The sequence below is a fragment of the Schistocerca serialis genome, chromosome 5 (assembly GCF_023864345.2).
Source record: "Schistocerca serialis cubense isolate TAMUIC-IGC-003099 chromosome 5, iqSchSeri2.2, whole genome shotgun sequence".
Taxonomy (NCBI): Eukaryota; Metazoa; Arthropoda; class Insecta; order Orthoptera; family Acrididae; genus Schistocerca; species Schistocerca serialis.
In genome coordinates, this window is record NC_064642.1 from 153,460,310 (window position 1) to 153,532,398 (window position 72,089).

The window sequence follows — 72,089 nt, forward strand, 5'->3', positions numbered from 1 at the left end:
ATGGAGACGAAACGTCAGGTGGAAATTTTATACATCGATCACGGCCTCTCAGCCCGGAAGTCTTAACTAAAGACAACACCGGCCGTGAAAGCCTACATTGTATGCTTCTGTGCGAAGTTGTTTGCGCGTTACGAGGTAGACCGTGACAATTTTTTGTGGAACATCGTCATAGGCGATGAAACATGACTTCATCACTTCACACTGAAAACGGAAATCTAGGGAGTGGCGCCACACCACCTCCTTTAGAAGAGAAATTTCAAAGCCGCCCAGTCAGCGGGAAGTCGTGACGATGGTCTTCTTGGACTCTGAAGCGGGCGTTCTGTTTGATATCCTCCCTCAGCTTTGAAATGTATTGTGGTACGCTCAGGCAACTGAATAAGTCAACTTCAGTTTGTTCGTCGCCAGAAAAATGCAAACTAACCTCTCCTTCTCCATGACAACGCACGTCCTCACGTGAGTTGTCACCCGAGAGGAGGTCACTAAACTTCTTTTGACTTTTTATCCTCATCCACCCCACATTCCGGATCTCGCACCTTCTAATTTCCATCTGTTTAGTCCAATGAAGAATGCACTCCGTGGGAAGCAGTACGTGGGTGATGGATGGGGAGGTTATAGAGGGAGCAAGACGTCGTCCAGCGGAGTGGTACCATGCGAGAATACAGGCCTTCCCAGTAGGTCGGCGTAAGGCTGTCACATTGAATAGAGATGAAGCTGAAAAATAGCGTTTTGTAGTCAAAAGAGTGGGGAATAATACGATGTACTGGAACCAACCTGCTTTCAGAAGGAAAATATGTTGCTTTACTTATTGAACGCTTCTCGTACGAGATCCTGACCCCACATGGTAGGTTTTTGATCGCCTTGAAGAAAGAGATGAGTGCGTTTCCGTTGTTGTTGTTGTAGTCTTCAGTCCTGAGACTGGTTTCATGCAGCTCTCCATGCTACTCTATCCTGTGCAAGCTTCTATATCTCCCAGTACCTACTGCAGTCTACATCCTTACGTTTCTAGCATTTGTAGACTTAGAGAAAGCTTTTGACAATGTTGACTGGAATACTCTCTTTCAAAATCTGAAGGTGGCAGGGATAAAATACAGGGAGCGAAACGCTATTTACAATTTGTACAGAAAGCAGATGGCAGTTATAAGAGTCGAGGGACATGAAAGGGAAGCAGTGGTTGGGAAGGGAGTGAGACAGGGTTGTAGCCTCTCCCCGATGCTATGCAATCTGTATATTGAGCAAGCAGTAAAGGAAACAAAAGAAAAATTCGGAGTAGGTATTCAAATCCATGGAGAAGAAATAAAAACTTTGAGGTTTGGCGATGACATTGTAATTCTGTCAGAGACGGCAAAGGACTTGGAAGAGCAGTTGAACGGAATGGACAGTGTCTTGAAAGGAGGATATAAGATGAACATCAACAAAAGCAAAACGAGGATAATGGAATGTAGTCGAATTAAGCTGGGTGATGCTGAGGAAATTAGATTAGGAAATGAGACAAAGTAGTAAATGAGTTTTGCTATTTGGGGAGCAAAATAACTGATGATGGTCGAAGTAGAGAGGATATAAAATGTAGACTGGCAATGGCAAGGAAAGTATTTCTAAAGAAGAGTAATTTGTTAACATCGAGTATTGATTTAAGTGTCAGGAAGTCGTTTCTGAAAGTATTTGTATGGAGTGTAGCCATGTATGGAAGTGAAACATGGACGATAAATAGTTTAGACTTGAAGAGAATAGAAGGTGTCGAAATGTGGAGCTACAGAAGAATGCTGAAGACTAGATGGGTAGATCACATAACTAATGATGAGGTATTGAATATAATTGGGGAGGAATTTGTGGCACAACTTGACTAGAAGAGGAGATCGGTTGGTAGGACGTTCTGAGGCATCTAGGGATCACCAGATTAGTACTGGAGGGCAACGTGGAGGGTAAAAATCGTAGAGATGAATACACTAAGCAGATTCAGAAGGATCCATTTATGGCCATCCAGTCCTTCGGCTGTGACGGGTGTCAATTGCCGCCCCTGAGGGAAGAAACCATCCAGCGAGGTACGAGGCGGGACTGGACGTTACGCGATGGCCCGGGCACAGCCGCAGAAGGCTTCTCCCGCCCGCCACACGCTGCTCGTTTTTCTGCTGGCGTAGCGTTAATTTCCAGATGATAGATACCGACGTTGATTAATTGGGAGGTATCGGTTTTGCATAAAAGAATGAGCCGGACGGCGATTGGAAACCAGTGGCACGGAGGCGAGCGGAGCACGACCGAATAATTTCTTTCCTTCAAGTTTTTTTTCTTCCCCCCAGGTTAATTCTGTATTCTGCTGCGAGATGCGGCTGTCGGCAGATCGCTACGATGAAAGCGCGGGTCCGTTCGGCAGAACTAATTTACATTATTTTGTGATTAAAGGTTTGCTGTTGATGGGAATCGTGAGATCAAAATTGCCATTCTTCAGCGACTACACCATTCAACGAACAACCTGTCGTGTTTCCACACGCTTTGTCGCTACATATCCACAGTTTCGGTAGGTTATATTCTTCCATTCCTCGATGAACGAGTAAAGAGCTTCGATCGTGCAACTTCACCTGGCACAGACAAATGCGAGAAACCCACCGTGAAAATTAGACATAGAAACGCATACCTTTTCTGGCTTCCTAAATGCTTAAAAGTAGGAAAAAGTCGTTATATTAAGGACTGACGATAATGGTTGTGAGAATAATCGTTACAGTTATTCTGATGAGCCAAAACATTATGACCAGCTGCTTAATACACTACTGGCTATTAAAATTGCTACACCAAGAAGAAATGCAGATGATAAACGGGTATTCATTGGACAAATATATTATACTAGAACTGACATGTGATTACATTTTCACGCAGTTTGGGTGCATAGATCCTGACAATTCAGTACCCAGAACAACCACCTCTGGCCGTAATAACGGCCTTGATACGCCTGGGCATTGAGTCAAACAGAGCTTGGATAGCGTGTACAGGTACAGCTGCCATGCACCTTCAACACGATACAACAGTTTATCAATAGTAGTTACTGGTGTATTGTGACGAGCCAGGTGCTCGGCCACCATTGACCAGACGATTTCAATTGCTAAGAGATCTGGAGAATGTGTTGGCCAGGGCAGCAATAGAACATTGCCTGTATCCAGAAAGGTCAGTACAGGACCTGCAACATGCGGTCGTGCATCATCTTGCTGAAATGTGTGGTTTCGTAGGGATCGAATGGAAGGTAGAGCCACGGGTCGTAACACATCTGATATGTAACTTCCACCGTTCAAAGTGCCGTCAATGAGAACAGGAAGTGACCGAGACATGCAACCAATGACACCCCATGCCATCACGCCGCGTGATACGACAGTATGGCGATGACGAATACGCGCTTCCAATGTGCGTTCACCGCGATGTCGCCAAACACGGATGCGACCATCATGGTGCTGTAAACAGAACCTGGGTTCATCCGAAAAAATGACGTTTTGCCATTCGTGCACCCAGGTTCGTCGTTGAGTACACCATCGCAGGCGCTCCTGTCTGTGGTGCAACGTCAAGATAACCGCAGCCATGGTCTCCGAGCTGATAGTCCATGCTGCTGCAAACGTCGTCAAACTGTTCGTGCAGATAGTTGTTGTCTTACAAACGTCCCCATCTGTTGACTCAGGGATCGAGACGTGGCTGCACGATCCGTTACAGCCATGCGGATAAGATGCCTGTCACCTCGACTGCTAGTGATACGAGGCCGTTGGGATCCAGCACGGCGTTCCGTATTACCATCCTGAACCCACCGATTCCATATTCTGCTAATAGCCATTTGATCTCGACCAACGCGAGCAGTAATATCGCGATACGATAAACCGCAATCGCGATAGGCTACAATCCGACCTTTATCAAAGTAGGAAACGTGATGGTACGCATTTCTCCTCCTTACACGAGGCATCACAACGACGTTTCACCAGGCAACGCCGGTCAACTGCTGTTCGTGTATGAGAAATCGGTTGGAAACTTTCCTCATGTCAGCACGTTGTAGGAGTCGCCACCGGCGCCAGCCTTGTGTGAATGCTCTGAAAAGCTATTCATTTGTATATCACAGCGTCTTCTTTCTGTCGGTTAAGTTTCACGTCTGTAGCACGTCATCTTCGTGGTGTAACAATTGCCCATGTCTTTGCGCTGACATAATGTTTTCACAGTTCATTTGCTGTTTCATCTGGAATACAAACACGGCTACCTTCCCCTAAAACTGCGTTATTTTTTGTGGATGGTCTTCCCTTCCATTTAATCCTTTAAAGCTTACACAATGCCAATTACACTTCTTGATTGTTTGTATAGTCCACTATATACTGGTGTCCGTTGTAAGTCAGTGAAGGCTTCTCTTTGGTGGTCTCGGTGAACTCCATTATCTCAGCAGTAAAACGCGGAACACCACTTGCCAGTCAGAGGTCAACTGCAGTACTGAACTCTGGGAGGATGCCAGGCACACAACGAACTGGTGCGGGGACAGGGAACTTTGTGCAGAAAACGGGTCTGGCTTTTCCCAGAATGTGTCGCAGGTGGACAGGCTGGTGTATCCTACTTATGGTACACCCTGTCCCCTAATCACAGTGTCCTCGGCTCTTTGCAGATGTCAACACATTCCAACTCCACACTCCGTGCAAGTGTCATAAACTCATCCGGACAGCCACGTGACACTACCGAGAGCGAAGACCATCGTGTCCGGCTTACGGCTCTGGCGCATCTTACTACATCTGCAGCACTAATTTAAGCAGCAGGTGGCACCACAGTGACACAGCTAACTATTGCAAAATGGTTACTTCAAGGACAGCTACCAGCCAGGAGCCATCTAGCATGCATTCCGCTGATCCCAAACCACCGCCATTTGCCACCTTAGTGGCGTCCAACGAGAGCTCATTGGAGGGCAGGGGAGAGGTCTGTTGTGTTTTCTGATGAAAGCTGGTTCTGCCTGGTTGTAGTGATGGCAATGTGTCGGTTAACAGGAGGTCAGTTGAGGACCTGTAACGGACCTGTCTGCGTGCTGGACACACTGGACCTACACCTGGAGTTATGGTCTGAACTGTCATTTCGTACGACAGCAGGAGGATGCAACCTGACTGCAAATATGTGCGTCAGTCTGGTGAATCGACCTGTTGCGCTGCCATTCATGAACAGTACTCCAGGGGGTATTTTCTAACAGGATTAAGCTCGCCCACATAACGGAATTGTAACTCAACATGCTCTACAGGGTGTCGCCATGTTGCTTTGGTCTGCTCGATCACGAGTTATGTCTCCAGTTGAGCACATATGAGACATCAGTGGACGATAAACCAAGCGTCATCCACAAACAGCATTAACTGTCCCTGTATTGATCACCCAAGTGCAACAGGCGTGGAACTCCATCCCACGAAGTGACGCCCGGCACCTGTACAATACAATGCAAACGCCAGAATGAAATTTTCACTCTACAGCGGAGTGTGCGCTGATATGAAACTTCCTGGCTGATTAAAACTGTGTGCCGGACCGAGACTCGAACTCGGGACCTTTGAATTTTGCGGGTAAGTGCTCTACCAAATGAGCTACCCAAGCACGACTCACGCCCCGCCCTCACAGCTTCAATTCCGCCAGTATCTCGTCTCCTACCTTCCAAACTTCACAGAACCAGGTTCGCAGAAGAGCTTCTGCGAAGTTTGGAAGGTAGGAGACGAGATACTGGCAGAATTGAAGCTGTGAGGGGGGGGGGGGGGGGGGGGGCGTGTGTTGTGCTTTGGTAGCTCATTTGGTAGAGCACTTACCCGGAAAAGGCAAGGGTCCTGAGTTCGAGTCTCGGTCCGGCACACAGTTTTAATCAGTCCCCTAGAACTTAGAACTACTTAAACCTAACTAGCCTAAGGACATCACACACGTCCATGCCCGAGGCAGGATTCGAACCTACGACCGTAGCAGCAGCGCGGTTGTAAATAAATTTAATGCAGAACGAAAAGAGACTACCTTCTTATGATGTTGTTGTTGTTGTTGTGTGTTTGATGCAGCTCTCCATGCTACTTTATCCTGTGCAAGCTTCTTCATCTCCCAGCACCTACTGCAACCTACATCCTTCTGAATCTGCTTGGTGTATTCATCTCTTGGTCTCCCTCTACGATTTTTACTCTCTACGCTGCCCTCCTATTGGTGATCCCTCGATGCCTCAGAACATGTCCTACCAACCGATCCCTTCTTATAGTCAAGTTGTGCCACGAACTTCTCTTCTCCCCAATCCTATTCAACACCTCCTCATTAGTTATGTGATCTACCCATTTAATCTTCAGCATTCTTCTGTAGCACCACATTTCGAAAGCTTCTATTCTCTTCTTGTCTAAACTATTTATCGTCCATGTTTCACTTCCATACATGGCTACACTCCATACAAATACTTTCAGAAACGACTTCCTGACACTTAAATCAATACTCGATGTTAACAAATTTCTCTTCTTCAGAAACGCTTTCCTTCCCATTGCCAGTCTACATTTTATATCTCCTCTACTTCGATCATGATCAGTTATTTTGCTTCTTATGATACTCTGTGGAAATGACACAAAGTCGGCTAAATGTCTCTTGACATCTGTAAAATATTCCCTAATGAAGCGTGACAAGACCATCTCAAAGGCCACGCCTTTTCTGGGAAATAATCGTAACATTCGCCTTGGAAGGTTCTTAGAATCAAAAGCTGTATGGACGGACACCGAATACAAAAGTTTTGCAGCTGAAACGCAGGCAAATGACATTCAATTAAATCCATAATTTCTCCCTCTATTAGATGATGAGCAAACCAACATGAAACTGATGAAAACAAAAGAATTATCATAAAAATTAATTGGGTGCAGTTTTGCTACCTTTCAACCTATCTTAAAACTAATTTCTAGAAACACATCTCGTAGACTACGGTAGGCCAGTTGGGGATGCGGCTAGGCAAGCAGAAAAACGCTCATGTTGATGGCCGTCTGGGTTGTGGGCGCTCGCGGTAATGTGGGACGGACGGTCACACGTCGTTAGCCAAGCACGGACGACTGCTAGCGCAGGAGAAGTGTAAGCAATGTGTTTCTTTCAGAAGAATGATCATAATTAGGTTCGACGTAGAGTTAGATACGAACACAACGTTAAAGGGAAGACTACACCCAGAAACTTAACTTTTCTCCTACTTTGCCGAAAGCAACTGAATTTTTAAAAAGTGACTATTATGTAACGCTGTAGTAATACCCAAGTTTTGAAGTCCATAACTTCACTGGTTTTCGAGTTTTGAGTTTTTAATATGATTTCAATGGTATTTTTGAAAGCCAACTTTTGGTACTCGCAGCAGAATTTACACATGCCAGATTTTGTAGGTACATCCACGAAACATAATTCAACGGTTCAGTGCATTCATATTATAAGAAATATTAACAACTTGCTTTTAGCGTTTGTTTCATATTTCAGTCCTAAATTTTCTTTAATTATTGGTACATAAATGCGGTGTTAAAATAAATTACATTTTCTATAATATTAATGCAAAGAAGTATTCAAATACATCAGTACTACTTCCTGCAAAAATTTCATTCAGAATGAGCAGTATTTATGGTAAAAAAGTTGGCAATGAACTCAGAAAAACAAACTGTTGGTACAATGGATTTTAACATTTTATCAAAGAGTGGATGTTACTACAAGACATACAACCATTAAAATTCACCAGCACCAAAACGTTTTCCCTTCCCGCTTAGATGATTGTGTTTCTTGTAATTTCGGGATCAGGATAAGCTTTTTCTTGAATTTTCTGAATAAAAATCTACTCACATCCTACTTGAGGAGGCGCAGTGGTAAGGATGTCTGACTGAAAGCCAGTGCTTATTTCCTTGAAGCTTGTTGATGATACAGAACAGGGCTTCAGTGTATTCCCTAAATTTATATTTACACAGTCAGCAGGTAAAGTAATTGATTTCCAAGGACTGACTGCCAATTGTTTCGCTTCAATTTTCCTGGAAATATTGCAACTTGTTTTTCCCAGTATGCGTTTATGCCAAGTTCGGAATAAAGATGGTTTTGTTTGAGGGTGATACAAATAAAAAATCATCCTTGGCATCTTTCAGTGTGTCACAGTCGCTTACGCAGTCTGTGTTCGAATACGGCCAAATCATTTTGGGATCTACGTGTAAACACTCCATAGATGTGAAATAGCCTTTTTTTCTTTTTTAAAAAATGCAGTTTTAGAGCGGAGTCTCCTCTTAAAATGGACAGTAGCTGTTTTTAAGGGGATGAAAACTATCATGATGGTCGGGTTAACAACTTCAAAGCGACCAAACCTATCAACATCAATGTGCCTGTACAGGATGCCTAGCCTACATGTTTATTGTATGCGATAGTGTTTTCATACATTTAATGTTCTTTTAAAGTGCTTTGGACCTTTGAAAACAACGAAAAATTTCAGTGTACATCAACATTCCAAGCAAAAGATTATGGGCATTTGGAAGGCGAGCATCGAGAATCCAACGTGGGAAAATAGAACAACTTTTAAGCGATGTGACTGAAGGAAGTATTCATCACACGAGAGCAGAGAAATAGTCTCTATAATGTTCCCAAAGCCCGCCCGGTTGGCCGTGCGGTCTAATGCACGGCTTTCCGGGCGGGAAGGAGCGCCTGGTCCCCGGCACGAATCCTCCCGGCGGATTTATATCGGGGTCCGGTGAACCGGCCAGTCTGTGGATGGTTTTTAGGCGGTTTTCCATCTGCCTCGGCGAACGCGGGCTGGTTCCCCTTATTCCGCCTCAGCTACACTATGTGGGCGATTGCTGCGCGAACAAGTTCTCCATGTACGCGTACACCACCATTACTCTACCCCGCAAACATAGGGGTTACACTCGTCTGGTGTGAGACGTACCCTGGGGGTCCACTGGGGGCCGAACCGCACAATAACCCTAGGTTCGGTGTGGGGCGACGGAGGGGTGAAGTGGACTGCGGTAGTCGTCGTGGGGTTGTGGATCACTGCGGCTGCGTCGGGGACGGAGCTTCTCCATCGTTTCTAGGTCCCCGGTTAACACACAATACAATACAATACAATGTTCCCAACATTTTTACTACGAAAATACATTTTTGTGTTCAGGAGGAATACTCAGTGAATCGCAGTTAGATCAAGTTATCGTACCGCTTTTCAGCCCGCAAAGGGCTGCGCTGTTTCACTGATTTTCGGGTTATGTTGACAGTGAGCAAACTCGGCTGCAGCTAGAACTTACAGGCCTACAGCGCGGCGTTCGCATTAGTTTCATAGCAAAATTACTCTCGCAGACTTCTGTTTTTGTGTTTAATGTTTCATTAAAATGGTAACGAAGTATTAATTCATCAATTTAAATTTCGTCCTAAAACGTTAGTCATCATAAGATCGCAACGGTCATAAGAAACACCATGTTTCTTACTTAGCTGCCCCCCCCCCCCCCCCCCCCGCAGACTATTGAAATATACTCGTATGTTGAATTTGATTGTCATTTCTCATTATGTTGAATTTCATTGTTAGTTCTCATTAACAGAACAGTCTTAAAAGTAAATTTACCACGAAATGCCCAAGAGCTGTATGGTTGCTGACTGCTGTGGTGTGAGCAAGAACAGCTGTGCCGAACTGCTGGAGTTCTTAGCGTGCCTGTACCTGTGAAAATCCGTTTAGCCCGGTAAGGGCCGGAAGCTCCGTGCGAGTGTCACTCCGTGCAAATGCATTTTGTGCAAGTGTTCCAACCCCGTCCGGAGGGCGGTCTTTTTTGCGATCACACCGTTGCAGCAATCATGAACAGTGGTTACGTTCCTGTCAAGTCTTTCGCGATATCACAGAAGGGACATTTAGCTTCTCGTAGCCGTATTAGACGACCTCGCTCAAACTCAGTGAGGTACTGATAATGGCATCTTTGTCGCCTTAAAGGCATTCTTGACCAGCAGCAACTCACTACATCCAAACTCAAAGATAACTAAAGCTCACGACCGTTACATCGTGTATTTAAACCAAATCTGATTTGCATCCTTATGAGACTGGTGCGAATTTCGAACAGATATCATTTTTCAGACGTGTAAACACGTCTACCAAATTTCGTTTATGTCGCACAACTCCTACTTGGGGTTGCAATTATTTTGCCGTCAGTGTAGAAGGTGTAGCAGAAATTTCAGTGTGGCTTTGATTAAGGAACCGTAGCAGGATTCACCTTTCAGTGGTTTAAGAAACCGTGCAAGACGTATATATCGCCGACGGACGAACACTCGAATTTCAACTCCTTGCGTCTGTTAAGTACTACGTCTTAAGCACTTCACCACCTCTCTCGCCTGAGAAAAAGAAATTAACAGCAGATTCACGGCCACGTGGAGGCTACAAGCAATCAAGCGCGACTGACGACGCTGACCAAAGTCTACGTCTCGCGAAAGCGCGTCTGCGCGGAGAGTCCTCCTGCTGGCGTTTTCTTTTTCCGTTGCCGTGACGCTAATGTCCGGAGATTTAGGGAGGCGGCGCGGAATTCCGAGTGTGCTTCTAAATACCTGCGGACACGGCAGCGGCAGCGGCAGCGGCAGCAGTCGGTAGGCGGTAGGCAGGACCACGTAATGAGGCGCGCGCATGCAAAGCCGCCTTCCGGCCCGGCGGGGGGGCGGCGCGCTGCCCGGGCACGCAACGTAACGCAACGCACGCCCGGCGCTCCCACCAGTGCGGCCCGGCGTCACGGCCAGCGCACTAACACGAGGCGCGTTTCTAGGGCGACGGCTCTTCCCGAGGCGCCAGAGCTCACCCAAAATGTGTATACGAGGAGCATTCAAGTCCTAAGGCCTCCGATTTTTTTTCTAATTAACTACTCACCCGAAATCGATGAAACTGGCGTTACTTCTTGACGTAATGGCCCTGCAGACGTACACATTTTTCACAACGCTGACGCCATGATTCCATGGCAACGGCGAAGGCTTCTTTAGGAGTCTGTTTTGACCACTGGAAAATCGCTGAGGCAATAGCAGCACGGCTGGTGAATGTGCGGCCACGGAGAGTGTCTTTCATTGTTGGAAAAAGCCAAAAGTCACTAGGAGCCAGGTCAGGTGAGTAGGGAGCATGAGGAATCACTTCAAAGTAGTTATCACGAAGAAACTGTTGCGTAACGTTAGCTCGATGTGCGGGTGCGTTGCCTTGGTGAAACAGCACACGCGCAGCCCTTCCCGGACGTTTTTGTTGCAGTGCAGGAAGGAATTTGTTCCTCAAAACATTTTCGTAGGATGCACCTGTTACCGTAGTGCCCTTTGGAACGCAATGTGTTAGGATTACGCCCTCGCTGTCCCAGAACATGGACACCATCATTTTTTCAGCACTGGCGGTTACCCGAAATTTTTTGGGTGGCGGTGAATCTGTGTGCTTCCATTGAGCTGACTGGCACTTTGTTTCTGGATTGAAAAATGGCATCCACATCTCATATATTGTCACGACCGACGAAAAGAAAGTCCCATTCATGCTGTCGTTGCGGGTCAACATTGCTTGGCAACATGCCACACGGGCAGCCATGTGGTCGTCCGTCAGCTTTCTTGGCACCCACCTGGATGACACTTTTCGCATTTTCAGGTCCTCATGCAGGATTGTGTGCACAGAACCCACAGAAATGCCAACTCTGGAGGCGATCTGTTCAACAGTCATTCGGCGATCCCCCAAAACAGTTCTCTCCACTTTCTCGATATGTCGTCAGACCGGCTTGTGCGAGCCCGAGGTTCTTTCGGTTTGTTGTCACACGATGTTCTGCCTTCATTAAACTGTCGCACCCACGAACGCACTTTCGTCACATCCATAACTCCATCACCACATGTCTCCCTCAACTGTCGATGAATTTCAATTGGTTTCACACCACGCAAATTCAGAAAACGAATGATTGCACGATGTTCAAGTAAGGAAAACGTCGCCATTTTAATTATTTAAAACAGTTCTCAATCTCGCCGCTGGCGGTAAAATTCCATCTGCCGTACGGTGCTGCCATCTCTGGGACGTATTGACAATGAACGCGGCCTCATGTTAAAATAATGCGCATGTTTCTATCTCTTTCCAGTCCGGAGAAAAAAAATCGGAGGCCTTAGAACTTGAATGCACTTCGTATAATACCATCAGATCATTACGGGAAGTGCTGGCATAACGACTACCTTAAGGATTTGCGATTTTTCAATTAAGCTGCTTTCGATTTAGGTACTGGAAAAATCACTGGGCGTGACGGACTGCTGTCCTAAGGGGCCCGGGTTCGATTCCCGGCTGGGTAGGGGATTTTCTCCGCTCAGGGACTGGGTGTTGTGTTGTCTTCATCATGAATCATAACTCATGAATACCTTTAGCTGCATACAGGCGTTGATATAAGTCAACGGGGACACTTGAAAATGTGTGCCCCGACCGGGACTCTAACCCAGGATCTGCTACTTACATGGCACACGCTCTATCCTTCTGAGCCATCCCATCTAAGTGACTTTTTTCATTCCCTTTGCACAAAAGGAAAGCATCTAAATGATCAATAATCTGAAAAATACCAGAGTAGCCATTGTCCACGACACCGTAGGGCAAAATGGCCACGTAGCAGTAAAGGACTAAATAAACAGCTACATATCTGTCCAGTCCGAGGCTGCTATTATTTCTCTAAATTACCTTTGCCGCCACATGGGTGATTAGCCCATTATAGAGCGGTTTGTTGCGTCACCATCCCCCTGACCCAACTGGCCGTCATACACAAGGTAGACGGGGTTTGGGCAAGGAATTGTCTCCTTATTCATTTAAGTATAGTTGTCCGCCCCGATAGCGGAATGGTTGCCGGCACGGTAGCTCAGCGTGTTCGGTCAGACGGTTAGCTACGCTCTGTAATGTAAAAAAATTTAGTTAATGGATCAATGACGAACTGAAACGGGTGTCTTGCCACCTCCGCCCCGAGCAGATACAACGAACGAAAACGAACAAAGTGAGACTAAAAAAAAAAAAAATTGTCAGCGTGACGAACTGCCGTTCTAAGGGTCCCGGGTTCGATTCCCAGCTGGGTCGTGGATTTTTGTCCGCTCACGCACTGGGTGTTGTGTTGTCTTCATCATTACTTCATCCCCATCCGACTCGCAGGTCGCCCTGTGTGGCGTCGTATGTAATAAGACCTGCACCAATGCGGCCGAACCTGCCCCGTAAGGGGCCTCCCCGCCAATGACGCCAAACGCTCATTTCCATTTAGGTACTGTTTTTAACTATTTCTCGGACGGCTGAATACAGTGATTTCTCACAGGGCAATGAGATCGCACATCGCCACGTCAGTGGAATGAAAAGAAGTCAAAACAGAGAGAATTCGAGAAGGTTTGGGCAGAAAAAAGCAATGAATGTGGTTACAATGAAATGAATACCCGTAGCTGCATACAGGCGTTGATATAAGTCAACGGGGACACTTGAAAATGTGTGCCCCGACCGGAACTCGAAGCCAGGATCTGCTGCTTACATGGCAGACACTCTACCCTTCTGAGCCACCGAGCACGGTCTTATCTCTGGCACACCTCCCGTAAGACCCACATTGGCAATTCATTGTCCCGCACTATATGCATAGTACCCCTACCCATCATACTCATTACTCACAGCTTTACTGCCGATTCCCGTAAGAGCTCGGGCACTGTTTGTGAGATTGTATCTTCATACCATCTTCATATATACAGGGTGAGTCACCTAACATTACCGCTGGATATATTTCGTAAACCACATCAAATACTGACGAATCGATTCCACAGACCGAACGTGAGGAGAGGGGCCAGTGTAATTGGTTAATACAAACCATAAAAAATGCACGGAAGTATGTTTTTTAACACAAACCTACGTTTTTTTTAATGGAACCCCGTTAGGTTTCTTAGCACATCTGAACATATAAACAAATACGTAATCAGTGCCGTTTGTTGCATTCTAAAATGTTAATTACATCCGGAGATATTGTAACCTAAAGTTGACGCTTCAGTACCACTCCTCCGCTGTTCGATCGTGTGTATCGGAGAGCACCGAATTAGGTAGGGATAAAAAGGGAACGGTAATGGACCTTAGCTACAGAAGAGACTGGAACAGCATATTACGTCCACATGCTAACACCTTTTTATTGGTCTTTTTCACTGACGGACATGTACATTACCATGAGGGGTGAGGTACACGTACACACGTGGTTTCCGTTTTCAATTACGGAGTGGAATAAAGTGTGTCTCGACATGTCAGGCCAATAGATGTTCAATGTGGTGGCCATCATTTGCTGCACACAATTGCAATCTCTGGCGTAATGAATGTCGTACACGCCGCAGTGCATCTGGTGTAATGTCGCCACAGGCTGCCACAATACGTTGTTTCATATCCTCTGGGGTTGTAGGCACATCAAGGTACACATTCTCCTTTAAAGTACCCCACAGAAAGAAGTCCAGAGGCGTAAGATCAGGAGAACGGGCTGCCCAATTTATGCGTCCTCCACGTCCTGTGAAACGCCCATCGAACATCCTGTCAAGGGTCAGCCTAGTGTTAATTGCGGAATGTGCAGATGCACCATCATGCTGATACCACATACGTCGACGCGTTTCCAGTGGGACATTTTCGAGCAACGTTGGCAGATCATTCTGTAGGAACGCGATGTATGTTGCAGCTGTTTGTTACAACACGCAACTGAACGTCGGAAGTTTCAAGCGTCAACTTTAGGTTACAATATCTCCGGATGTAATTAACATTTTACAATGCAACAAACGGCACTGATTACGTATTTGTTTATATGTTCAGATGTGCTAACAAAACTAACGTGGTTCCATTTAAAAAACGTAGGTTTGTGTTAAAAAACATACTTCCGTGCAGCCCGCATCTCGTGGTCGTGCGGTAGCGTTCTCGCTTCCCACGCCCGGGTTCCCGGGTTCGATTCCCGGCGGGGTCAGGGATTTTCTGTGCCTCGTGATGGCTGGGTGTTGTGTGCTGTCCTTAGGTTAGTTAGGTTTAAGTAGTTCTAAGTTCTAGGGGACTGATGACCATAGATGTTAAGTCCCATAGTGCTCAGAGCCATTTGAACCATACTTCCGTGCATTTTTGTATGGTGTGTATTAACCAATTACACTAGCCCCTCTCCTCATGTTCGGTCTGTGGAATCGGTTCGTCAGTATTTGATGTGGTTTACGAAATATATCCAGCGGTAACGTTAGGTGACTCACCCTGTGTATAGTTAAGGCTCACTGGCGATTTGGCCATCTTCTTCTGTGCGGATCCACAAACAGTGCCCGAACTCTTACGGGAATCGGCAGTAAACCCGCGAGCACTCAGTGAACTTCCGATGTTACGCACAAAGTCATATATATATATATATATATATATATATATATATATATATATATATATATATATATATATATATATATAGTGAATAGCAACGGTCCTACGACACTCCCTTGCGGCACACCTGAAATCACTCTTACTTCGGTAGACTTCTCTCCATTGCGAATGACATGCTGCGTTCTGTTATCTAGCAACTCTTTAATCCAATCACACAATTAGCCTGATAGTCCATATGCTCTTAATTTGTTCTTTAAACGACTGTGAGGAACTGTATGAAACGCCTTGCGGAAGTCAAGAAGCACGGCATCTACCTGCGAACCCGTGTCTATGGCCATCTGAGTCTCGTGGACGAATAATGGATGCTGTAGTATATCGAGAGGGTGTAACAATGGAAAATTATACTAAAATGCAGGAGGATCTGCAACGAATTGACGCATGGCGCAGGGAATGGCAACTGAATCTCAATGAAGACAAGTGTGATGTGCTGCGAATACATAGAAAGACAGATCCTTTATCATTTAGCTACAATACAGCAGGTCAGCAACTGGAAGCAGTTAATTCCATAAATTATCTGGGAGTAGGCATTAAGAGTGATTTAAAATGGAATGACCATATAAATTAATCGTCGGTAAAGCAGATGCCAGACTGAGCTTCATTGGAAGAATCCTTAGGAAATGCAGTCCGAAAACAAAGGAAGTAGGTTACAGTACACTTGTTCGCCCACTGCTTGAATACTACTCACCGGTGTGGGATCCGTACCAGATAGGGTTGATAGAATAGATAGAAAATATCCAAAGGAAAGCAGCGCCCTTCGTTATAGGATCATTTAGTGATCTCGAAAGCGTTACGGAGACGATAGATAAACTCCAGTGGAAGACTCTGCAAGAGAGACGCTCAGTAGCTCGGTACGGGATTTTGATAAAGTTTCAAGAACATACCTTCACCGAGGAGTCAAGCAGTATATTGCTCCCTCCTACATATACCTCACGAAGAGACCAAGATGATAAAATCAGAGAGATTAGAGCCTACTCAGAGGCATACCGACAATCTTTCTTTCCACGAACAATACGAGACTGGAACAGAAGGGAGAACCGACAGTGGTACTCAAGGTACCCTCCGCCATACACCGCCAGGTGGCTTGCGGAAAATGGACGTAGATGTAGAAGTTGGACATCCATACCTCATCACAGAAAGTCGGGATCGAAAGGTTGCCCGTTCTCTAAATCACGATAGACCGCGATCTGTGGCAGGTATGACGACAGAGTACGATGCTAGCACAGACACATGAGTTTCGGAGTATACTATTCAGCGCACATTCTTGAACATGGTGTTCCGCAATTGAAGACGCCTACGTGTTTCCATGTTGATCCAAGAGCGTCGCTAATTACGACTGTAGAGCGTGCGGGAATATGGAGATCGGCTCCGTGGAATCGCATCGCCTGATCGGATGAAAAAGAAAATGGAAATGAAGTCCCATGCTTCTTTACAGAGCGTAGGGGAACGATGCGGGAGACCCGCACCGCCTTGCTAGGCAAGGTCCCAATGGAGGTGGTTTGCCGTTGCCTCCGACCGTAATGGGGATGAATGATGATGATGAAGACGACACAACAACACCCAGTCATCTCGAGGCAGGAAAAATACCTGACCCCACCGGGAATCGAACCCGGGACCCCGTGCACGGGAAGCGAGAACGCTACCGCGAGACCACGAGGGCGGACTGATCGGATGAAACACATTATTTATTAAACCAGGTCGATGGTCGTGTCCAGATATGCCGCCATCCACGCGAACATGCACCGCGCCACGGACGCAGGCAGTTGGGAGCTGTATTATGTTATGGGGGCACTCATCTCAGCTTCTATGGGACCTGCGGTAGGCACCAAGACAGCTGTGGACTATGTGAACATTATTAGAGATCACCTGTAACACCTTATGCTTCATGTCTTCCTCAACGTCGATGACATCTTCTAGAAGAAAAGCTGTTTATGTTACAAAGTCAGAATGGTGCTGCAGTGGTTTGAGGAGCATGGTAGTGAACCCATGTGACGTCTTGGCCACCAAATTCGACTTACCTCAATCCGATAAAATACGACTGGAACGCTATCTGGCGCCAGCTTCGCGCCCACAAACCACCCGCCCATAAATTACGAAACTGTGTAATCTGTGCGTAAGTATCTACACTACTGGCCATTAAAATTGCTACACCAAGAAGAAATGCAGATGATAAACGGGTATTCATTGGACAAATATATTATACTAGAACTGACATATGATTACATTTTCACGCAATTTGGGTGTATAGATCGTGAGAAATCAGTACCCGGAAAAACCACCTCTGGCCTTAATAACGGCCTTGATACGCCTGAGCATTGAGTCAGACAGAGCTTGGATGGCGTGTACAGGTACAGCTGCCCATGTAGCTTCAATACGATACCACAGTTCATCAAGAGCAGTGACCGGCGTATTGTGACGAGACAGTTGCTCGGTCACCATTGATCAGACGTTTTCAATTGGTGAGAGATCTGGAGAATGTGCTGGCCAGGGCAGCAGTAGAACATTTTCTGTATCCAGAAAGGCCAGTACAGGACCTGCAACATGCGGTCGTGCATTATCTTGCTGAAATGTAGGGTTTCGCAGGGATCGAATGAAAGGTAGAGCCACGGGTCGTAACTCATCTGAAATGTGACGTCCACTGTTCAAAGTGCCGTCAATGCGAACAAGAGGTGACCGAGACGTGTAACCCATGGCACCCCATACCATCATGCCGGGTGATACCCCAGTACGGCGATGATGAATACACGCTTCCAATGTGCGTTCACCGCGATGTCGCCAAACACGGATGCGACCATCATGATGCTGCAAACAGAACCTGGGTTCATCCGAAATGTGACGCTTTGCCATTCGTGCACCCAGGTTCGTCGCTGAGTACACTATCGCAGGCGCTCCTGTCTGTGATGCAGCGTCAAGGGTAACTGCAATCATGGTCTCCGAGCTGATAGTCCATGCTGCTGCAAACGTCGTCGAACTGTTCGTGCACATGGTTGTTGTCTTGCGAACGTCCCCATCTGTTGACTCAGGGATCGAGATGTGGCTGTAAGCTCCGTTACAGCTATGCGGATAAGATGCCTGTCATCTCGACTGCTAGTGATACGAGGCCGTTGGGATCCAGCACGGCGTTCCGTATTACCCTCCTGAACCCACCGATCCCATACTCTGCTAACAGTCATTGGACCTCGACCAACGCGAGCAGCAATGTCGCGATACGATAAACCGCAATCGCAATAGGCTACAATCCGACCTTTATCACGCGCAGTCCGGAACCGCGCGACTGTTACGGTCGCAGGTTCGAATCCTGCCTCGGGCATGGATGTGTGTGATGTCCTTAGGTTAGTTAGGTTTATGTAGTTCTAAGTTCTAGGGGACTGATGACCACAGTTGTTAAGTCCCATAGTGCTCAGAGCCATTTGAACCGTTTTTTGACCTTTATCAAAGTCGGAAACGTGACGTTACGGATGTCTCTTCCTTACACGAGGCCAACCGCTGTTTGTGTATGAGAAATCAGTTGGAAACTTCCCTTATGTCAGCACGTTGTAGGTGTCGCCACCGGCGCCAACCTTGTGTGAATGCTCTGAAAAGCTAATCATTTGCATATCACAGCATCTTCTTCCTGTCGGTTAATTTCCGCGTCTGTAGCACGTCATCTGTAGCACATCTTGGTGGTGTAGCAATTTTAATGGCCAGTGGTGTGGTTCCACAAACTTCTGGAAATCTACTCGGTATATGTCGAATCCGTGGCACGCAGAATCACTGCTGTATTGCGTTCCAAAAGTGGACCAACATGCTGCTAAACATACTAGTGTATACAAAGGAATCATTTTCGTTAAAAAGCTGCTGCTTGTTTCAAAAGACTCTGGTTTGTACACTAATGAGCCAAAACAGTATAACCACCAGCTTAAAAGGGCGGTTGTTATAATGTTTTGGTTCGTCGGTGTACAGACCAGAGTCTTTTGAAACAAGTAGCAGCTTTTTAACGAAAATGATTACTTTGTAGATACTAGTATGCCTAGCAGCTGGGATAAAATCAGATGAAATTATAACGTCCAGTAGCGCGGAGATCTTTGCATCGAAGTCCACGTGTTGCATAATTATGGCTGCATTGCTCTTGTCGGCAGGAAGAGTCACACTGATTTCATCATTGCTTAGTGCACTCAGCCCTGACCATGATGGGTACTGGTAGCTTTATTTTCCTGAGAAAATGGCTCATTTTACGCCGTATTTCGTCCACTGTTTCATTAGGGAACTTGTAGATTGCTTTTTCGATTCCACTTATTATTTAAAAGACAGGGATGTCCCGAGGCGAAAGTGCGAAGTTAAGTCCTTCCTTGAGCGCCGAAATTGTACACGTGTCTACGTCTCTTACCGTCAAGCTGATGACCGTGCGTTGTGAGCATCTGTGGTTCGTATCGTACTGTTGGTGAGAGAGCCGGCTGAACTTCCCTTTCTGTTTCTCTGTAGTTCGTTTCTGTGACCATACTTGTTGCGAAACAGTAGTTTCGTCGATCCAGTCAGACAGTTGCAGATGCAGGGTCATAAGAGGACCTCCAGTTACATCCGGCTACTGGTGGGCTTTGTGTATCCTTTCTCGAAGCAGGGTGAAGCTGGCATGACCAAATATCCTCTTAGAGGTGGAGGTATTGATATGATTGCAAGCTATAGCAAATCGTGGAATAGTCTTCTAGTCACCACAGCGCAGTAGGAAGGCTACCGAACTCAATAAATTAGCCTTCTTAACACGTAACTTTCCCAATTGTTTAACGCTGCGCCACGTTTCCTCCCCATAGAGTTACGTAATGTAAGAACGTGGTGTCTTTAGGCGGTAACAATGATTAAATTTCTTTTACTGTTTATTGTATTCTATGTAACAGTCGCGAAACTTTTCATTCTCACAAAAAATATTTCGTAAATATTTTCATCTGGAGAATCCTGTACGGGTGCACACTTTGAAGAGAGACGGAAAGCGCTTACAAGCGAATGAAATACGGCTTTGGAAAAGGCTTACAATAACTGCCTGAACAGAAATAAAATCCACTGAATGTGTTTTGAAAAGGGTTTTGAAGAAGCAACTATCAGAAAATATAAAACGAAACTTTTTCAATATTTGGTTAGCCGCATAAGTTTTAAAGGGAAATATTAGAAGGAAAATTTCGGTTAAGAAAACCAATGCAAGACCAAGAAAGGAAAGAGTGGAATATTTATTGGAGGTTAGAAAATGTCGAAATTATAAATAAATGGACAATACAGCACGAAGTTTTTTTAGGGACGAGGAATGGCCTTTAGAAAATGATGGTGATGTTCCACTCCTTTCATTCGGCAGTCGTAAAACGCCTCAGCCTAGAATGTTTCTTCCGGAACGGAGGGGCCACCTTCCGACAACATCTGTGGGCAGCAAACAAAAGGACCTGCGAGTTCATTTGCGACATTCAGACAATAGAGGGCGCATTAAGATTCAGTGTTAGTTCTGCGAGGAGGAGGAGACAGGTCATTGTCATGGCCGGAGAACCGTAATTAAACTGCCCGAAAATTAGTGTCATCCTCTGCGCTGTGAAGGTAATCCACGTCTGAGGGCAGCGCCCATGTCACGTCGCTCGGTGTTTAGCATAAGTATGTGTAGATGTTTACAAGTGCCCGAGCGATACATGGTGGCAACTGTTAATTTACGCGTTAGCTAATCTCTCGCTGACAAGTAGGTCCGGCAAGTAAACAAAATGTTGTTGGCATTTATGACTGAAGTGACGATGTAAGTACAGGGAATGGGTTATCTAGATACACGAGTGCCCCGTTAATTATCAGCGCTATGTGAGCGCATTAGACGGGAATTTTCTCTCAGTTCCCCTCGAGCAGAGCATCTGCTCTGTAAGTCAGGTCTCACTGTATACGATAATTGATGTTTATTGCGTTCAGTCGTTCGCACAAACGACGATGCGTGAAGAGGTTTCCTGTGATACTCATACACAGCACACAATTATTTATGCGATGTCACCGCATACAGACATTATGATCGTCAATCATTTAATAATCATTAGTTGACTCTTCTTTATGTGTGTAAACAAGTGAGTGTACAATCCTGAATACTACCAATTACGGGATACATGTTGCTGGTGAGAAGCTTGTACCAGTAATATTCTTCCACTTCCTGTCTTACTTCCAATTTTGCCAAGTACTTGCGGAGGCTCTATTTATTTCGTTGGGAAACTGGCAAATTACGACGTGCGTCAACATTTATACATATATGTATCTACACAGATACTCCACAAGCCACCGTATGGCACGTGGTGGAGGGCACTCCGTACCACTATTGGTCATTTCCTTTCCTATTCCAATTGCAAACAGAGCGAGAGAAAAATGTTTATCTATATGCCTCCTTATGAGCCCTAATATGTCGCATCTTATCTTCCTTGTCCTTACGCGCAATGTATGGAGACGGCAGTAGAATTGTTCGACAGCCAGCTTCAGATGCCGGTTCTCTAAATTTTTTTCAATAGTGTCCCTTGAAAAGAACATCGCCTTCCCTCTAGGGACTACTATTTGAGCTATCAAAGCATCTCCACAACACTTAAGTGTTGTTCGAACCTACCGGTAACATAGCTTGCAGCCCGGCTCTGAATTGCTTTGATGTCCTCCTTCAATCCGACCTGCTACGGATTCCTAAAATTCTCCCAACAAACTGAAGTCGACCATTTGCTTTACCTGTCACAGTCCTCACATTATCGTTCCATCTCACATCGCTTTGCAACTTCGAGCCCAGATGTTTAAACGACGTGACTGTGTCAAGCAGAAAACTATTAATACTGTACCCGAACATAAGGGGGTTTGTTTCATGGCCATTGTCTTACAAATTCCTACAATTAGAGAAAGATGTCATTCATCACACCATCTAGAAATTTTCTGTGAGTCATCTTGTATCTTCCTACTGTCACTCAACTTCGACACCCTGCCGTACACTTCAGCATCATCGGCAATCAACCACAGATTGCTGCGCACCCTGTCTGCCAAATCATTTGTGTGTGTAAAGAACAATGGCAGTCCCATCACACTTTCCTGGGGCACTCCTGACGATACCCTTGTCTCTGCTGAACACTCGCCGTCGAGGACAACATACTGCGATCTATTACTGAAAAAGTCTTTGTCTCTCACATACCTGTGAACCTATTCCATATACTCGTACCTTCGTTAACAGCCTGCAATGGCACACCGTGTTAATACTTTCTGAAAATCTAGAAAACCGGATCTGCCTGTTGCCCTTCACCCACAGTGCGTTGTATACCGTGTGAGACAAGGGCAAGCTGAGTTTCGCACGAGCGATGCTTTCTAAAACCGTTCTGATTCGTGGACATAAGTCTATTCGGTCTCAAGAAAATGTATTACATTCGAGCTTAGAATATGTTCTATGATTCCGCAGCAAACTGAAGTTAGGGATATTGGTCTGTAATTTTGCGGTTTCATTATTTTACCCTACGTATACACAGAAGTCAGCTCCGCTTTTTTCCAATCGCTTTGGACTTTGAGCTGCGTGAGAGGTTCGCGATAAATGCAGGCTAGATAAGGGGCGAATGCCATAGAATACTCTTTGTAAAACCGAACTGGGATTCTATCTGGACCTGATTACTCATTTACTTAAAAATCTTTCAGTTGTTTCTCTGCGCCAGGCACACTCCGGCAGTCGTAAAACACTGCATGTCGGAGGTTACTTCGTACTAATATTAGAGGTTTTCGTTCCTATTCTGACTGCATTTTGAGGGAGGACAATGTCAGTGTGTTCCTGTAACGACCTTTTCATTATTTTATTGTTTTCATGGACCCTACGCGTCACTTACTATTAGGGGTGGTAAGAAATCACGTCTCTCTTACAAATTACATTGACTGAGAAGTCGCATTATTCACAGTAGCAACTTTGTAGTATCTGGCCGTGATTTCAGTCACAACCGTAAGTCACAAATAGCAATCAGCAACTAAAAGTAGCAGTTAACATTTAGTAGTGTATGTCATCTACTGACTGACGCACTTCTTTCTAAGAACCTTGTATCTCACGTTATGGACGTACAATCCAATTTTGGTCGAAGAAATTGACGAAGAAGATGGAAGAAAATTTTACACTTCGCGTTTTATCAGGCAGCAGCATTGATATGTTTGCCTAGAGTAAGATATAGGATTCCCCCCCCCCCCCCCCCCACACACACACTCGAAATCTGAGTTGTGTAGTACAGTCCGGTATCTAGTTTAGGCTGTAAAGTGATAATTCAATAGCGAGTTGGTGAAACCAACGAATGTGAATGCCAAATAAAGGTTGTGGTAACAGAATGCCCTATAACACAGGACAGTGTTTACATTCGGCCATATTTAAACCCACTTAACGCACTTTGATAATGGACAAAGCTGCGATGGATATTTATGTCGTATATAAACTACGAAAAATGCATGGAGGGAGAGCGGGACATTTTAGTGGTTCTTGTCAAATGTTTATAGCTAATTTATTGAAAAGATGGATATTTTTTTCATCAATGCAATTCATAGGTTAATTTTGTGTGTCTCTGCGATCATTGCACTTAAACTATTTCCGTTGCCAATTTTTAACAGGAAGATTTTTACTTCCAACTCTTTTCACTTCCATATTGTCTACCTTAAAACACGCGACAAAGTCTTCATTGACAACAACATGGCAGAAAATTTAGGCGTATGGGACGGTTTTAACAAGGGAAGAACGAAATTTTCATTATTCCCTCATAGTGCATTTCAAATTTATGTATCATCCCCTTCAAATCGAATAATGTCTTTAATGACACACTGTTGAAATAATCGGTTTGCACACTGCAGGCGAGAACATATCACTTGATTTTACCTGACCATAAATACCAGTTAACAATTATACTTATACTTACTAGTGCTTGTTAGTTGCAACTTGCGACTAATCACACTGCATCATCTGAGATGCTAAATTACAGAAATCCACATTTTAACATTGTGTTTGTGTGTGTGGGGGGGATACAAATTGTGAATTGGTAAACAGCAATTTTACTGTGACGAATCCCAATTAAAGATTAAATTACAGTTAACGAAAAGTAGCATTCACAGAAATGACACATAATGGAAAGTCCATGTCTATATACGATCGCAGCAGCAGAATTGTCAGCCTTCCTGGAATACCGGCTCTTTAACTTTACTCAGAATGGTTTCGGAAGAGAAATTGCATCTTTCTTTTAGAGATACCATTCGATGTCTGTTTTCACACTTAGTCGACAAGGGCTCCAAACACTGGACCAGTACAACAGAATTGTCAGTGAACATTGCAAAACACTGCTAATATATGTGACAAATCTTGTACGTTTGTATACATCAAAGGATCTATCACGCTTCCTTGGGGCGCACCCGACGTTACTTTCGTGTCTGTGGAACATACGCCGTCCAGTATAACCTTCTGCATTCCCTAGGTCGATTATTCATCGACTCAGTCACATATCTGTGAAGATCGTAACATTGTGTCTCGCTTAGTAGTTGCCAACGTTGTGCAGAGTCGAACTCCTTTCGGAAATCTAGGGACACGGAACCTACTTTTTCATTTGCACCCACAGGCTGCACAATATCGTATACGTATAAATCAATCTGTGTTTCACAAGACTAGTTTTTTATGATTAGTAACTAAGTTTAAAGGAAAAGCAGGTACAAGAAAATATCTCAAAAGAGTGATCACCAATACACTATACCTCTGGAAATAGTAACACTTTCGGCAACGAACTAATGTGGTTACTGTTATAATAGCGGAAAGGAGACAGGCTATCAATGAAGGAAGACACACTGTGTGTATGACACTTATTGTGCTTCTTAAAATATTTTATGTTTTTAGCACTGGGGACGAGCCACGTTTCTCTTAGCGTGGAACTAGTTCCATCAGTTTCGGCACGAGTGTACACAACAGGAACCGTCTCCTAAGAACAGTTTTGTGTTATGTGGTTACTGGCAACGCTCAGGGACATGTTAGATACATTATGAAGAAAACCAGCTGCTTATAAACACAGGGGAGAGCAAAAAGCATCACAATAAATTGACTTTGACCATACGTTGGGAAATTTCACGTTAATTTACTATGTATAAAAATATCGTCTATCAGATGTAACTAAGTCCCGAACGATAGGAGACAACCAATAATTTAATGTGAATTTAATAAAAAGAGAAAAAAAGCATTGAAGGAAATGTATTTTGAGAATGTATCCATGTAAAAAGAGTAGTCTGGCCATTATACACGGTCCAGTCACATAAACGTGACCAGCTCTTTTGCACCGAGGACGTGCAAGAGGGGAGTCAGTGAAGTTCTGGGAGGTACCGACAGGTATGTGGAGCCGTGCCAAATCCAGGACAGTGGCCAGCTGCGTAGGTTTCTCGGTTGAGGACCATTGGCGTGAACAGCCTGATCGAGTGGTCCCACAGATTGTCGACTGGGTTTTAATCCTGAGAGTTTGGTGGCCAGGAGAGTACTGTAAACTCATTCTGGTGCTCTTAGAACCACGGACGTACACGGTCAGCTGTGTAATATGTTGCATTGTTCTGATAGTAGATCCTATGACCCCGAGGAAAAACAGTCGGAATGTAGGTGTGGACATGTTCCCCAAGGACAGATGCATACTTGAGTTGATTCATTGTGCCTACCAGAATGACGAGATAACCCAGAAAATTCTGCGAAAACTTTGCCCAGACCATAACCCTCCCTTCCCTGGCCTATCCCCTTCTAACAACTGCTGCAGGGTCGTATATGCCAACGACTATATGCCCGATGGAGGATAAAACGTCATTCAGCTGAAAAGGCCATGTGTGGCCCTCTGTGGACGTCCAGTTGCGGTACTGGCGCATAAATTCCAGTCTTCATAGCAGATGAACAGCGGTCAGCATGGGTGCATGAACTAGACACCTGCTGTGGTGGCCCACAAGCAGCAGTGTTCGCTGAACGATCATTGAGGTGATACTGTTGGCAGCCTCTCGGATCATCTGGGTGGTCAGCTCTCCGCAGTTGCACCTCTATTCGCCTGTACACATTTTTACAGCTATTGTTCAGCCCTGTCATCTAGTGCCCGTGGTGCACCACAGTTGCCTCAGCACTGGTTTTGGATGGCGCCTTTTGCGGTGTGGTATACTCTAACCATGCCGGCACACAAACATTTTACAAACTTAGCCATTTCGGAAATGCTTCATCCCTTGGCCCGAAAGTAAATGATTATGCCGTCTTGGATGCCAAATAAATCTCTCCATTTCCGCATTACGACATCAACTGCACTGTTTTCCGCATCCCCCCGACTCGCTTTATACAGGGTGTTACAAAAATGTACGGCCAAGCTTTCAGGAAACATTCCTCACACACAAAGAAAGAAAATATGTTATGTGGGCATGTGTCCGGAAACGCTTACTTTCCATGTTAGAGCTCATTTTATTACTTCTCTTCAAATCACATTAATCATGGAATGGAAACACACGGCAACAGAATGTACCAGCGTGACTTCAAACACTTTGTTACAGGAAATGTTCAAAATGTCCTCCGTTAGCGAGGATACATGCATCCACCCTCCGTCGCATGGAATCCCTGATGCGCTGATGCAGCCCTGGAGGATGGCGTATTGTATCACAGCCTTCCACAATACGAGCACGAAGAGTCTCTACATTTGGTACCGGGGTTGCGTAGACAAGAGCTTTCAAATGCCCCCATAAATGAAAGTCGAGAGGGTTGAGGTCAGGAGAGCGTGGAGGCCATAGAATTGGTCCGCCTCTACCAATCCATCGGTCACCGATTCTGTTGTTGAGAAGCGTACGAACACTTCGACTGAAATGTGCAGGAGCTCCATCGCGCATGAACCACATGTTGTGTCGCACTTGTAAAGGCACATGTTCTAGCAGCACAGGTAAAGTACCCCGTATGAAATCATGATAACGTGCTCCATTGAGCGTAGGTGGACGAAACTAAAATGAGCTCTAACATAGAAATTAAGCGTTTCCGGGCACATGTCCACATAACATCTTTTCTCTATTTGTGTGTGAGGAATGTTTCCTGAAAGTTTGACCGTACCTTTTTGTAACACCCTGTATACTCTCCCCTGCCAGTGCTACCACCTACTGCCTGCGAGTGGTAATTGCACTTTGACATCGAACATAGGCGGCACTCACACTAATATGACTGGACTGTCTAATGTCGTGAAAAGATACCGCCACAACGAAACACGTCTTTGTTTTAAAGATTTGTTCTCCAACAAGTGCCAGGTCTGTGACACTCTTTCCCCTATTTTGTTATAATACGAAACGAGCTCCATTCTTGTTTCTCGTGATGGCTGTGTAAAGAGAAGCAACATATACATCTTTGCATCAGTTGAGATTTGGATGTAATGTTGCACAATCTAAATTTAAAGAACCATCATCAGTTATAAGCTCAGATTTATTCATTCATTTTTTGCGCATTAGTCCCACACTGACGCTGGGTTGGCATTGCTATGAACGGATTTGCTTAGTTAATTCTAAAGAGTGGCTAGACACCCTTCCTACCAACACCCTGTTCAAAAATGATTCAGACAACTTCGGAAGACTTAATTCAGTATCTTCTCTCTGTTACCTTTCGTTTCGGTGCCGGTGTGGTCTCTGAGAGAATGAATAGATGATATTGACCCACTTGCCGATTTTACATACGACCAAAATCTCTTAGGATTTTTATTCAGGTCTGTTCACAACGTCTTACTTTAAGATCATTGAACCTTCTCTCATTACTCTCCTTACGCTCATTTTAGCTTCGTTCAGCTTTTGTTTGTCAGCTAGGTTTTTACTACTCTTGAATTTGAGATGAAGTGCACTTTGTTTACTTAGGCTTTTCTTCAAATGGTTCAAATGGCTGTTAGCAATATGGGGTTTAACATCTGGGGTCATCAGTCCCCTAGACTTAAAACTACGTAAACCAGACTTAGAGCTACGTAAACGTAACTAACCTAAGGACATCCTACACATCCATGCCCGAGGCAGGATTCGAACTTGCGACCGTAGCAGCAGCGCGGTTCCGGTCTGAAGCGCCTAGAACCATTTATCCACAGCGGCCGGCCAACACCCTGTTACCCCATGGGATGGAGTACGAGCACCCCAACTGTCTGCGTGCAATGCTAGCTAAGAAAATGAGCAAAATTCATTTAAACGTTTGAAAATCTCATGTGTTGGGTACCAGTCCAGTATTCACCCAGTGGAATGTGGGAAATCGCCTAAAAACTATATGCAGGTTGACTAACACATCAGCTCTCGTCATTAATCCACCAGGCAGATTCGATCCAGGGCCATCAACAGTACCTTCAACATTCACAGATATCTGAGTGGGTAATAAATGTAAATGCCATGTGGCTAGGGCCTCCCGTCGGGTAGACTGTTCGCCTTATGCAAGTTTTTCGAGTTGACGCCACTTCGGCGACTTGTGTGTCGATGGTGATGAAATGATGACAATAAGGATAACAAAACACCAGTCCCGGAGCGGAGAGAAAATCTCCGACCCAGCCGGGAATCGAACCCGGGCCGTTAGATATGACATTCTGTCGCGCTGACCACTCAGCTACCAGGGGCTGACGGTGGGTGATTATAAGAGTGAATTACTTCCCACCAACTGGTCCGAGTAAGGGGGAATGGAGTACTGCATTGATCGTCTGGAAACGTACTTCAGCATTCCTAATATCACTGATGTGAACAATAAATTACACCCATGAAACGATAAAGTTGTGGAAATACCCTCTGTCTCACATGATTTAGAAGCTTTAAATGTGTTTCTAAAACAAATTTCAGAAGGGTTAGATTTACATGTGAATGTTAATATGTTTAAAATGGAGATACAGACGACAGGACAAGCAATAAACTTACCTGGGGTGGTTGAATAGGGCCACTTCTTGATTTCTTAAGGTGTCACCTTTTGGGGAAGAAATCTGATGAATTTTATGGGTTGGCACAACCTGTGGATATACAACCAGTCAGCATGGTATGTGTCAAAAGCTATATTGCAACTAATTCGTATCTAAATGACAGGCAGATTCATACACTCTAGAGATTCTGCCCTACAGGAGGCCCAGGGTATATGATTCTTGAGGTGCCACACAACATCATACGTTTTCCAGTGGCTGTCGAGATAATAGACCATCCTGAATATTGCAGACCAGGACGGGAATGTAACTGATTCTCATGGTGAAGGGGTAGTTATATACCACCACTTGACGCAGTGTGGGTGTAAAGTATAAAAGTGACACACCCAGCCATCAGTGCAACACTTCACGGCAGAAGAACAATGCAGTATTATGGGAGAATTACAAGTAACATATACTGATAGGCTTGGAACCACACAATGACGTCACTTGACATAACATCTCCATGTTACTATGATGAGCAAATCATCCCCAGGAATATTTCTCCCACGAACATTTTTCCTTTGTGATATTTGATAGCAGTGATGAGATTCGGACTCTCATTCAACACGAGAACATATTTACAATTCCGAGCAACAGTTTCATGTATGATGTTTGAAGAGAGATGAAGATCCTGCATCTACATTGCAACTTACATGTAACATGTTAGCTTTTCTGTTTCAGGAAATAAGATTTCAGTCAAGTGTTGTCGAAGTCAACGGCACGAGAAATGCCAGTAAAGCATCAATCCTTAACACATATGGTCTCATTTCAGACCTGAATGGCCTACAAAATGGAAGATGGTTCATAGATAGATCGATAACTGAATACGACAGCTTTAGGCGTATGCTCCAGTTAAATTGATTATGGGATACTTCGAAGAAATGAATGCTAAACAGAAATTTGGGATAACAGTTACTAAAAACTTAAATTCGAACGATCACATAGATTATGTTATGAGGAAGCTGAACCAAACACTGCCAGAACACTAAGGTATAACAAATTCACTAATGAGATTGTCTACATTACATTTGTCCTTCCTGTGCTACTGTTTGGTATCGGATGCATACCGAATGGGATTGACAGACGACATCAAAAAAGTTCAAATGGCAGTTCGTTTTCTTTATCGCGAAACAGGGGAGACAGTATCTCGGAAGTGATACACAAGATGGGGTGGCAGTCATTAAACCAAAGGCATTCCTCGCAGCAGCGAGATATTTTCAGAAATTCCAACCTCCAACTTTCTCTCCTGAATGTAAAAACACTGTGTTGTAGACCACCTAGATAGGGAGAAACGACCATCATAATGAAATAAAAGAAATCAGAGCTGACAGGGAAAGATTTAAGTTTTCATTTTCCCACACACTGTTTGAGAGACGAACGGTAGAGAAATAGTGTGAAACTGGTTTGATCAACCCTCTGCCAGACACTTAAGTGTGAGTTACAGGGTAGTCATGCAGCTGTAGACAGCCGCAGTCTGACGGTTTCCTGTTTTTTTGTTACAGGTGGTAGTAGTATACAGTCGGCATTAATGGGGAGCAATAAGTTCTATTTCCTCTGGCTCTCAGGAGGAGGGGGAAGCCAGCTACTTTGTACCCATAGAACGAGCATCGTTTATGGCAGAGTTTTGCGACTATAAGTACACATAATTATGTTTATATGTGTGGATGTGAATACTGTGTTTATCTGATGCAATCTCCTTCTTTCATTGTCCCTTAGAGAAAATTTCAGTAATGTTCCTGGTTGAAGGAACATATTGATCTTAATATCGAACGGAGGGCTCTCATGATATGTGACTCTGAGAAAGATTTTTTAAAATTAATTACTACTGCTATTTTTGGAGAATTTGAGAAACCACTGGGGGATTAATGGTTACCACTGAAAGAACCGTAATGGTTCACATGATTATATCACCAAGCTAAATTTTAAACAGGCCAAACTCTTCAGTCAAGGATTAGGCACTTTGGACATGGCTAAGGTTTCAGTGAAGTTGACGGCTAGTTTTTGTCAGTATGTGTATAGTGGATGTTTCCAACGTCCAATGTACCAGTTCCATTACGGATTTGCCAAAACTCATTTTGCAGACGGTAAATTATTTTATATGGATATGGACAGCTTTGAATGTTGGGTGAAGGGTTGCAATGAGGCACCGCCCCAAAGCATTTGACATGTCTGGATATGGGACCGATAATCCCTATGGTGTAAAACCAGCTAAGAGGAAGGTTGTCAGCTTAATGAAAGATTAAGCGAATGGGACATGGACTGTTAAGTTTGTGGATCTTAGATTGAAATGTATGTGTACCTTACAAAAACCAGCATCATCCGAAGGAGTGTGAGTCTTCTGGCCTCAATGGTACTCACAATTGATGATTATTTGGAGTGTCTGCACAGTGATGTGGATGCGTCTGCATATGGTGCACCATTTAAGCGTTCACTTGGTCTCAAACAGACAGTATCACAACTGAAAATCGACCTTCTGCGTCATGATGACCAGTGGTTTATTTCTGAGGATGGGATTGAGTGACAGAGAGTGGATGTATTTGTAGTGTGTGTGTGTGTGTGTGTGTGTGTGTGTGTGTGTGTGTGTGAGTGTCTCTTTGTTGTATGTAGTCTCCTTCACCTGCTGCTAGCCTTCCGAGTGTTATATTTAAAAAGAAACACCTCTACTGTCAAAGAATAAGAATGACAACTGTTTCTCCAATATTGTATCAGCTGCATTAAAAATGTCTCTGTAAAACAGGTATATCAAAGTCTAATAACTGTAAAAAAGTTCTTTGTTGAAGCAGTTGTACTGAAGAAGGATGATATTCTTTTTTGAAACGACTGTCTTTGGAGCCGTAGTAGTATCAGTGTAAAAATGTTTCTAGTCATTAATGTTGTTGTTGTTGTTGTTGTGGTCTTTAGTCCTGAGACTGGTTTGATGCAGCTCTCCATGCTACTCTATCCTGTGCAAGCTTCTTCATCTCCCAGTACGTACTGCAGCCGACATCCTTCTGAATCTGCTTAATGTATTCATCTCTTGGTCTGCCTCTACGATTTTTACCCTCCACGCTGCCCTCCAATACTAAATTGGTGATCCCTTGATGTCTCAGAACATGTCCTACCAACCGATCCCTTCTTCTAGTCAAGTTGTGCCACAAACTTCTCTTCTCCCCAATCCTATTCAATACTTCCTCATTAGTTATGTGATCCACCCATCTAATCTTCAGCATTCTTCTGCAGCACCACATTTCAAAAGCTTCTCTTCTCTTCTTGTCCAAACTATTTATCGTCCATGTTTCACTCCCATACATGGCTACACTCCATACAAATACTTTCAGACACTTAAATCTATACTCGGTGTTAACAAATTTCTCTTCTTCAGAAACGATTTCCTTGCCATTGCCAGTCTACATTTTATATCCTTTCTACATCGACCATCATCAGTTATTTTGCTCCCCAAATAGCAAAACTCCATTACTACTTTAAGTGTCTCATTTCCTAATCCAAGTACCACAGCATCACTTGACTTAATTCGACTACATTCCATTTGTAAGTAGGCTGTTTAGGTTTTTTATTGGTAACGCCACCTCTGTATGAAAATCACTGGCTGTGCTGTGTGCAGTCTGTGGCTGCTTTGGATTGTTGTAATACTCGCCATTGTAGTGTTGGGCAGCTGGGCTGTTAACAGTGCGTAGCGTTGCGCAGTTGGAGGTGAGCCGCCAGCAGTGGTGGATGTGGGGAGAGAGATGGCGGAGTTTTGTAATTTGTCATGAACTGCTATATATATTACGACTATTAAGGTAAATACATTGTTTGTTCTCTATTAATATCTTTCATTTGCTAACTATCCCTATCAGTAGTTAGTGCCTTCCGTAGCTTGAATCTTTTATTTAGCTGGCAGTAGTGGTGCTCGCTGTATTGCAGTAGCTTGAGTAACGAAGATTTTTGTGAGGTAAGTGATTTGTGAAAGGTACAGGTTAATGTTAGTCAGGGCCATTCTTTCGTAGGGATTTTCTGAAAGTCAGATTGCGTTGCGCTAAAAATATTGTGTGTCAGTTTAAGCACAGTCTGCTAAAATTGTTTTAAAAAGGGGACGTTTCACATTATCCTCGTTTTGCTTTTGTTGATGTTCATCTTATATCCTCCTTTCAAGACACTATCCATTCCGTTCAACTGCTCTTCCAAGTCCTTTGCTGTCTCTGACAGAATTACAATGTCATCGGCGATCCTCAAAGTTTTTATTTCTTCTCCATGGACTTTAATACCTACTCCGAATTTTTCTTTTGTTTCCTTTACTGCTTGCTCAATATACAGATTGAATAACATCGGGGACAGGCTACAACCCTGTCTCACTCCCTTCCCAACCACTGCTTCCCTTTCATGTCCCTCGACTCTTATAACTGCCATCTGGTTTCTGTACAAATTGTAAATAGCCTTTCGCTCCCTGTATTTTACCCCTACCACCTTCAGAATTTGAAATAGAGTGTTCCAGTCAACATTGTCAAAAGCTTTCTCTAAGTCTACAAATGCTAGAAACGTAGGTTTGCCCTTCCTTAATCTAGCTTCTAAGATAAGTCGTAGGGTCAGTATTGCCTCACGTGTTCCAACATTTCTTCAGAATCCAAACTGATCTTCCCCGAGGTCGGCTTCTACTAGTTTTTCCATTCGTCTGTAAAGAATTTGCGTTAGTATTTTGCAGCTGTGACTTATTAAACTGACAGTTCGGTAATTTTCACATCTGTCAACACCTGCTTTCTTTGGGATTGGAATTATTATATTCTTCTTGAAGTCTGAGGGTATTTCGCCTGTTTCATACATCTTGCTCACCAGATGGTAAAGTTTTGTCAGGTCTGGCTCTCCCAAGGCCGTCAGTAGTTCCAATGGAATGTTGTCTACTCCGGGGGCCCTGTTTCGACTCAGGTCTTTCAGTGCTCTGTCAAACTCTTCACGCAGTATCGTATCTCCCATTTCATCTTCATCTACATCCTCTTCCACTTCCGTAAGATTGTCCTCAAGTACATCGCCCTTGTATAGACCCTCTATATACTCCTTCCACCTTTCTGCTTTCCCTTCTTTGATTAGAACTGGGCTTCCATCGGAGCTCTTATATATATATATATATATATATATATATATATATATATATATATATATATAGAGAGAGAGAGAGAGAGAGAGAGAGAGAGAGAGAGAGAGATAGGAAGAGAGAGAGAGAGAGAGAGTGAGATAGAGAGATAGGGAGAGAGAGAGAGAGAGAGAGAGATATGATATAAATACAGATATGTGTATCTCTCTATCTCTCTCTCTCACTCTCAGAGAGTATTAACATCAATATACTCCTTCAACCAGCAACATCATTGAAAAATTCTACAAGAGAGAACAGAAGAAGGAGATTGCGGCAGATAGACACAGCATTCACCCCAACATCACACTTGTCACACATGTAAACGTAATTATGTGATGCATCATATATACCAACTACATTATCCAAGTGACATTGGACATGGTGATGCATCATATATACCAACTACAGAATCACAACACATATTAATATTATTAGCGGAAATTTTCTCCAAAATGTTCTCATGTTACTTTAGTGAGAGTATACTACACATTCCTGAAACATTCGTACACATACTCCAACCACCCATGTTGGTCATTCACAGCACACTGGGTGGTAGAGCGAATGATGATTCCCTACACTATTTTCATTGTTGTACAGGGTGGGGCAAATTTAAGTGGCCTGGATGAGTGGATCCAATTGGACATGAAAGTATGCATAGACTACACCCTGTGAAGTACACACCACATGTATGCCCACCAAGTGATCCACATTGGTTCAGATTGTAGTGCGGGTTGTGCCAGTGTGAGTGAAGCAGTGCAAATGGGACGATGGTACTCACTGTGGAGTTGGCCACCCAGTCAAGTGATCTGTCAGTGTGTGGTTACTGTGTGGGTGGATCCCTCAAGTCCTCAAGAACTGCAGCAGAACTTTTCAGATGAGACTGCAGCAATTCCAGCAGTCCAGCTTCGATCTGCCTTCAGAAACTTGTTGACCAGGGCCCAAAAGTGCCAAGAGGTGAACAGTGGTCACTTTCAACATCTGCTATAGTCAGGTTAGTAGTGAAGTTCCTTTCCTCTGGTGTGTTTCTTTGCACCCTGGAATTCTGTTTCCTGGGCCACTTTGATTTTTCCCACCTTAACACATTTTAACTGAACATTTATTTGAATTTGGATAGTCCTCAACTCACGTTGTTTGACAGCCCAGGAACACAGTAGTCATTTGAGCCCTGGACAGTGAGGTCACCTTTGAAAAATTCTTACATAACTGCCACCTCTCACATGGTGGAAGGTACTGCTAAACTGAGGATTTCCAAACACTACCATAGTGTTCAACTCTTCACTAGGGGGTATTCCCACGACCACACACTTACTCCCACTCACATTTATACTGTACATTATTGAGAGTAGCATCACTTTAATAAGCAAGGTTTGCGATCATAACCACATGATGGTTGGTGCCCACATCCTTGATAGAGGAAACGTACAGTCCTGGAAGAAGAGTTTTCTAATGTCTTGCTGTTGTATATCGCCAGTGTGCTACTACTGCTGTTATGCTGGAGACTTAAAGTTGTGCGATGAAGAATCAGGTGGTGGAAATGTGAAGTCTTACGAATTGGGCAGGTACTGTGGAATCTCGATTCGCTCCTGTATATTTGGTAGACTGACTGCATCATGAGTGGCCCACTGCATTTTGGGATACAAATAATACTATATGAAAATAGATAGGTGATGATAATAAAGAACAAAGGGAGATAGGTGGCAGGATGAATACTTACATTTGAATGTGTCAGTCTTCTTCTTTTTATTCTCCTTCAGGGTGATGGATGATCTATGGAGCTGCTGACACTTCATAATATTGATCGACTGAGGTGCAGAGCATGAATGTTAAGCACTTTCTTGTGATTTTGAAGAGTGGTGGAGGTGGTGGTGGTGGTGGTGGTGGTGGTGGGAGACCAATGGGAACGCACTGCATGAGTGAGGGACGGGAGGCCGCCATTTTTGACCACAAATTATCGTAATTTATTTTAGGCTAGAAGCACCTGATCATTACGTAGCATTAGCGCAAATAAAACCAATAGCACAAGTTAGTGGCTTGTTTACATTAGGCCAAAAGTACCTGCAGGCCATTTTGTTTATGTAGAATGGCACAAGCAAGTGAGCGATTTGCTTACATTAGGGTCACTAATCTAAAATCGTTGGTCACTAATTTATTCCAAAAAAAGAAGAGCGCCAGTGTGCAGTTCGTTTACATTAGTTGCAAATTGCATGGTTTTTTTACATAAGAGGAGTTAGGTCCAGTGCCCAGACTGTTTACATGACAAGACCAATGCTCCCATTGTAACTAAGCTTTCTTGGGTGTCTTCAGTTCTTCGCTATCTTCGTGACACTCTTCCAGGAGTCAAACAAATACACATTCGCGATGTCCTTCTGTTTATGAGTACCCCTGTTAGCCGTTCTGGGTATAGATTCGACACATTTAAGTATTATTGCAGGATAGGACGCATGAATATTTTCTAAACAATCTTCTTTATATATTGATTGCTTTTCCTCAGTACTCTATCAATGAACCTAAGTCTGCACCTGCTATATCTATGACTGAGGCTGTATAATCGTTCCATTTCATATCTCCACAAATTGTTATACCCATGTAAGTTTAAGAGTTGCTCGATTCCAATTGTTACTCGTTGATTTGTAATTACAGTATATTTCGTTTCTCCGTTATGTGAAGATCAGATTTTAAGTTTCTAAATTTTTAAATCGAATTTCCTGTCTTTGTAACACTCTGAAATACTTCCAGAATGAGATTTTCACTCTGCAGCGGAGTGTGCGCTGATATGAAACTTCCTGGCAGATTAAAACAGTGTGCCCGACCGAGACTCGAACTCGGGACCTTTGCCTTTCGCGGGCAAGTGCTCGGTCGGGCACACAGTTTTAATCTGCCAGGAAGTTTCATATCAGCGCACACTCCGCTGCAGAGTGAAAATCTCATTCTGGAAACATCCCCCAGGCTGTGGCTAAGCCATGTCTCCGCGGTATCCTTTCTTTCAGGATTGCTAGTTCTGCAAGGTTCGCAGGAGAGCTTCTGTAAAGTTTGGAAGGTAGGAGACGGATACTGGCAGAAGTAAAGCTGTGAGTACCGGGTGAGTCGCGCTTCGGTAGCTGAGATGGCAGAGCACTTGCCCGCGAAAGGCAAAGGTCCCGAGTTCGAGTCTCGGTCGGGCACACAGTTTTAATCTGCCAGGAAGTTTCATATCAGCGCACACTCCGCTGCAGAGTGAAAATCTCATTCTGGAAACATCCCCCAGGCTGTGGCTAAGCCATGTCTCCGCAGTATCCTTTCTTTCAGGATTGCTAGTTCTGCAAGGTTCGCAGGAGAGCTTCTGTAAAGTTTGGAAGGTAGGAGACGGATACTGGCAGAAGTAAAGCTGTGAGTACCGGGCGTGAGTCGCGCTTCGGTAGCTCAGATGGCAAGTTCGGCGCTAGCGGCCGTGCGAAGCGGAGGTCCGATACTTCCGCCTGTGCGGCGTGTGCGAGTGTTTGTTTACTTGTGGACTTAGTCTGCACGCGGGCTAGTAACAACGATCATGGCGAACAAGTACAGGAAAACTACATTACGATTCAATTTCTGCAAAGACTACGAATGACCAAAGGCTTTAGCAGTGGAACGATTCATTGGAGAGGACGTCAAGATACCGCCAAACGATATTATCGGAATTCACCTATCCATCGTTAGTCCCACGGTGTATGTTAAGATGGTAAATGACGCGGCGTGTGAGAGAATTCTACAGGCGACAAAAGCAGGTCTCCGATTTTGCCATAGCGACGGGAATGTTGGCACGGTAACTGTAGAACATGCTGGTCTGGGTATACGGACAATACGTGTTTTTGAGCTGCCATTTGAGCTCCCGGCTGACGAAGTTATCGAGGCTTTTAAGCCATACGGCACAGTACATGGTCACACAGCAGAACGCTGGACACAATTCGCCACATTCCCCGTTCTTAACGGAGTGCGGCAGATCACTATTGATCTTCAGAAGCATGTACCGTCCTATCTGACAATTGGTGGTTGTCGGGCGGTGGTGATTTACGATGGTCAACTACGTACATGTTCTGGATGTGGCCAGGAGGGACACCTCAGGTCGAACTGTATGCAACGGCGGATTACGCAACTGCCTTCAGATGTGCGGGAGCCGTCGCCGGCGATGACAGTACTGCCGGTCACCTATGCCAAAGCCGCTGATGACCGAAAGGACACAGCCCCGGTGGAAGATCAAGATGGCACTCTGCGAAACCTTGTAGCAGACGTCGGGATGACAGAGCATGCTGCTCCGTCGAGCATACAATCTACGGCGACAACATCAGATGAGACCGAACTCCCACCAAGCACACCGATAGTACAAGAAGCAGTTCCAGCCACTACGGATGCTGTTCCGTCTGAAACGCACTCTGAGACGGCATCATTAGTTTCGACCGAACTCCCTCCAAGTTCAACGATGGGACTCGAAACACTTCCAGTTCCTACGGATGCTTTTCTGTCGGGCAGCCGTGATTCCCTGCAATCTGAGGACACGGACGGAAGATCAAGCAAACAGCGTTCCCCGAAAAGGAGGAAACGGCGGCGTCGCACGACATCTCCTCGGGATGACTCCCCTTGCCCCGACGACGATGTGCCTGTGGACCAAGACGACACAACAGCCTCTACGAAACAGGATGAGGCACTGGGAACTGTTCGATCCGACCCACAGCGGTCTGTCACATTGACGGTACCGGGACATGGTGATGCTGAAGAGAAATCACAGCCAGTTGGCTCTCCAGACGCAGATGCTGTGGCTATGGACACGAATATATCACAGCCTGAAAAGATGTGGTATGAGGATATTGAGGAGGCGCCGGACGTCATACAGAGGCAGCCGACACTCACGAAGACGGCCTAATAATTGCTGAAGGTGAAGGGAGAGGGCCGGGAGAACGTCTTCTAACTCAGCCCCCGGCGCCGATGCAGGGAGATGTTGTTGCGCCTCGACAGAGTGGGATTCAACGCCATGCGAACCGTATTGCGACATTAAATATCAATGACGTGCGTTCACCGGCCAAAATACACCTATTGAAGGAAACGGTTTGGGCATCTGATGTGGATATTGCTTTGCTGCAGGAAGTCCACATAGCTGCACTCCCACACATCGCAGGCTACCAATCCTATTCGTCTCATGGAGATCACAATGGGAGTGGGGTGGCAGTTTACGTGCGAGATGGCTTCCCAGTGGAAAACGTGTGTTATCTTCCGTCGGCCAGGGGAATGGCTTTCACGACGTTTGGGACACGCATCATCAATCATCAATCTTTATGCACCGTCGGGAAACAATCGGCGGCGGGAAAGGGCGCGATTTTATGCAGAAGACATTGCTCCACTATTCCATGGACGTTCTGAATGTGTAATAATTGGTGGAGATTTCAACTGTGTTCTCAGCCAGAAAGACCAATGGCCGCAAGCAAACATCAGCCAGGAGTTGCGAATCGTTGTCAACGACCTTGTACTTAGTGACACGTGGGAATTACGACATGGAGCTGCACCGGGATACACCTATGTGACAAGTCATTCGGCGAGCAGATTAGATCGCATTTATATCTCACGGGCTCATGCAAATGATGTCCAGGACGCGGAACGCTGGCCATTGGCATTTTCCGATCACAGCGCTTACATCTGTACGGTGCTTCTTCCCCGTAGAGAGGTGTGGAACAGTAAGACCCCGTGGAAACTAAACATTCAACATCTACATGATCCTGAATGCCGTCAACGGATCCTTGAGACATGGACGATGTGCAAGCGAAGGGTTGGAAGGTATGCGACGATGCTTGATTGGTGGCTGACTTGTGCTAAACCGGCGCTTCGCCGTACGTTCATCTCATATAGCAGGGAAATGGCAGAATGGCGCCGCCGTACCACCGACTTTTATTTTGCAGCACTGCGCGACCTGGATGATGGCCCGCCGGGACAGGACATCTGGATCGAACGCAAAAGGATAAAAGCTAAACTAGTGGCTTTAGCTCGGAAACATCTTCAGGGAACCATGGTGCGCGCCAGATGTCACGATACGATAAGGCACGAGATTCCTTCCATGCACCACGTCGTGAATGAACGAAAGCACCGACGACGCGTTTTGGTACGGGAGTTAACCACCCGCGAAGACCGAAGAGTGACGCGTCAAGCGGACATTGTCTCTGCATTCGTCGACCATTACCAACACATCTATCGGGAAGAAGCAGCCTCTTTCGATGACCTCGACCGTATAGCCACGTCCGTCTCCCGTACACTGACGGTGGAAGCCGCGGGAATCTTACTGGAAGCCATTAGCTGTGAGGAAGTACATGATGCGGTCGCACAAGGTGCGTTGAATCGGTCCCCGGGCATTGATAGGCTTCCTGCTGAATTCTATCGCGAATTTCGCAACGAAATGGCACCGCGATGGACGGAAATGTACAACGAGATGTTAAATTCCGATGCGCCTATTCCACCGGCTTTTATGGAAGGCCTTCTGGTGCCAGTACATAAACCGAAGCCAGGAATTACGGTCACACACTATCGCCCCATCACCCTGCTTAATGCCGACTATAAGATCTTTGCACGGTTGCTAGCGTCCCGATGTCGTATGTTAATTCGTAGCGTTCTCTCTCCGGAACAGACGACACCGGGTGGATCGGTGAATGTGCAAACAGCTACTGGCGAATGCCGTGATGTGATAGCGCTGGCGGAGGAGTGCCGGCTTAAAGCGGCGATGGTGGCGGTTGATTTTGACAGTGCTTTTGATAAGGTGCGCCACAACTATCTGTATGCTGTACTGGAACAAATGGGTTTTCCAGACCGTTTTACTGGTCTCATTAGAAGGATTTACGGGGGCGCACAATCCTTGGTACAGGTTAATGGGCGTATAGCAGGGCCCATTCAAATTCGACGATCCATTCGCCAGGGCTGCCCTCTTTCGATGCTGCTGTTCGCGATAGCGTTGGAACCATTAATTGGGAGGCTTACCAATTCTCTTTCTGGGATGGAACTACGGGGCTACACCTTCAAATGTCGTGCCTATGCGGACGACCTCCTGCTGCTCGTTCGTTCTGAGGAAGAGGTGAAGACGGTCCTTGAACTGTTGTTGGACCACAGTGTGACGGCGGGTAGTGCAGTGAACATGAACAAATCGGCGGCAATGCCGGTGGGAAGGGGCCTTACGCCGGAAGAAATCAGTCCGTTTCCTTATGTGCAACGATTCCGCTATCTCGGCATAGACTTTACCTCATCTGTAAAACATACTGCAGCATTTAACTACCGACGTATTTTACAGACAACACGTACCATGGTCCGACAACATCTCCTACGGCGCCTTGATCCTTTGCAGCGAGTCGAGTACCTGAACACTTATGTGGTTTCTCGAATGGTGCATATTTCGCAGATCCTGCCCCTACCACTCACGCTCGGACGTCGACTTCAATCAGCACTAGGCTATTTCGTGATGATTGGGTCGCCCCTCAAGGTGCGATACGAAACGCTCACTCTCCCTACGGACAAGGGGGGACTCGGACTTACGAATGTTCACTGCCGTGCGACGGCGCTCCTTCTAGCCACAATGTATACGCAATGGCGTAGCGGGCGTGATTCCCTTACATCCCGCCTACTGGATCTCCTGGTTCCAGCGTCCCTCACACCTCCGGTGGCGGTGGGCAACATTATGCCACATTTTGCGCATGTCTCAACATTTATCGTGGAACTTAGTTATATCAGAGACGAGCTTCCGCGCACGAGACCGCCATTCGCGAAGGATTTTTATGTTTGGCTGCTACGACGGATAAGTTGTAATGTAATTGAACTGAAACACCCCAGGTTGCATTGGCCGGAGATTTGGAGACATGTGCACCAAAAATTCTTTCTTACCTTCGTTCGGGCACTGTGGTTCTCTGTCGCCTGTGGCAAGTTCAACACCCACCAACGGCTCCATGCAATTGGACTAGTGGACACTCCACTATGCCCGAAATGTCACCAAGTGGATGACGACCATCACCGCTTAACTTGTATCGCAGTGGAGGACGTCTGGCACCTAGGAAGACAGATGGTGGCTCGCTACCTCCGTGTGACCCTGCAACATATTACACCTGCTTCCTTCTTACATCCGGAGAGTGACTACTTTCCGGCGACTAAATCACAGTCGATCATCTGGATCAAAGGTTGGACGATCGCGTACCTCTATGGGGATGCTGCCAAGTCGCGACTTGACTTTCGGTATTTCTTGCAGCAAGCACACAATGAGGTTCATAGATGGTCACACTATCGGCAAACCTTTGCCAACTATCTTCATGCAGTCTTCCTTGACCCCCCACGCAGTTGAAATGTGCCGGGTGCAGTCGGTGTGCACATTTGACAGCTGATGATGAACCTCACGCTTCTCTCACCACTCAATATGTAATGCACATACTATACGATGAAATGGTCTATATGTTCCTTTTAACAGAGTGGTCTTTATTGAAAATAAATAAATAAATAAATAAAAACAACATCCCTGTTCCTTTCAATTTGTGATTTGTTTTAAAATCTTTTGTTTTCTTTCTTTTTGGCAGAGGATGCATTTCAATAAAAAAATAAAATAAAAAATAAAAAGATGGCAGAGCACTTGCCCGCGAAAGGCAAAGGTCCCGAGTTCGAGTCTCGGTCGGGCACACAGTTTTAATCTGCCAGGAAGTTTCATATCAGCGCACACTCCGCTGCAGAGTGAAAATCTCATTCTGGAAACATCCCCCAGGCTGTGGCTAAGCCATGTCTCCGCAGTATCCTTTCTTTCAGGATTGCTAGTTCTGCAAGGTTCGCAGGAGAGCTTCTGTAAAGTTTGGAAGGTAGGAGACGGATACTGGCAGAAGTAAAGCTGTGAGTACCGGGCGTGAGTCGCGCTTCGGTAGCTCAGATGGCATAGCACTTGCCCGCGAAAGGCAAAGGTCTCGAGTTCGGGTCTCGGTCGGGCACACAGTTTTAATCTGCCAGGAAGTTTCACTCTGAAATACTGCCAATTTCCGAATGGACATTGGTGCAACTTTTTTCATTTTCTGTAACTGCTTCATCTGCGAAAAGTCTGGGGTTACAATTAGTATTTCTTCAAAGTCATTAATATACCACATGAACAGCAAGGATCATAACAATTCTGTCTTAGGCTCACTTGAAATGATTTCTGCATCTGTCGACGACTCTCCGTTAAAAATAAAATATTCCGTCCTCGCTATCAAGAAATCCTCAATCCAATCGCATATTTCGCTTGATATCTCATAGCATCGTAATTTCGATAATTAGGATGGTTGTGGCTCTGAGTCCAATGCTTTTCGGAAATTGGGAAATACTGCAGGTATATGGTTGCCTTGCTTTCACGTTGTCATGTGACAAAAGAGCGAGTTGGGTTTCATTTGATCGATGTTTTAGGAACTCACGCAGACTGGCATGGAGGAAGTCTGCTCGGGATATTTCGTTACGAATTCTAAGATTCTACAAGAGGTGGGTGTCAAAGATATTGGGCAGTAGTTTTGTGGATCACTTTTGCTATGCTGCTTGTAGGGGGTGTGACATGTGTTTCTTCCATCTATTAAGCACGATTTTTTGGTCTAGGAATCTAGAGTAAAGTATAGTTTAAACAGGTGCTAACTTAATTGGAAATTCATTATGGAATGTGATAGGTTTTCCATCGCGCCCTGAAGCTTCGTTCAGTTCTAGCGATTTCAGCTGTTTCTCAACACCACTGACATTAATATTTATATTTATATCATTCATGTTTACCGTGGCGAGAGAATTAAATTGGGGCATTATCCCTGGACATTTCTCTGTAAAGAAACATTTGAGAATTTCTTCTAATGATTTGGTATCTTCAGTTCCTCTTCCTGTTTCATCCATGAGTGTCGGAACTTCAACTGGTACCACTAAGAGCTTTTAAATGTGACCAGAAATTCTTCGGGTCTTGTGAGAGATCCTTCGAAAATATTCTGCTGCGGCAGTCGTTGAAGGCCTCATGCATTGCCTTCCTGACACCAAAACGCATTTCATTCAGGTGTATCTGTAGCCCCGTGCTTTGTTTTATACGTGTTATGCAGTAGTCCCTTAGAAGTTTATTTATTGCTACTGTATATTGTAGAGGGTCCCTCCCATCACGAACCGTTGTACTAGGTGCACACCTATCAAGTCAGTGGTCAGCTATTCTGCTAAACCTGAACCGCAGTTCTTCTATATGCTCCTCTCCAGAGAAAATTACTTCTAATTCGTAACTGAGATACAACGCTACTGTCTTCTTACGTAGTTTGTTGAACATATAAATTCATCTATTTTGATAATTCGGACTTTGGTAATTCTAGGTCCATAACTACCTCATGGTATTTGATATCAGATTAAATGTGGGCATCCTCAGAGAGGATAGATCTGTTTGCTGCTGCTAGATCCAGTACATTTCCATAATGAATGGGTTTCCTAGCAACGTGTTCTAGGAAGCTTTTAGAGAAGGCGTTTAGTAATGTTTCATAGGACGTTTTTTCACGCCCACCACTTGGAAAACTATAATTTTCCAGTTAATATTGGATGATTTAAATCTCCGCCGACGGTCACGCTATCACTGGGGAACTTACGTAATAGTCAGCTTAGATTTTCTTCAAAGTTTTCGGCGTCTTGTGATCGGTAGATGAATTCGATTATAAGTTTATGACCACCCTTAATGATGAGGCTTGAAACTATATGACATGTAGTTTTCAGTTTCTGCCTTGGTGGATTTCAGTTTCTTGTCTACTGCGACAAATACATCCTCACCATATACCCTTAACTTATCCTTTCGATAGGTTTTCCCCAAAAATCTCATTGCAATCAGCTTCGAGTTTTAACCAGCTTCCACTGCTTTTTAGGAGCAGTTGTAATACTGGCCCTTTGTTGCTTCTGCTTGGTAGTTTAATACTGTCGCCTGTAGGATCTTATATTGACATTTCTGGCTTGTATGGACATTGCTGGTATTTTGAGTCATCAGTCTTCTGACTGATTAATACGATCCTCCACGAATTGCTCTTGTGAGACAAAATTTCATTTCAAAGTAACACTTCCAAACTACGTCCTCAATTATTGCCTATAAGTATCCCAATCTTTGTCTTCCTCTACAGTTTTTGCCCTTGCAGCTTCCTCTACTACCATTGACATTATTCCCTGATGTCTTAACAAAAGTCCTGTCATCCTGTCCCTTCCTCTTGTTGGCTTTTTCCATATGTTCCTTTCCTCGCCGATTCTGCTGGAAACCTGCTCATTCCTTAACCCTGAGTCCACCTAATTTTCAACGTTTTTTTTTTTTTTTTTTTGTAGCACTGTATCTCAAATGCTTGGATTCTCTTCTGTTCCGGTATGTTCACAGTCCGTGTTTCACTGCACGTTCTCAGAAATTTCTTCCTCAAATCAAGACCTATGTTTGATACTAATAGTTCTCTTGGCCAGGAATGACCTTTTTGCCAGTGCTAGCCTGCTCCTTATGTTCTCCTTGCTCCGTCTGTGATGAGTTATTTTGCTGCCAGGTAGCAGACTTCCTTAACTTCATCTATTTGGAGATCACTAATTATGGTACTACGTTTCTGGCTGTTTTTATTTGTGCTGTTTCTTATTACCTTCATCTTTCTTCGATTTAATTTTCTGTACTCATGAGACTGTTCATTCCATTCAACATCATGTAATGCTTTTTTTACTTTCACTACGCTAGCAACGTCATCATAGAATCTTAACATTGATAACCTTTCACCCTGAATATGAATCCTACTCTTGAACCTTTCTTTTATTTCCGTCATTGCGTCTTCCCGTGTCTTAGAAAGGGAGGCGTAATCGTCTTACAAACCGCTATATGTTAAAAGAACACGATCGCAACAAATACAGTATGTTACTGTCGCAAGCGATCTTGATTCTACAGGTGCACACAAATATCCATGTTAAAAGCTATACAGGCTTTATAAATCGAGGTATGGCATTACCTCTGAATGAAGTAGTTTTTACAGACAAATACCGTGACACTGAATATAGACCAACAGTGCAGTTACACGTCGTTGACGGTGCAACCTCGTGATAAAATCACCAAATTTAGAAAGTGATTCGGCTAAGGAACGTGGTACGAAACGTATTTGCAACTCCCTCATGCCTTCACTAAATATTTCTCCAGTATTTGTAACGCATTCTGTCTCGATGCCATGTCAGAGGTTCAGAGACATATCCACTGGGTTATAGGCGATGGTTGATTGAGAAGGATCACAAACAGTAGATGATTGAGGTCGTCAGAAATGTACACTAGCTTTTCAGGTCTCTAGTGCTACACTATCCGGTAGAAATGCTGTCTGGGATTTGAAATCAAGTCTTTCCATTAAAGCACATATCTGTGTTGTATCCAATGGAAAAGTCCTTTAATGATTACACCCACCTATGAATCACATTTCTGGCGCTTTCATATCTCGAAACGAGTCGCCTTTTTCGAACCTGTTGCTATAGTAAAATTTTAGATAGTTCCTATACCTCTTGCAATTGCTGCCATTTCTGCAGCTTTGTGCATGTGATCGTTGCAATTTAAGTCGGAACTGAGTTGAAGTCAGAGAAAGCTGTATCTACCACCTTCTGCAACCCTTGTAAAAACAGGTTAACCTTAGTTAGTGCGACAGGACGGGAACATGTTGTCGTAGCGCTCCCCAACTGTTCACGATGTGTAAGGTCAGCGCCAATCAAAGCACTCTCCTGCAACATGCTCCTAGGACTCGCAGTAGACCCGAGTTAGCGTTCGAGTGTGGATCCGCCCAGCTTTATATCTGGAGTGCTGTTGGGGCCCAGATCCACAATGTGCCACGTCCAGGATAGGGTTTGAAGGTGGATCCGCCACGCACAATGTACGAAGCGATGTTGGAATGCAGATCGGCAATATACCACACACAAGTTTGCGTTCGAGCGTGGATCTGCTACACAGTATATATCCAGACCGATGTTCAGTGGTGGATCACCACACATCACATCTGGGATAGGGCTCGCAGGTGGACCAACCACACGTTATGTCCGAAGATGTGTTCTATGTTCGAAAATGGGTTCACCAGCGCGAGACCTGTTCCTGGGAGCTGTCCGTGACACATGCACTTACACAGACAGACAGAAAACAGAGCAAGCGCATTGCAAATATGGAATATGTGCGTAGAGGCGACTGGATGCAAATGAGTACAGTGCTTTACTAAGCCTCCCGATCAGTGCATTTGAGCTAGGTGCTGGGAACTGTACTATATTTACAAGCAATTTTAGAACATCAGAGGGTACGTTATATGATGATCGCATGGGCTCAAGTGACATAAAAAATCGATAGCATAGCAGAAAATGCATATAAATTGAGAGAAAATACACCAAAATTCGGGGAAATTGAGGATGTAATAGTGTGTCTTCTAGTGGGTGCAGAAGAATTCTTGTACGAGTATGCGACGGCAAGGGGAATACGAGAAAACGTTGACATGGAAGCATCGGGAACCCGAGAAAACGTCATTTTTTTTCGTCGAGGCATCGTTTTACTGTATCGTAATAGTGATACAGAAGCGTTGACTGCTGCCTTTGGTGGTCAGAGGGCGGCATGCATCTCAGACAATATTAGCAACGCTTGGGAAGAAAGCGCTTGCGTGCTAGGTTCAGTGAACTCCCCCAGACCTTGCCGCAGTGGCGATTATGTATACGGAGTTTTCTCAGGAGGAACCAGGCCACCCACGCAAACGGCGTGTCCTGTAAGATAACATCTCACTGTTGTGAAGTAGCCGCGGGGCGCCTCGTCAGGGGGCTGTTTTGCCTCGTCCAGCTGGCGCCTCGAGCGTAAACACTGTTAAACACTGAGAGGGCAAGGTTTCAGAAAGTTTTGGTGGGACGCCTTGTGATAGATCGGGGCTCGCAATCTTTGGGAACGGTGGTTCGCCGCGGGATGTCACTTGCAAGTTTTTGGAACAGGGAGTTGTGATAGTTTGGCCCTTGCAGTCATCCAAAAAGCGACGCTGAGCCTTCCAGAATAAAATTGTTAGGAGTTGTCCGATTGGAGAAATAGACTACGCTATCTTTGACTGACAAAAATAACAGTTTTGGTGGGCTTTAGTGCGAAGGAGCAGGAGAGCAAATTATCAGGGCATTTCTCCACCGCTGGTGGTAGGAGCACTTCGGTGTTAGGAGCTGGAGAGAGGTGTCTGTGCCTGAGGCTGACGCAGTTTTGAATTTTGGACCTGCAAAGGAGCAATCGATTTGTGAGCAGATGGGCCATCAAAGACAGCCTTTTTCTTCGACCGCGACCTCGCAACGCCTCATCTCCCGCAATTTATTTAAGTTTCACAGCAAAACGGGGAACGAAATTCGTACAGGATGATAGTCATTTTGTATCACATTAATTAATCAGTCACTGTATGGTGATCTCTCCGCCATGATTTTACTCTTTGAGGTTCTCTTTCTCTTTACTCACGAACCTTCCAATGCAGCCAATTTAATATCGCGATTATTAGTTAACATAATTTCTTGTCTGTTCGGTCTGTTCTATGAGATCTATTGCGGTCGTTTACTTCTTGAAGATCCACATTTATCAAGTGTTCATATGTACACTATGTGATCATACGTATTCAGAAACCTGGTTGAAAATGACTAACAACTTCGTGGCGCCCTCCATCGGTAATGCTGGAATTCAGTATGGTGTTGGCCCGCCCTTAGCCTTTATGACAGCTTACACTCTCGCAGGCATACGTTCGGTCAATTGCTGGAAGGTTTCTTGGGAGATGGTATCATATTCTTCACGGAGTGTGTAACCTCCCCCTAACGTATCGACCTTAATGACAGTGAAAAATTAAACCGCGTGCACCTAATGGAAATTTGGGAAAAGCAATCGTCACCGAAGTTAATTTGTCGGTAAAGAGGGAGTAAAGGGTTGCTTTTCTACCAATCGCGTCCGGCTATCACTAAAATTTCCGTAATCTTTATCCTTAATACTCTCGCAATGTTTAAACTGGAGTATGCGTCGGATGGGTCGGCTACTTCAAAATGGTTCAAATGGCTCTGAGCACTATGGGACTTAACTGCTGAGGTCATCAGTCCCCTAGAACTTAGAACTACATAAACCTAACTAAACTAAGGACATCACACACATCCATGCCCGAGGCAGGATTCGAACCTGTGACCGTAGCGGTCGCGCGGTTCCAGACTGTGGTCAGCTACTTCTACCACTATAACTTTCGGTAAATTCTGCCGGTCAGGGCCAGAACTTTCCGTTACTACTTCAACATCCAACTCTTGCGGTATGAAACACGACGAATCTTGCTCGTGCTCCCCATTAACATCAACTATTTCTGGTAAAGTCTGCCGGTTAGGGCCAGAACATTCTATCATTTCACAAACACTATCTTCCTGCGGGACGAGACGCGGCAAATCCTGCTCGCGCTCCCCATAAACACTCCTCCCGTACAGGCCCATATAATCTCTTAGTTCGTCGTATAAGCGACCGAACTGCCTTAACCAGACCTCATCCCTCTCTGCATCCCCTCGCTCGATGACGGACGTGTTATCCGACATCTGATTTTCTCTCAACAATTGCGAATCATTCTTAAACTCAATCTCCAGTTCCGCTGTGGGTGTTACAGCTTCCACTTTATAATCGATTTCCGGAACACTACTTAAATTGTTCTCACTAACAGTGAATGTATTTTATCTGCTGTGTCTACAGCTGATCTACTACTTGTGGGCGCACTCCTTTCTCTTAACACTGGCACACTCTCCCGCCGTTGATTATTCCATACGGAGTTTTCATAACGACGACACCTGGGTTTTCTACTGTTATTGAGCCGCCAAAATTACTCCACGCCCGGTCGGCCCCTCACCGGCGCGGCTAAATAAATCAGTTAAATTCCCGGAAACCAGAGGTTTTACTTCCGTAGCGGGTGCCTCTTTAATTGTCCCCCCATATTCGTCATCAAGGGGTTCAGATTTGATTTTCACTTCCGATTCCGAAACATTTTCTAAAGTTTGGAATTCCATTTCTGCTCTTTGTTGCGTTTTCCACTGTTCGACCGATTGTTCCGTATCCAAGTCTACCAAATTTTGGTAATTGTTGCCTTCACTCATTTTACTAATTTTCAATATAAATGCCAAATCTCAAATCTAATTAGGATTCCTCCCACTACTTATTCTCGCTGACGTAACTACCTGTTCGTAATCAGTACTTTGTTACGAGATTTGCCCAATGCAAAATTCGTGTCCAGAACAACCTCAAATCCGAAGATTGTCCTGTCACCAGGTCGCCATGTGTAACCTCCCCCTCACTTATCGACCTTAATGACAGCGAAAAATTTAACTGCGTGCACCTAATGAAAATTTGGGGAAAGCAATCGTCACCGAAGTTAATTTGTCTGTAAAGAGGGAGGAAAGGGTTACATCTAAATGAAAGGAAAAATGCAAATCAAATTGGTGGAAATTAGTTTTGAGAAAAGGGTAAAATTAATAAAGAAAGTAAATGTACAGTCGTTACGTTAACAATTAATTGGCGTTAATTACATATTTGAGATTTGGTGAAAATTACGGTCGCCAGTCCTATGGACAACTACTATAATAACTAAAAGTGAAAGATTGATGCACATATAATTAGCACTAAAAGCATGGCAACTGAAGGTTGACACGTGCTGTGTGAAAACTGAATGTTTGTCAGAAGTAATAAATTTCGCTACACTCTGAATTAATTTAGCAAAAGAATTAATAAAACCGGAAAATTGAAAGTTAATTTAGTGACTGAAATTAATAGTGAACTTTGTTTCTGAAGCACTACGAAATTCAATAAAATAAGATTAATCTTGGGCTTCCTCAACAATCATTTCAAAAGCTACTTGAATCTGCGCAATTTAGAAATAAGAGATTTAACTTTGAACTTGAATTAATGATTTTGAACAATTAACAACAGTAAAATTTAGTACGCACCAAGCTGAGCTGCAGTCACAAGTAATCTAAAATATGGTAACAAAACTCACACTCTTAATTTGTGCTTGTGTAATCTAAATATTGTAGCCAGCTATGAATACTTTAACTGAACTTTGAAATTAAAGCATTGAAATGGAATGATATTACTGTAATGCTGGCGTATGAATTTCAACGACACTCAGATTCATTCCAGAAAAGGAAGGGACCCTGCTTGGTAATGCAATTGGGACAATGAGCAACAAAGGTTCATGCTAAGTTGCTGTATTTTTGTGATGTAACAGTTTGAAAAGCTGAGGTCTGCCATACAGTTCTAAGACTTAACGTGCTTTTAGTCTTCCTTGTTGGTTGATTGAAGGTTTGCAGTCTTCGATTGGGGAGGTGACGACAGTCACCCACTGTCGGCCGTTGCTGTTGCAGAAGCCGGATGTTGGCGCGCCTTCTTCTCGACACGGTCAGCAGACGGAACGGGCTCTTGATGTGCGCCAACTAATGCTCCCGGTCCGCGACACCGTGTCAGAAACTATCATAGCAAGTCGAGCGCAATTACATGCTGCCAAACCCCGAATGCGCGGTAACGCGCGGGAGCGTCACACAACACACCTGCTCCACCGCCCTACTCCAGCCAGACTCCCCCTGCCCACGCTCCATGCGGCAGAGTTAACACTACCAAAGATCCTAAACACTTTGGTTCTCCACACGACCTGTCGATGTAATCGTTCGATAGCATGGTTTTCCCTAGGCCAGACTCAGCGTAAAAGTACAAATAATATTTACAAAACAAACCAATTATACATCATATATATATATATATATAGTAGAACAATTACAATACATAAATATACAGAAATGTCATATCTTCCGGTAGCAAAATAAGGAAAAAAATTTGTAGTAAAATAGGTGGAAATAGGAGGATATGCATTTCCGGCATTACAAGTGCTGCACTGAGGAGAGGTATCGATGTTGTTCGGTGAGGCCTTGCACGAAGTCGGCGTTCCAAAACATCCCAAGGGCGTTCTACAGGATTCAGGACAGGACGCTATGCAGACCAGTCCATTACAGGGATGTTATTGTCGTGTAACCACTCCGTCACAGGCCGTGGATTATGAACAGGTGCTCGATCTTGTTAAAAGATGCAATCGCCATAGCCAAATTGCCCTTCAACAGTGGGAAGCAAGAAGGTGCTTAAAATATCAATGTAGGCCTGTGGTGTGATAGTGCCACGCAAAACAACAAGGGGTGTAAGCCCCTTCCATGAAAATCACGATCACACCATAACACCACCGCCTCCGAATTTTACTGTTGGCACTACACACGCTGGCAGATGACGTCCACCGGGCATTCGCTATATCCACACCCTGCCATCGGATCGCCACGTTGTGTACCGGGACTCGTAACTTCGAACAACGTTTTTTCACTGTTCAGTCGTCCAATGTTTATACACCTTACACCAAGAGGGGCGTCGTTTGGCATTTACCGGCGTGATGTGTGGCTTATGAGCAGCCGTTCGACCATGAAATCCACGTTCTCTCACCTCCCGCCTAACTGTCATAGTACTTGCAGTGGATCCTGAAGCGGTTTGGAATTGTGTGGTGGTCTGGGTAGATATCTCCCTATTATACATTGCGACCGTCTTCAACTGTCGGTGGTCTCTGTCAGTCAACAGAGGGGTTCGGCCTGTACGCTTTTGTGCTCTACGGGTCCCTTCACGTTTCGACTTCACTATCACATCGGAAACGTGGACCAAGGGATGTTTAGGAGCGTGGTAATCTCGCGTACAAACGTATGACACAAGTGACACCCAATCACCCGACCACGTTCGAAGTACGATAGTTAGGCGGAGAGCCTCACTCTGCTCTCTCACGGTGTCTAAGGACTACTGAGGTCGCTGATATGGATTACCTGGAAATAGGTGGCAGCACAATGCACCTAATATGAAAAACGTATGTTTTTGTGGGTGCCCAGATACTTTTGATCACATAGTGTATATGTGCCTTCATTCTCCTTTGACGAGTATTTGATCCTTATTTGTTCTGAGAAGCAATTTAAATTTTCAACCAAGAAAGGTAAGTGATTTGTAACTGTTTCTACACTAAAGTAGCTGACAGTCCCCAGGACTACTCAGTAATTATTAATATTTGTCAGGGGACACATATATGGTCCACATTTTAGGGCCAACCCTTTCCTTTCGTTTTCTGTCGCGCAGTTCCTGTATATACACCTAGACCGTACTTGGGGACTTGCACCTCGAGCGAAGATACTCAGTGCATGTCAGTGATAAATGACATTCACTGGAGCCTTCACCCTAGTACGGTCTTGCAATATGGCGTACGTGTCTTTCCAATTTTTGTACGTTAAATGCGGAAGTAAGAACTATGCTGATGTTATTACCAATTGCGTCTAAAAAGGACCAATGTGCTATTATTTTTTTTCTTGGCTGTTGAAGGACAAACACGGGAATACATCCATCAGAGAATGAAGAATTTGTATGGGGCAGTAGTCTGTCGAAAACGACTGTTGTGGAATGGTGTGCCAAGTTCTGTGCTGGTTGCGATTTGACACAAGACGCCCGTCGATTTGGGAGGCCAGATTCATCCACTATGCACAACAAAAAGTGTGAGACACGCAAGCACCCGCCCTATACTCCTCTCCCCATGTGATTTATCAACCTTCTTAAAGAAGGCCTCGAAAAGTTGACGATACCTGTCGGACAAGTATGTGCCAGCAGACAGTTACAGGCTTCTTCACACAGCAGGACACGGTGTTATACCAAACGGGTATCTTCAACCCGGAGCGTCGGTGGGGTGGTTGCGGAAGTGCTCACGGCAGTAGCGTTCTGGACTGTATAGGCGTCTAACGGAAACTTCTTGATCATTCCTTATACAGTAACTCGCATTTTCTTTTAGAAACTGTCTTATAATACCCCGTGTCAGACTATGGGATGCTTCAAGTCTGTCAGATGAGTATATTGTCTTCCGTGTAAAAATGGTTCAAAGGGCTCTGAGCACTATGGGACTTAACATCTGAGGTCATCAGTCCCCTAAAACTTAGAACTACTTAAACCTAACTAACCTAAGGACATCACACACATCCATGCCCGAGGCAGGATTGGAACCTGCGACAGCAGCGGTCGCGCGGTTCCAGACTGAAGCGCCTACGACCGTTTGGCCACAGCGGCTGGCTCTTCTGTGTAGAACAGATTTCTAGGTTGTTTTAATTGTGTAGCGAATTTCCATGCTCTCTGAATGTGCACGAAAAGCAAATACAGTGACATTTCTAGAGCTGATTTTTTGTAAATGTGTTTGGAAACTGGCTGACTGTTTCCTTTGATATGTGTGCAGGCAAGATTTTTCAAGTTTGACATGTGCTAAAGGATACTCTCTTGCAGTATACCACTTGATAAGGGCCTTAAGGCCGAAATTGCAAAAGTGAAAGTAAATAATATCAACAGTCAGTGGCAACTAAGGTTTTTTTTTTTTTTTTTAATTTGCAGATTGTCTCGCAAAGTCATTGACAGTAATATAAAGGGTGTAAATTTTAAGCTGACAAACCAGAATAACTCGAGAAATAAGCTTCACACGAAAAAATGTGTAGAATCCAGAGTTGATTATTTTCGAAGGGGACATCTGCTGATGCTAAAATTAGCCCGCCACACCAGCCCCCTGGGGGTGGGGCGGGAGGCAACTTAAAAATTTCAAATGGGAATCCCCATTTATTTTTGCAGAATAGGATTCTACATAAAAAAACTACGTACATATTGTCTTAAACATTTGTTTTGATTCTTGATAGTGGGCGCTACAATTCAAGAAAATGCATGTTCTCGTTTTTGCGTGGAAAATGGTTACGGATAAACAAGAAATACTTATTTACGTCGCAAATTTTGATTCGCTAAAACTAAAACTCTCCCTCTCTCCCCATAGGGTGTGGTTTGAGAGAGAGGAATTAGAGTTTTACAAATGTTGACTCAAATACTGTATTAATTTTTTCTGCAGATTCGGATAAGTTTTGTTTGTTTCGTGGTCATGGGGGCACACAATTTTTAATTATCAAACCCCACCCTATGAGGAGAGAGGGAAAGTTTTAGTTTTAGCGAATCAAAATTTACGAAGTCAATAAGTATCTGTTATTTATCCGTAACCATTTTCCACGCAAAAATTAGAATATGGATTTTCTTGAATTACAGCGCCAACTGCCAAGAATCAAAACAAATGTTTAAGACAAAACGCACGTAGTTTTTTTATGTAGAATCTGATCCTCCAATAAAAAATGGGGGTTCCCATTTGAAATTTTAAAGTTGCCTCCCGCCCCACCCCCAGGGGACTGGGATGGCGGGCTAATTTTAGCACCAGCAGATGTTCCCCTCGAAAATAATCAACTCTGAATTCTACACATTTTTTCGTGTGAAGCTTATTTTTCGAGTTATTCTGGTTTGTCAACTTAAAATTTACACCCTGTATTTTTCTAAGTGCCAAGTCTGCCGTATAGTATTTTAAAATTTGTGCCAAGTGAAATGGAACTTAAGAGAAGCTGTAAGACTTACTTTGTCTTTGGGATAAAACTGAGACACCAACAAGACGTATAAAAGTTGCAGAGTTGTACAATGAGTGCAGAAAATTGAAAATAAAACTACAAGATCTGTAAGCGCTGCTCAAAATCGAAAAGTATAAGCTTTCAAATCAACCCTTAACAACACACTTGACGTTGCTCTTACAAAAACTGTGGAGAAATTAGAATTGCCAGACGATTGGATAAAAAAAAAGCATCTGTATCTTGTAACTACGTTAAAAAGTCCTTAATAACGTGACTGGACATTGTACATTGTTTCAGTGACTTGGTCGTAATTATCTGAAACTATTATAAGTTGCAGATAAAACCCATAGTAATTGCGTAGTATCGACCTGATGGTCGCACGGTGATCGATTCGAAGTACTGCAATTGTTCTGTGCAGGTGAGTAAGGTGAGTATCAAAGGCACTGCTGCTGAACGCAAGAGATCGCCGCAACGGCGAATACAACGCGTATTTATCACGGGCCTTAAGTAATCAAGCAGAAATTTTGCCACCTTCAGCGGATTTTGCTTCTGTCTGTTGAGAATAAAACGAAGCGCGAAGCCTTGAACGATCGTGAACTCTGCTGCTCGGATATCACAGACGGACTCAGAGTGAGCAGTGTTAGAAGTTACCTGAAGGAGGCTGTGATAAATTCTCTGTGTCGTAGTGTTCGCTGCCTAGTTTGCAGACCTAACACGTGATTGGTGCAAACGAGTACATAATTCTCGAGACTGCTTCTTGACTTTCTTGAAGCACGGCTGGCCACTGAAAACCGAGCCTCATTAAACAAGATAGATGTCCGATACAAGAGAACACACGCGCGAGATTTCCTACGCGAGTCCTTGGAGAACTGCTACTAACAAGGGAAACTCCCCATCGCACCCCCCTCAGATTTAATTATAATTTGGCACAGTGGATAGGCCTTGAAAAACTGAACACAGATCAATCGAGAAAACAGGAAGAAGTTGTGTGGAACTATGAAAAAAATTAGTAAAATATACAAACTGAGAAGTCCATGCGAAGATAGGCAACATCAAAGACACTCGGACTCAAGCGGTGCAGTGGTCACGTGGTTAGCATGAGCAGCTACGGAACGAGAGGTCCTAGGTTCAAGTCTTCCCTCGAGTGAAAAGTTTAATTTTTTATTTTCAGTTTATGTGACAAACTCTTACGTTTTCATCACTTTTTTGGGAGTGATTATCACATCCACAAGAAAACCTAAATCGGGCAAGGTAGAAGAATCTTTTTACCCATTCGCTAAGTGTACAAGTTAGGTGGGTCGACAACATATTCCTGTCATGTGACGCACATGCCGTCACCAGTGTCGTACAGAATATATTAGACGTGTTTTCCCGTGGAGGAATCGGTTGACCTATGACCTTGCGATCAAATGTTTTCGGTTCCCATTGGAGAGGCACGTCCTTTCGTCTACTAATCGCACGGTTTTGCGGTGCGATCGCAAAACACAGACACTAAACTTATTGCAGTGAACAGAGTCGTCAATGAACGAACGGACAGATCATAACTTTGCGAAAATAAAGAAAGTAAAATTTTCAGTCGAGGGAAAACTTGAACCTAGGACCTCTCGTTCCGAAGTTACTCACGCTAACCACGGGACCACTGCGCTCCTCACCTCACGTTCTCTTTGACGTTGCTTTATCTTCCACATGGACTACTCAGTTTCTATATTTTACTAATTTTTTTCACGGTTCCACACAACTTCTTCCTGTTTTCTCGATTGATCTGTGTTCAGTTTTTCAAGGCCTATCCACTGTGCCAACTTATAACTAAATCTGAGGGGGGTGCGATGGGGAGGTTCCCTTGTAAGGAGGCAGATTTCACACCGTAACCATATAATGTTCTTTAGTACAAATCGTAGGATACGCTAATGCTGCTGTAACACTGCTGTGTACAGTGTATGTAATTAGCTCACCATAAAGAAACGCACTAGATGTATCAAAGTTAATATGGCTACTTCTGTTGATTTTGTGGAGAGAATTGGATCAATAGAAAACTATCTGATGAGCGTAAACCACGATTCATTATTTATGTGCACAGGCTTTGACATTCAGTTTTAATCTGAATAAAATCACTAAAGCAATTATGAAACACGTTTCGACCACCTTTGTAGTGGTACTCTTCAGCGCGACTAAGTTGCTCAATTCTGAGACGTGTTCCTTGTACAGGTTGGTCAGAAACAGTCTGAAAAGCTTGTAATGGTATTGCGAGGCTGATTGTGGAGAGAAATAATTGTTAAGAAAACAAATTCGGTACATAGCACCATTTCCGAATTACTTAAACTGAAGTCAGCCAATGAGGTTATTGCGAGCGCAAATTGAAGCACTAGCGAGTGTTAAAATGCGGCAATGCATAGACATCTGTGGGTTCGTGAGTTCCACTTATTGAAGTGCTCATTACCAGTTAAATGTGCCTTTTTAGGAAGTGATATATTGAAGCAAGGTGAGAAAAAGCTACGTTTGTTCTGTCTGAGGAAAACAAACGAACACCAGCTTTGGCGACACTTTCTGTGTCACGCTGCCTCAATTTGCGCGCGATGAGATGATTGGCTAATGCCAGTGCTGTGTCCGCCTCGCTAACTGCTGTGGTAGTGATGCAGCTTTCTAACCGCGGGGGTCCTGGTTCGATTCCCAGCAGTGTCGGATATTTTTCTCTACTCGGGGACTGGGTGCTGTGTTGCCCTTACATTCGTATCGTCATTGCTGACGCCTCAAACGCACTGTCGTATCGTCTTTCCAATACTGAGATGGCTGCATGGACAGGAACCGAAAGCCAATATCACGGAAACAACGTAACATGTCTAATCCTTTTTAACAAGTATTTTTTGGCTTAGCTTTCCGTGCAACACTCACAAGCTTTTCAGACCATTCCTGACTATCGCGTATATACCGCCTTACGAGGCTTGTCAGTTGAAAAAGGATGTCACATTCTGGTAAACGGTTTTCCAACTCAAAGGTAAGATAATCATGGACGCGTTGCTGTTCGGCAGTCCATTGCGTGTGTTACTCTGCTAGGTGACTAGCAGGCAACAATTAGTGGGCAACTTGTGTCCAGGTAACGGACAGCTTGTGCCCAGAGGCAAACTTGTCATGCTGCATGGCAGTTCTTCTCTGACCTCTTATGTATTACTGATGAGCCCGGATCTTACGGAGCTGCTGCCTGGTGAACATTAGCAGCCCGTCGGGCAGCCACTGTTGGCTGACAGAACGTCGGTAATCCGTGACAGTCCTCCCTGTTCATACCGTTGGATCGTTTAATAATTTCAATAGCCTTTCTCATTTTCAGCATCCAGTACTCCTGAGTAAGCCCATGGCTGACTTGAAAATTGGAGCAGCACCATGGGTATATTCACTTCGAACTGTCCAATGACATACTGGAATGTGAGTCACCCGCTACCTGACAACCAAAAACGACTGTGTACAGAGTGACGAAGATAAGACAGAATGTAAGCGATAACAGGAAATATGACGCAATGCAGTTTACGTTACAGCGGAAAATATGGCCAGTTTTCTGATGTACGCAGCTAATTTTAACGTTTATAGTTGCCGAATTATGACACCGTGGCGTCGTTGTTTTTTAATGATGCTATATTCCTTTTTTCCAAACTGGGCGGTAGCAGACTGGAGGTGTTTATAGTGGTCCAACGAATGATGCAAGGAATAGAGTGAACCGACAGCTAGATGGTGAACAAACGGAGGGTTAGTTGAGAGAGGTTCTGCAACGTTTTAGGGGTAGTTTTCGTAATTTCGACATTCTCGATGACCAAATGCCGCCATTTCTTCCACATCGTCATGATGAGTATGGTGTGGACTCTTCCTCCTTCCGTGATGACAACAGACGCGTTCACATGGCAGCACGCATTAGATCCTGGTTTGACAAACACTCAGCCACCCTAAGATAATGACGGAACATAGAGAACGAATTAAAGTTAGTGCCCGGCCAGGACTCGAACTTGAGTCTCCTGGTTGATGAGGCAGGAATGCTGACCATTACACCACTGCAATGCTATGGTCAACGTTGCTTCACTGACTATCCAAGTCCAGTGCCCTTTCTAACACAAATTTCAGCTTATTTTCCCCCTAAATCGTCAGTATTGCTGGGGCTCTCCGGCATTGGAACAGCACCCGAGCCTTAGATGTATTGGTTAAGTCATGTACCTCAGGTGATCTTACAGATCTTATAATTAAATTTTCCCTGAAACATTTAAGTCTTACCTTTATCTGCAATAATGATGGGAAGCTGAAGAAACGAATTAAAAATTTTGCCACAGGTGGGAATCGAAAACGGGTCACCTTGTTTACAAGGCAAAAAGGCTGACCATTACACCACTGCTGCGTGCCAATAAATATTGGGGTGGAATACAAATGCTAGAGAGCCCCTGCAATAGTGACAATTTAGGAGGAAAATAAGTTGAAGATACGGAGTTTGCATTGGGGAGGACACTGGACTTGAGTAGTCCAGGCAGGGTTCTTGATTATAATGCTGTGTTGGTGTAATGGTCAGCATTCGTGACTTCTAATCAAAAAGACCAGAGTTTGCGTCCCAGCCATGGCATAAACTTTAATTCGTTTCTTTAGCTTCCATTATTATTGTAGATAAAGATGATATTTAAATGTATGAGGAAAAATTTAATTATAAGGTCTATAAGATCACTCAGGCATCCTGTTGCACCTCGATTGGCCCTCTAAATAATCCCATAGAAAAGACTTGGGAGTATTTGGAACAGCAAATGAAGCAGAGCTCATCCCCGCACATCTGAGTTCAACGGTATCACCAATTAGTTTGAGTCACATATGACATATGTGAAGAATCTTATGGGATAACTTTCTCTTCGAACTGTGCCATATCTGTGCTTGAAGGTAATATGTGGTGTTCGCTGCGTGTCTTCTTGGAGTGATTAGCTTTTTTGTCTGGTGAGTTTACTTTCATTCTTGAGATCTCAAATTACTTACCAACAAACCGTAAGTACAGGGTGGGCCAGACGTCACGATCGGAAATGTTTAATGTTTTATATTGAAAAAAGAAGGAACATGAAAGGGAAATAGGAATATGATACAACTCCCTAGCTCTAGCAGAAATTGTGTTTTAAGCTATGTGCAATAATAACACAAATAAGACAAAAACGAATGTTCTTACATATTTATTACGTAATTCAAACTCTCTCTCTCTCTCTCTCTCTCTCTCTCTCTTTCTCTCTCTCCGTATGCTGACCAACATTCTAGGCACACAGTTGGAATAGCTGCCATTGCGTCTGCTTTCCCGGCGCGGTATTTCGGAAGTGATGATTCTCATGGTTGTCTTTCTCTCAGATATAAACATTTCGAGACCAGGCCGGCCGGTGTGACCGAGCGGTTCTCGGCGCTGTAGTCTGGAACCGCGCGACCGCTACGGTCGCAGGTTCGAATCCTACCTTGGGCATGGATGTGTGTGATGTCCTTAGGTTAGGTTTAAGTCGTTCTAAGTTCTAGGGGACTGATGACCTCTGATGTTAAGTCCCATAGCGCTCAGTGCCATTTGAACCATTTCGAGACCGGGAGCTAAGATACACAGCACATTCATCTGTCATCACATCCTTACGGAGAGCTGCAACTGTTCGCACGAATCACGTTGCGTATTCATGCAATGATCACTTAATCCATTGAAACTGTCGGGTCGAAACGAACGGTAAGCTTCTTCTTTCATCCAGCGACGTCTGGAAGTTCTGAGAATCTTCATCTCCGCCGACCGCTTCCTGTCGATTTTGCTAGTGAACGAGGCAATGATATATTTAAGTGTTCCATTGCTCCGTTATCGTTGTCGTATTACTTCGGTCTTTCATTGCGTGGTGCATCCTTCACAGACCCAGTTGCAAAGGCCTCCGGTGGAGCTACTTTTTTGAAACGATTAAAAAAGTTTTCCCTAATTTCAACATGTGTGTTACCCGTTCGTTTCTTTCATGCACCCGCACCTTGAAGTGAAGACGTACTGCAATTGTGAAACTGCTTGTATCCACCATTAGAGTACAAATGCTTACAACTGTGTCATCTTGGTAGAAAAGCAAAAAGCATAATACGATCACTTGCAGTAGAACACACCAGAACCACAAGCAAAATAAGACGATCACATGCCTTATTTTCATGGAGTGATGCCTCCATTGTTGTAGTTTGAGTGAATTCTAGCAGAAGACGGACGTACTGCCGGCCGCTGTGGGGAGCGGTTCTGGGCACTACAGTCTGGAACCACGCGACTGCTACAGTCGCAGGTTCGAATCCTGCCTCGGGCAAGATGTGTGTGATGTCCTTAGGTTAGTTAGGTTTAAGTAGTTCTAAGTCTAGGGGACTGATGACCTCAGATGTTAAGTCCCATAGTGCTTAGAGCTATTTTTGAACGGACGTACTACAGGGAGGGAACGTTATTTTCAGTCTAGGGTACATTTCCAGATACTTGTAATGGCGAAAGTACGAGGGTAATTTCCAAATTTCTTCACACCGTAGCACAGAACTGACAAAAATAATTTATTTTACAAAATACCTTTACAGGCCTTCAATATAGTCGCCATTCTTGCTTATGGCAGTTTTACAGCGTTTTGGCAACTTCTGTTTCCGGATAGGGCACCTTTGTTGTTGAGCTGTCTGACTGCTCGTGTCAACTCACTGCGAGCTTCAGCAGTTGTATAAAAAAGTTTTCCAAGGAGCGATTCCTTCAATTTGGGCAACAAATCAAAGTCTGGTGGCCTCATATCAGGACCTTACGGTGAGTGGGGAAAGTATTTCAAATCCATATTTACCGAGCGTCCCTCTCACTGGTAGGGCAACATACGGTCCATCATTATCGTGTAAAATGAGGACACCAGCTGCAAGCATGTCAGGCTTTCTTTGACGAATTTTCGCGCACAAAACTCTTGCAGGATTTGCTTGTTGTACGCGCCGGTTACAGACATCCCCTGGGGCACTCTGTTTGTAGCTGAGGCTCCATTAATGTCATACGTTAATATCATCATCAGTTTCATCTTAGATTGTTGGCGGCAGAAACATTTCTGGAGTGGAGGGTCGGAACATTTCTATTGTGACGACTGAAACTTCAGTTGTGCCTCAAAATTTCGTATTCAGATTTTATCAAATGCAACAGTCCTTATCATAAACTGTTCTCCTTCTGTTTGATAACGTTAAAGCTGTTCTTCCGAGACTCTTTTGAGACCTGCTTTCTGGTCTTCACTCAGATAATGCGGAACCCATCTGGCAGCAATTTTTCTCATTTGTAACTTTGTAACTATAATTCTGTAAAGTAAAGTGACAGACATTCTGGCTTCATATTCAAATTACTCACATATTTTTCATCGATCCTCTCTCAAAATGTAATTAACAATCCAACAATACACCGGTAGTACCATACGATGTGTACATGTGTGATGGCTGCCAATGCTATGTGCGCAGTGGAGTCGTCATGCCTAAAAAAGACCAATTAATTAGCCCTGCCATAGACAACCTGCAACCGAGAATAAAATGTGAATAAATTTCCCAAGTTATGCTAACACTGTACACTAATTTAATCAGGATTAGTATTTGGAGTCTCCTCTTAGGAAAAGTAGAGCAACTGGGTACTGACAATATGTTCATTGTAAAAACAACACCCAAAGAAAAATGTGCAAACTGAACAAGTATTGACCTAGAACGTTAAATCCCGTTCATTAATGAGACTGGCAAAGCATCAGCGACTTGAAGTAGTGTCCCCGTTTATCCGACTGTAGCACTAAATCCAGAATGAGATTTTCACTCTGCAGCGGAGTGTGCGCTGTAAAGTTTGGAAGGTAGGAGACGAGATACTGGCAGAGGTAAAGCTGTGAGTACCGGGCGTGAGTCCTGCTTCGGTAGCTCAGATGGTAGAGCACTTGCCCGCGAAAGGCAAAGGCCCCGAGTTCGAGTCTCGGTCGGGCACACAGTTTTAATCTGTGGCACTAAATGTTTATACTGATTGTTTTCAAAGTTAAGAAAGCCTCAACCTTGACTGGCACTGATGGTATAGAACTCTGTGATCAAACTAATGGAACTTACCACATTTTCTGTTAAAGATTCCCTATCTGCCGAGCCATGGTGCGTTTGTAACCCATTTCAGTGCTGAAGGGCAGTTCTAGAGCCCTGATCTGCGCAGTGGTGCCGCCCATCATCCACTCGAAGTGGTTCCGTAGCTGCAAATTCTGACTACACAGAGGACGTCAAATGGCGTTCATAAACTGCTTCAGTACAATGCCGGAAAAGAGTTCTGCTTTCTCATAAGCCAGGAGCAGAGACTTGACTCAAGTGTGTGGTCGTAAAGAAGCACTCTGCAAGGCATTAGTTCCACAAAGAGCTTTCTCTGCTGACAGAGAAAGGAATGATGCCGTTCCTGGTGGCGATATCAGCACTTTACCAAATCTAATGCTGAAACTTTTCACTGGCGCCTTGCCAGCAATGTCTCAAAACGCTATCCCACAATGTGTGTCCTGTCGACACCCGCCACAGAGTCTTCCCCCCGCGCAGTGCCCAGTTTACAGCAAACCTTGACTCGTTAGCGTTCGCTCTCCATGCAGCCAATCACTATGCCCATTGCCAGCCGCTGTGGCCGAGCGCTTCAAGGCGCTTCAGTCCGCAACCGCGCTGCTGCTGCGGTCGCAGGTTCGAATCCTGCCTCGGGCATGGATGTGTGTGATGTTCTTAGGTTGGTTAGGTTTAAGTAGTTCTAAGTTCTAGGGGACTGATGACCTCAGATGTTAAGTCCCATAGTGCTTAGAGCCATTTGATCCTTTTTTTAACTACGCCCAATATGAATTGATTACGTCCCAGTCTACGAGACATAAGGATGTCAGCCAACCGCCTTTAGCTCTTAGTTCGGTAGAAACTTCTAGAAGAAAATGTAACTCCCCCTCCGATTACAACTCAGCCAGTCAGATTCGTTTCACAGCCTTGTGGCGGGAATATGCCTTGGCGTCTGGCGTGCGAACGTCTGCGTCCATCTGCTTGCATCTGCGGCAGGCATTTCTCGCACATACCTATGTTCTAAAAAGGCTGGTGGTGACCTTTGGAAGCTGGTATCTCTGCAATCTTAAGCTTTCAGCTTCGCCTCGCCACCGACTCTTTCTTAGCAATGGCACAATCGGCCCGTTCCACTGGCCTTTGAACAAAACGACAGTCCTAGATATGATTGATCCCGCTGTCCTATTCTTTTCACATTCACAAAAAGCTGCCCTGTCCCGCCTCCAGTTCTCAGTTCATGTTGTTTTCGAAGAGCACAAGGCTCTCGTTCTCTCTGCTGTCAGCGCCAGTGTGAAATTATCCGATAGAAGGAAGGAAGACTAGGTTTAACGTCCTGTCGACGTCGAGGGTATTAGAGACAGGGTACAAGCTCGGATTGTGTCAAGGATGGGTGGGGAAGGGAATCGGCCGTGCCCTTTGAAAGGTATTATCCCAGCACTTTCCTGGAGCTCAAATGGTTCAAATGGCTCTGAGCACTATGGGACTTAACAGCTGAGGTCATCGGTCCCCTAGAACTTAGAACTACTTCAGCCTAACTAACCTAAGGACATCGCACACATCCATGCCCGAGGCAGGATTCGGACCTGCGACTGTAGCAGCAGCGCGGTTCCGGACCGAAGCGCCTAGAACCGCTCGACCACAACGGCCGGCACTTGCCTGGAGCGATTTAGAGAAATCACGGAAAATCTAAATCTGGTTGAACGGACGCAGGTTTGAACCGTCGACCTCCCGAATACGAGTGAAATTATCCTCACACCATGCATATCTACAGAAATTTTAGCATGAGGCTACCCAATATCAACCAGTAATGATTAATAACTCGATAACTCCACCTAAAAGCCGGCCGAAGTGGCCGAGCGGTTCTAGGCGCTTCAGTCTGGAACCGCGCGACCGCTACGGTCGCAGGTTCGAATCCTGCCTCGGACATGGATGTGAGTGATGTCCTTAGGTTAGTTAGGTTTAAGTAGTTCTAAGTTCTAGGGGACTGATAACCTCAGATGTTAAGTCCCATAGTGCTCAGAGCCATTTTTTGAGCCCACCTAAAAATTCGATCCGATATAAAGTAAACATGAAATATGAATTATCAAAATTATTCATATATGGTGGCATTATCTTGGCGTCTTACGACAATAACGTAAGAGCTGCAGTCTGTTGCATTTGCTGGCCTTCCACTTGTTGGGTTGTCCTCAGTGCTTACCTGACCTTCACGGAAACAAGTAGATCATCGTTATCTGTGCCACGATCAACTACGCTATTCCCACACACCTCTCTCAAAGCATGTATACTTCGGTTCTTCCCTCTTTGGGATTCGGTTTGGATGTAGGAACACTGGCCACTATGTGTAACCCGATCTGAGTCTGCTTGAAACTGAATTACTCACACACAGCCACACGAAGCAGCAAACATACATGCGACCGTCACGCCTAGACTGTCGCTCGCTACTGACATGAAATTCATCTTCATCGCGCCATTGTAACGGCCTCGCGTGCGCACTGTGCAAGACTTTTGAAATGACTGTAGCGTATGTTAAGTTACTTGAGTTCCCCATGGTGGCTTCTGGCCCAGCCTGTAGATCGCGGAGTCAGGACTGAGCTGATTGGGAAACTAGCAGAAGAGGAGAAGCGAAGTGGCCAGCAGAAAATGGTTCAAATGGCTCTGACCACTAAGGGACTTAACATTTGAGGTCATCAGTCCCCTAGAACTTAGAACTAGTTAAACCTAACCAACCTAAGGACATCACACACATCCATGCCGTCCGCAGCTCGTGGTCGTGCGGTAGCGTTCTCGCTTTCCACGCCCGGGTTCCCGGGTTCGATTCCCGGCGGGGTCAGGATTTTCTCTGCCTCGTGATGACTGGGTGTTGTGTGATGTCCTTAGGTTAGTTAGGTTTAAGTAGTTCTAGGTTCAAGGGGACTGATGACCATAGATGTTAAGTCCCATAGTGCTCAGAGCCACATCCATGCCCGAGGCAGGATTCGAACATGCGACCGTAGCGGTCGCGCGGTTTCAGACTGAAGCGCCTAGAACCGCTCGGCCACATCGTCCGGCAAAGCAGCCGGCAGACGGTCCTCCAGGATGGCACAGTAGGCTGGTAGGACGGCGGGGACGGAGTAGGGGGGCGCGGCCAGAGCAGACAAAGCGGCGGGGCATCGCGTGAAGCTCTCGGCTTCCGGCTGGGCCCCGCTGACTGACAGCCGCGCCTGGCCGGCGCTGGGCTCACGCCAGCCAGCGTCAATCAGGTCGCCGCCCAAGCGAAATCGGCCCGACCAAGAACAATGGAATTACGCCCATTGTGCGCGCCGCCGCCGCCGCCGCGGACCGATATTTATACCGGGCCCGGCTGCCGGCAAAAACGGCCCGGGAAGCCGGAAAAATAACGCCGTAACGAGCGCGGCGCTGCTTCCTTTCATACACTAATTTGCTTCCCGTCCTTTCGCGGCGGATGTCGTATCGGCGTCCGCCAGCCCACTCACTGCCCGCGGCGGAGATACGCCCGCTTCACGCCCGTTTGCTCCCTCTTCCGGCCAGCGCGATGCTCTCCTTAGCATCTTTCCTCCTGGACCACAAGAGACAACGAGGAAGCAATGCAGACCGATCTGCAAACGGAGCGTGGTTGTACATAGGAATGTGATAAATCGCAGCCGACTTGCAAACATTTGTCGCGGAGGCAAAAGATCTCGTCACAGTAGGAAAAGTCATTTAAATCATCACACGGACGCTGAAATGGCAGATACTGAGGGAAGTGTAAGACTGAATCCTCCCGTGCAACATAATTAAAGACAATAGGCACTTTGATTCTGTGCATTGGATTTGCGGTGCTGACGGGTGCATGTTGCGAGTAAACCGTGACTCATCAAGCCAAGATTAAGTCTTGTTTACATGTGGTGTAAACGTACTGCGCAGACCTGTTCAAGAAACTGGAGATGCCATCACCAATCTACCACCTGTGACAAATTCAACAATTACACAGTTGTGTACTGCGGGTTACCAACAGTCCAGTCCACTAATGCTACCAAGTCTCTCCCTGGAGAAGAACAAAAACAATTCGACATCAACACAAGTACGCTGCTTTGTTCTCATTCGAACTTACAGCCACCGCTACTGTACCGTGTGGTACCAGCCTCCCCACCACTGGCATAAGCATCACTGCAAACAGCGCTGCAATCACGACACTACCTAACTTCTGCGAGTCACGTCCCCCTGGAGTGATGAGCCTGACTTTGTCAACCGTATTGGTATTTAGTTCGCCGCCCCACCGCTGTGCAGCCAGTTCATTCTATCCCTCACCGCCAACCAAGGCCACCACAGACTTCGACTTCAGCCATCCTTGGGCAACATTTCACTCAGCGCCAACCACAGCCCCCAAGACTTCATCTATCCTCGACCAACCTACTGCTCACTGCTGACTGGGGCCTTATGGGCTTCGCCTATGTGAAAACATTCTAGTGGAACATCAGAGGCTGACTGTTCTACCTGATCCAAGAAGGACTACTCATGTACCAAGAAACTGCGTTCTCGTATTCTATTCGTTAAACTTAACAAACATACCATTGCTGCTTGCTACTGGTGCACATCATCAGTCGCATGTTCTTGTCCTTGAATTAAACACCACAGTGGTGATGGTGGCAGGATGTTTGCGAAGTTTAGTTACAGTTTACATCACCAAGGATCAGAGAGTCAGCATCCTCGTCCCAACCACAATGGAACTGAGGATCAATGTTTGCAAATTATAGTCACAGTGTGCAGCACCAAGTATCGAAGGTCTATGTCCTCATCTCAGTACAATGGCGACCAGAATAATTGACGTAGGGATTACATCGAGACGGTGACTAACTTCCAGACTGACAGACTTTCGTGGTTGCCCAGAGTAGCCTTTCATATTTATGCACTGCTTAGCATTGCTGCTGATCCTTTCTGCCATATATATGTGGGTTCGCAATGCCCACCATCCCTTTTCAGTAGACTGCTACGGTCGCAGGTTCGAATCCTGCCTCGGGCATGGATGCGTGTGGTGTCCTTAGGTTAGTTAGGTTTAAGTAGTTCTAAGTTCTAGGGGACTGATGACCATAGATGTTAAGTCCCATAGTGCTCAGAGCCATTTTGAACCTTTTCAGTATGGTGCTATAGCCCTGCACCTTCTGCTTTGCAAACAGAGGTTATAATAAGACTAGCGTCTGTTACAGAAGATAATCCTCTTGTGCACTGTGTTCACCCTGGCTTCAGTAATGCAACCACTGTTACCGCAGAAATTCAATGAAAAACTGGAGCCATGGCCAGCCTTCCTCAGACGGCTGGAATGATAGTTCAGAGAAACTTCAATTCACAATGATGCTAGGCAACGAGAGTTTTGCCTTACCTGCTCTGGAGCTGTTCTTTATTCACTTACTACTCTACATCTATTACGACACTTCCAATTCTAAGCACCTTCCTAGTCGACAATCCTCCATGCTTCCGTATACACTCACTATTTTGAGACACTTCCATGAAGTCACAATATTCATTCGCCTTCCTCCTGTTTCTCCCATTGTTCATGCTCAGTTGCACACTGCACAACCTACATCGACTTATACACCACTCCTCAACTCCCTGCTGCTCCTTAATTCTTATCACTACATTGGCATGTCTTCCTCTGCCTCATCTGCCAGTTTCGCATCTGCCATCTGCACATCTGCCACCAGCAGTTCCACCACCAGCACTTCTGCCCCCAGCGACGTATGCCTCCAACATGTCTGTGTTGCATGGGGTAGTCGCGTGGTCTAGGGCGCCTTGCCATGGTTCTCTCAGCTAACCCCATCAGAGGTTCGAGTTCTCCCTCGGGCATGGGTGTGTGTGTTGTCATTAGCATAAGTTAGTTCAAGTTAGATTAAGTAATGTATAAGCCTAGGGACCAATCAGTTTCGTCCCATAGGAACTTACCACGAAAACATGTGTTCCTCAGGTACAAAACCACTGGCATTTCGACCTTTGCCACTAGTGCTGCCGGCACCAGCATCCCTGCTGCCCTGCAGTGATCAAGAGTGTTACCAGTGATACTGGCTCTACTGCAGCCCACTCAGTTGGTTCAACCAAAGCCAGCCAAGCCGCAGCCAGTCCCACCTCAGCTGCCACATCTCAGGTTACCCAATCTTGGCTGGCCCCGCCTCAGCTGGCCTCACCTCAGACAGCCACATCCCAGACAACCACACTTCAGAAAGCCACATGTCAGCTGCACACACTTCTGCTGGGGCCATCGACACAGAAGTAATTGACACAAGTCCCATCACTGCTGACCCTCTGCCACTCCTTTCCTCTCCACAGGACCCACATGCTACAGTTCCATCCATCTCTGGTAATGCCAGCATACTATCCATATTTATTGGGTCTCTTAAGCACCATTCAGTGGGATCTCTCGTACTTCTCCTATCTTCCAGCTATCCTTGCTTCCAGAAGCACAATTACCCTCATGCTTTAGCACTGTTTTCAGATGGTCGATATCGCGGGGTGCCTACCAGTGCTTCACACCCCATGCTGCCCCTTCTTGGTTACCTCTCCAGGCTCTTCAATCTAGTGGCACTACCTTTGGCCACAGTGTCCTCTAGCATCACAAAGGGCAACAGCCCTTTCTCGTCTGTATACCCTCCTCAGGCCACCAGCTGGATATCCCTCGGCGTCTGGTTGTGCACTCCTGAAAATTTCTATGTAAACCCTGGGCCACGGTGGGTCCTGACTCTGTCGCTGCCCCCAGTGGCCACATCGGTTTCCCCAGATGTTGACACTGAACGTCTCTCTTTCTAAGGTTTGCTGCTATTAATCTTTGTCTGAGCCAGACACAGGGTAAATTCACTCATTCCACGTTATTTCGATAAAAGAATCGATCAAAAGATACATCGAACATGTAACTAACTAACCAGAACATTGTAAAAAAAATGCAAGAAGAGCTGCAAAGGAACGATGGTTGGTGCAGAGACTGGCCATAGACCCTGATAATAAATAAATGGTTCAAATGGCTATGAGCACTATGGGACTTAACATCTATGGTCATCAGTCCCCTAGAACTTAGAACTACTTAAACCTAACTAACCTAAGGACATCACACAACACCCAGTCATCACGAGGCAGAGAAAATCCCTGACCCCGCCGGGAATCGAACCCGGGAACCCGGGCGTGGGAAGCGAGAACGCTACCGCACGACCACGAATAAATAAATGTATGGTATAATAAATGTATGGTATTTCGCATAAATAGGCGAAGAGGTCCAGCACCGTTCGATTACACTGTTGGTGAGAAACCACGGGATACAGCAAGTGCTATAAAATATCTAGGAGTGACTGTATGGTGTGGAATGGCCACATAATAGCAGTTTCCAGACTGAGATTCATGGGAAGAATCTTAGGAAAATGTGATTAACAGGAAAGATAGAAATGTGATTAACATGAGGGCTTGCTGAAAATTAATGCCTCCAAATTTTTTCGTGATAACTCTTAAAGCATTTTAAGTAAAACAAATTTTACTAACATTCTACATCTTTATTCTTCTTGTCTACATATTTACTTCTTAGTAAAGTCCCCCTGGTAACACACACATTTCACCCAATGAGGTACCAGTTTTTTAACACCGCCACTGTTGGAATATCTGAATTTGTTGACGGAGGCACAACGTCAGCTTTGTGTGAGTAGTTTTATCGGTTCTCAGGTGCCGTTGCGAGGAAATCGTAGGATTTTGTAGTTTGCTATCTAAATTAATAATCTAAATAAATTAATAACCGAAATTAATAAGTAATACAGCAAATAAAATAAAAATAGTAAGGAGAGAAAGAGAGACAAGAACAATATGTTGAATATGAAGATGAGTAAAGAAGTTCACAAATCCGGCAATCGGAAATAAAGGATCAGTGGACGAGAAATAGAGAGGTGGACTACCCACAGTTTCTCGCAGTGCGACGAAGGATGCCCTTACTTCTGTACTTACTGTGAGAATTGTCTGAAAAGTAATGACTCCTAATTTTTTATCGTAAAGCTTTTTAAATGAAACAAATGTCACCCTGGTGACGAACATATTTCTCTCAACGAGGATGTTTGTTGACGGAGCCACAACCTCACCTCTCCTTGCATCGGTTCACTAATATCACAGTGAAGTCGTCGAAGATATCGTTTAAGCTTTGGAAACACATGAAAATCGGATGGGCCAAGTCGGGACTGTATGTAGGATGGTCGATGACAGTGAATCCAAGGCGTTCGATTGTGGTAGGCGTCGCAGCACTCGGGTGTGGTGTGGCATTGTCATGCTGAAGGGAGGGATGGTCCATGTTGGTACG